Source organism: Ptychodera flava, chromosome 10 (genome assembly GCF_041260155.1).
Source record: "Ptychodera flava strain L36383 chromosome 10, AS_Pfla_20210202, whole genome shotgun sequence".
NCBI lineage: Eukaryota > Metazoa > Hemichordata > Enteropneusta > Ptychoderidae > Ptychodera > Ptychodera flava.
The window spans coordinates 42,454,045-42,511,548 of NC_091937.1; the positions used below are offsets into that span (position 1 = coordinate 42,454,045).

At 38.2% G+C, this 57,504-nt stretch overlaps 3 protein-coding genes and 2 long non-coding RNA genes across 6 annotated transcripts in view; 1 reads left to right on the forward strand and 4 right to left on the reverse strand.

Moving 5' to 3' along the window:
• Positions 1–4,291: 4,291 nt before the first annotated feature.
• Positions 4,292–10,252, reverse strand: LOC139142882 (uncharacterized). The gene is made up of 4 exons (XR_011554487.1): positions 9,981–10,252; positions 5,952–6,097; positions 5,351–5,421; positions 4,292–5,028 (listed from the first exon to the last, which is right to left on the reverse strand). It is a non-coding gene; the product is annotated as an uncharacterized lncRNA (long non-coding RNA).
• A 7,367-nt stretch (positions 10,253–17,619) lies between these two features.
• LOC139142847 (uncharacterized) lies at positions 17,620–23,511 on the forward strand. 2 transcript variants are annotated; one of them, XR_011554485.1, is made up of 5 exons: positions 17,620–17,634; positions 18,145–18,233; positions 21,498–21,606; positions 22,080–22,158; positions 23,090–23,511. It is a non-coding gene; the product is annotated as an uncharacterized lncRNA (long non-coding RNA). The 2 variants fall into 2 exon arrangements; XR_011554484.1 differs by lacking the exon at positions 17,620–17,634 and having other exon boundaries at positions 18,129–18,233.
• Positions 23,512–24,575: 1,064 nt separating this feature from the next.
• On the reverse strand, positions 24,576–25,007 carry LOC139141669 (mid1-interacting protein 1A-like). The gene has a single exon (XM_070711254.1). It carries the CDS (start codon positions 25,005–25,007, stop codon positions 24,576–24,578), a length of 432 nt encoding a protein of 143 aa, XP_070567355.1.
• Positions 25,008–29,599: 4,592 nt separating this feature from the next.
• Positions 29,600–30,244, reverse strand: LOC139141670 (melanopsin-B-like). Its single transcript, XM_070711255.1, has one exon. It carries the CDS (start codon positions 30,242–30,244, stop codon positions 29,600–29,602), a length of 645 nt encoding a protein of 214 aa, XP_070567356.1.
• A 24,480-nt stretch (positions 30,245–54,724) lies between these two features.
• Positions 54,725–57,504, reverse strand: part of LOC139142849 (small ribosomal subunit protein bS6m-like) — a 2,872-nt gene continuing 92 nt past the window's right edge. The window contains exons 1-3 of the mRNA XM_070713018.1: positions 57,443–57,504; positions 56,853–56,992; positions 54,725–56,200 (exon numbers count right to left, since the gene is read on the reverse strand). The exon at positions 57,443–57,504 is cut by the window's right edge and continues 92 nt beyond it. Of these exons, the coding sequence (XP_070569119.1) occupies positions 56,017–56,200; positions 56,853–56,992; positions 57,443–57,487 (369 nt within the window). The 5' untranslated portion in view covers positions 57,488–57,504 and the 3' untranslated portion in view covers positions 54,725–56,016. The remainder of the gene's footprint in view (positions 56,201–56,852; positions 56,993–57,442) is intronic.

Consider the following 57,504-nt stretch of genomic DNA (forward strand, 5'->3'; position numbering starts at 1 on the left):
GAATATTACACAAATTGCTGACCAGCAGCCATATTTGATTACACAGCAAAACAAACAGACTCTGAGGGATTTTCATCAGACCATTTTTTATGATCTCACATGACATGAGAATCAGGTTCAGACATCTATAAAGATTTACTGATTGACGAGTAAGAACCTTCTGGGGCTCTTAGTTTTGTTTTGAACTCAAGACCTAACATACAACGTTAATACAAGATCCAATACAGTAACATAAAATTTTCAAAGTTCAAAAGTTCAACATTTGAAAAACTCAAAAATACTACTGTAATTCAAATACTACTTCAAAAAAAGAACTGTTTAATTCTTCGTAGCATACACTCTTCATAAGTTTTCAGTCTCTTTGGAGTCATTGCAACTTTCAGAAAAACAAGCCTGTCAGCACATTGAGATTGTAAAACCAAAAACCAAAGTGTTGCAAATTGACACTGAAAATATAAAGAGAGTTTTGACGTCCTCTTTTGAAATTCAAAATGAACTTCAGTATGGAGAGAGAGTCTTAGCTGATGCAGATAAGAACAAGAGTGCACTGTAAAGGATTAAACAAAACAATTAGTCTATCTTAAGTATAATCTCATTTATATCTATGTAAATGTAAAAGGAACCACAAAACACAGACATTTGTTAATCTGACCGTAGACAGTAGAGGGGGGACCCCCTCTACTGTCTATGATCCCCCTATTCTGTCTATGATCTGACAGCGACAAGATCCAAAGGTGGGTGTTTTTTGAATGTGACAGCAACCCTAGGTGAGAAGCTTTGCACTCTGAAGATAATGATCCTCATTTGAAAAATGAAGATGATATCATGACTATTTTCATTGTAAATAAATTCTCTAAAAAGTCTTACGGAATGAAGAAAAATTTGTAATCGTTCTCTGGAAGACATTCAGTCAGTGACCACCATACTGTACATACACCAATCATGGCCTGGTGGATGATTGGTTGATCATCAATCATGATTGTTATTGGCCAATTATGATTATGATCATGCGAAGCAAGCCAATGGTACATCCCATTTCTCTCACTCAGACTGGTGACATGATTTCACCAGCATCCTTGTTAGATAAAAGATTGATGCACTACGCATGGTTTGCCTTGCAGGATGATGTAGACTTTGTGTTGATACCACCACCACACAAACAGAATGAAATCGCTTGTCCTTGGTTAAAGTAAATAGCCCTTTAAAGATGCAAACGCTGATTCCAGTTTAAGATTTGAAATAATTATGTTTTCAGCACCACCAAATGATTGCCAATCAAACTACTGCTGTTGTTACCATGGAGATGAAAGTTATACCCTGTGGAATACGGATCATTGACTGAAAAGCAAAGTCACTGATCCAACATGGCAAAGTAACCATCACTCTCACAGTTAGTCTGACCAACTGAAATAAAATCACTCCCCTTCTATAATATCTCTCATACAATCAGTCTTCTCACTGACCTAAGTTTTGCAACAATGTCACATGTACAGTATTTTCTTTGCCAAAAAGCCTGCGCTAAATATTTGTGACTGCCATCAGGTCATACTCATAGTAAAGTAAATTTGAGATTGATAGACTTAGAATAATCATCCTTTAAGTAACAATGTTTGTGATTGGACAAATATAGCTTGATCTACTTCACATAAAATGCTTTTCGATTGGACAAAGTTATGATTGTTCTCAAATGATACCATTTGCAATTGGACAAATTTAACGTGATCTACTGCGAGTAAAATGTTTCTATTTGAACAAAGTCACATTGATTTTTTGTGATTTGACTAATTAAGCATGATCTACTATAACTAAAATGATTGTGATTGGACAAATTAAGCTTGGTCTATTTCAAGTAAAATGGTTCAAGTAAACCAGTTTGTGATTGGACAAATTTAGTATGGTCTCTTTCAAATAAAATTGTGTGATTGGACTAATTTTGCATGATCTGTTTCAAGAAAACTAATTTGTGTGATTGGACTAATTTAGCATGATTGATTTCAAGTAAAATAATTTGTGATTGGACAGATTTAGCATTATCTATTTCAAGTAAACTATTTTGTGATTGGACAGATTTAGCATGATCTATTTCAAGTAAACTAATTTGTGATTGGACAGATTTAGCATTATCTATTTCAAGAGAACTAATTTGTGATTGGACAGATTTAACATGATCTTTTCAAGTAAATGGTTTGTGATTGGACAGATTTAGGATAATCATGTGAAGTTATGTACTTTCACACAAATCAAAAAGAATCATTAAGGTGTAATCAAATAGTGTGGAGATATCATGCATCAGTTTTTATGAGTTTTTGCAATGACTTATGCAAATATCCAAGCAAGAGAAAATATCCCCTCACGAGTTTGATTTTCAAATTTGGATAGTTATTGTACTCTCTGTGTTTTACAGGAAAATTAATCTTGGATGAAAGGATTATGGAGGTAGTCTTATCAGTAATCACATGTACATCATACATTACCTTTACTGTAACACTAACATGATCAACATCATCACAATTAACTTCCAATTTTGCTTTTTATGATTTCGTCTAACTTGAAAATAGAACCTGTTGACAACAACTCACTAAGCTTAACACATTACTCTGTGTATGAAATACTAAAACACATGTCTTGGAGTACTCAATCGCAGGCGCCAAAATCCAGTTTTACTTGAAACTGTCAAAATAGGCAAACCTCGTGTATTTACTTACGTTGAGATTGTTTGGTGTCAGCAATTATAGGAAGACAAACATTAAGGGCTTGACCTTTGAACTACGTGACCTGATTTCCAATATACAGGTCAACGAACTGCACGCAAACATAAATGCCTGACCTTTGACCTATATGAACTGGTTCAATGTACACAAGTAAACGAAAAAAATCAGGTCAATATATTCATGAAAGGATTTACCCTAAATATGCTAATATCAAAATTCTGGAGTTATGTGATCACTAAACATATATCTGATTTTAAATCTGTGACCCAACAACGGGTGTTCATGATGTGAATGAATTTTAATATGTATACTGAGGGAAACTTTGGCAATCTTGTAGCATGTGAAGATGTCCATTTCATTCTCCAGATTTACACTGATTGGTCACACTTTCACGAAGGTAGCCATCTTTGTAATGACCATGGTCAGCAGCAAAACTGTTCACATATCCATGGTAACCGCTGTGGGGGACACCTCTCGACAGCCATGAATGTGGCTGGTATGGCACTGAGGCTAGTGACTGTTGCTGTGGCAACATCTGTTGATAAGGGTGATACTGGTAAGGGAAACTCAAAATGCCGGGTTCAGGTTGAGGTCGTTGACCCAGAAAGTCTGTTGTGGAGTTATAACCTAGTTTGTATGCAGGTATGTATTGCAGGGTTCTGTGATCTTTCCGTGTATTGGAATGGAACAATGCTGGTACACTGTCCTCAGAATATGTTTGAGTCTTTGAGTGGTATATCAGTTTCTGACAAGACGGTACATATCCGTGATTCCATGGCAGTGTTGAGTTGCTTGCATTGGTATTGCTACATTCTGACATGTTACCACCGATGGCAACATCACTTTGAAGGTCCACACCATTGTTTTCATAGCTCTCTAATTCTGAACCTGTGGCCGACTTGTCTGAAAAGTCTCTGCTTGCATCCCTTGGTGTACACATCCAATAGTCGTTGCTGGAAATGTCAACAGTTCTGCAGATCCTTCTCTTCTTTGCAGGCAAATGTTTTTCCAAGTTTGATCTCTCTATTAAATCGCGTCTGGAGTCTCCTTCACTTTGCTCCTTCCAATCTGGTAACTTTCCATGATACACGTTGCCATAATTTGTATTGCATTCTTCCGATGCTTTGTCCAAGCTTTCATCTGGCAGGAGACACTTCCTTGCACGCCTTGAGTCCCACTTTCTGTACTTAGATTTATAAACCACAGCAGTATTTGAACTTTCCTTGCGTGATAGTCCAGAGCCTTCACTTTCCTTGATGATTTTATCTGCCGTCAGTGAAGATGCACATCGTTTGTCATTGCTCATCACACCCTGTTCATTAACCACTGAACTGTCACTGCCGATATTTTCCTTTTCACTTTTTGGATTTGAACTTTGAAAATTGCCTACAGCATCCTCAGCTTCACTGGCGACATTTTTCCCAGTGTTTCCACCGTTTTGCACAGTCTGTTGTATGATATTCTCCACAAGACAGCCAACAGTCTTACCGTTTGGCTTCTGTTTTAAACCATTCACGTACACCACCGTATCAAGTCCTTCAGAATCATGTCCATGATTGTACTGTGTCCATGGTTGCTATATCTTGAATCCTCACTCCTCTGGACAGCCATATTGGCCAACATTTGTATGTTCTCATATGGACTTACATTAGATCTTCTGACGTTCCACATAGCACTACCATCATCATCATCATCCCAGATTACGTTTGTCTGCTTTCTCATGTCTATTTGCAGGTTGTCTGTCTGTCTTGCACAATTTTCGGTTGTTATTTGTGTCGACACCTGGCGTCTTGGTAGTCTGTGGTCCGATAGGGTGCTTTCGAGAGCCTTCTTCAGTGGATGGCTCCTCAGTGTACTGGAAAGTCTTGGACTGCATGGCTGTTGAAGAGCTACAGACCACTGGAGTATTTTGATCACATACTGGCACAAAAGTAGAACGTTCTACTGAGTTGCTATGAGATTGCTCTTGTAAGTTGTGAATCCCACTACATCTGGCCATATCAGTTTGATTCCGGAGATAACCAGTGCTGTAGAAGTGACCCAGTCTGAAACGTCCAGTCTGCCTTTTGCTGCACCACATACTCCACTGGTAGGCTGTAACTCGGTTGAACCCATTTCACTGCAGACATTGGTTCTGCAGACAACTTTACGGCATGGTCATGAGGGCTGATCCCATATCGGACTTGGTTGTATGCAACGGCATGCTGGTGCAACTCCGTGCAAGAAGGTAGACGTTGAGTCTGTTGCCGTGGAATCATGCCGTGAGTGCTCATATTGGTCATGTGACTTCCTGTTTTATCCTGAGAAAGTTGACTCTCTGTAACAACAAGAATTAGTTGCAATTTGTCTGACATGAAAGTTTACTAAGTAATAAAATACAATAGATTATAAGTCTGCTTTAGGTGCATGGAGGTAAGATTGGTGTTCAAAATCATAAAATATATCATGTATATATTACTCCATCAATTCTGAAGCAAATTTTCATGAGTTTTCAGTCTCTGATGGCCAAAAGATTTCTAAAATTATGTCAGGAGATTTAACCAACAGCCAAACATTTAGATATTTGGTCAAAAGTTAACATAATTTTGACAGAGTTACAATGTCATCATGAAGACTGCAACATTTTCCAAAATACCTACCATTGGTATCTGTGCCAGTGGCTGTCTTTCCTTGTCGCATTTCCATGGCTACCATCAGATAAAGCACAGACCTACATGCAAATCACATATGATAATTGCATGAGATGGTAGGCTGGAATATTGCTTTGACTGATGAATACCCACAATGCCTTGCAAAACTCAAATTATTGCGTACCTCAGTAACTTGTGGAGAATTTTAGGTACATGTAATCTATTAAAGTTCCAATGGACAACACTATCTGCAACAGATAAATGAGCGTTTTACTGAGAGATTCGCTGAGCTCAGTGTTGCTCTAACTTTACTGTTGTCAAGGGCAGTACACAGTAAATTCTGCATCTGTTCATGTAACTGCACTTTCCTTTTGACATATCAATATAATTACATCAGGGAACGATGGTATAGGCTTGCCACTTGTATACCTATGTACAGTACTCTAACCTTTGAATAAAGTCTGACTGTACTGACGATTGGACATTTTTTTAAGAAAGCGTAGCTATGGTATGTGAAGTAAAAGAAAAATATCCAGCAATAGATGAATACTGAGATGAAAGTCTTGAAATTCTTGTCAAGAAAGTAAATATCAATAAATATTACTCTCACCTGCTGATCTCAACAAGAAGAAACAAAGAATCTTTTCCTTGACACAAAAGTTTTCCCTACTTGTATCAGACTTCCACTCAGTCAATACAGCCAGGTGAATATATGGATTTGCCTCATTCAATTTGATGAACTTGGCAGGATCATGTCTGAATGAAAAAAACAGTAACGCAAAAGTTATGAAATAGAAAGTTTGCTGAAAAAATTAATATTTTGACTGTACAAGATCCCTATCTGCACCAAATACCAATACAATGTAACACATACCAAAACAATGAAAGTTTTTAAACTCTAGTTCACACATTTACAAAAGGAAATTTTCAACTTCTCCTTCGTGACCCCGAACAACATCCAGGTTATACTGTGGCCATTTTGGATTGGCGAATTCTCTAAAATTTCCCAAATGTCTTTCTCCCACATCTTGTTGGTCTGAGGATAAAACATTTCAAAACAGACATACTGTGTTTGTAATAATTATTACAAAAAAAGGTATTGCTTGCCAAATTACAACATCGTCATCTTTCCATTCTTACAAAAATCTGAACTGTTTGTTGGTCACTTGTTGCACAGTGGCCTCGGCGTCAGTAACTGTGGTATGGCTATTCAGACCAAATACGGGCTTAAACTTGTGTAAGGGGTTGACCATTACATCTAGGGCGGGGGGGGAGGTCAAAAAACAACAATAGAAGCAAAAAATATGTAGAGTGAAAATCGCAAAAAAAATGAAACCCATATTTGAATAAATATAGTATTCACGTGAAGGTCAGCTGAAAAAATATGGGAATTCAGAAAAGTGTACATGACATTCAAATCTAAAACATCAAATTTTTGAATGTAAAAATTGTGCACGTTGGCATTGTGATCAAACCCTTTCTCCTAAGACGCATGGTCTGTCCCTAGATGTTCATGAAAAAACGACAGCTGCAGACAATTGCGTACAGTCAACAGCCTGGCATCTCCAAAACCACATCCGGGGGACACAAGGCTTTGATTGGCGACGTGAACTATGACCCATAAAGCGTATTGGCGTGACCTTGGTCCAGCCACTTCCCTGTCAATAATTGTACCGTTGGGTTTTGCATATGGGTGTGTGTGAAACAACAAGACATAACAGTCCATCACATGCCTCGAACCACATAATGACATTGAGCCAAAAGCACTAGCATAGACTACGCTGTGACAGATCATAGTAGATTTAGTTATACTATGCTATGGATACCAAGGTTGAATCACTTTTTCTCACTGTCGTGATGAGGGGAAACGATGAGAAATAACCAGGCCCTCACGTCTGCCTTCGGTGAAAATCAAGTGCTACGTGTACACGTCATGAGATCAAACCAACCATAGTTTAACACTCGTCCATGCCAAGCACAGACTAAAAGCACAATGTAATCAGCTATGTGTGACAATATAAACTAACAAAAACAGCCATTAGGAAATGTTGATAGTCTACACTCATTCTGATAAAATTCCTTCTTTGTTGTAACGCATCAAAATTTACACAATGTACAGTGAAGAGAAAATCAAAGTACGACTCTGCTTCTTAGTATTCAGAAAAAACCCTGAATATTCCAGTAAAACAAAGCAGTTGAAAGCACGGTCTGGGTGAACCAGGTCTGATTTTCAAATATGTTGACTTCCTGTATTACTCTAAAGAAACCAATATAAATGGTATGGGTTTTGTTCTTCATGTGAGGTACCACGCCATGATGCCATGGCTTTCTGCGTAACAACGCCATGATGCTGTAAGATTTCTGACACTTAATTAGCCACCACCAAGCATTCTCATCATCATTGTAGGATTAAAGATTACTGGAGTGAATTAACATTACACCATTATTCAATGAACTAATATGCTTAAAAAAGTTTTATCCTCCAGCTAAATAGCTTTGCTCAAGAAAATTGACAACTAATCTCCTGAAACTGATATTAACAAACCACCACGTGGGTGGAGGGTGGGGGTGTTAATCATCATATATTTGCATTAGGGACAACCATGGTCCCTCCCCATGGGAAAACATAATCCATAGAAATTACTACTATGGCCAAGCTGACATTATATATTATCAGTCAATCTACAATAAGTAAATAAATTTCTTTCACAATATTGACATGGTAAACACAAATATTCATTTAAGTTTTTCAAAAGATTACATATAAACCAACCTGCTCATGATATCATCTCAAAGTTATTCTTTAGTCTCTTTACATGTAGCATCTGCTTGATTTCTTCAATAAATATATTTTTATGCAAAAATAATATTGTTTTATTTATCAATAAATTATACATTTACATAAAATGCAAATCAACTGACTAATCGCCAAAAGAGAAAATTCTCTGGCCTAAATTGTGCACTATTATGGTATATGATCTAAAACCACTGAAATACTGTCAAAAAATACAGGGTATGTAACACATCCCAAAGAGACTTAGGGATGAAAGGAAAGCAACTGCTCATACTTCTAGTTCTACTGGGGAAGTGGTCACAAAACAAAACCAGAGAACCTGGATTTAGCGTCAGGATGTCTTAAAAGGCAGACAGTTTTGATGCATGGTGCAAATGCACATGTATCAACTTATGCATACCCACCGTCTACGTGATTCTTCGACAGTGCACCATGAATATCAGATGCATGCTGGGTATTAAATGGCACTTATGGCGCCAGATCTCATTGTATCATTGGAGTTCAAAGGGACCGCACTCCGCATGCACTGCACCGACGACGTGTCAATTTTGGGAGCTGATCAATTCATACAAATGAGAATTGTCAGAGTTGCACATGACGGTAATATCAATCCTATTGTTCCATTTGGTTTTGTAAAACTTGTTCCATAAGGTTTTCATCACAGGCGATGGACGCGTATTTACTGGATTACGTTTTCAGTCTCAACATCAAAGAACTTTGGCACAGAAAAGGTTACTTGAAGTGATCTTTTCCGTTCACAATATGCTGTCAATCATTGCAGCTGACCAATGGGAAACACTGCTTCTTAAAATCGTTGATGCATAAACACAACAACCAGGAGGTACAAGAATCTTAAGCATATATGTTTCATCAGTATGAGCAACGCTCTTCCGCGATACTATTCGCAATTAACAATTTGTTGCAAATTCAGTGAGATCCTACAACTGTGCATGTGATTTAAACATCAACGTATTAAACATACTGGTGCAAATGTACACAATACTCAGAGTTCAGTGCTGGAGAGAGTTTATTCCTATCTGGGGATGTGTTAATCCAAAACATCTTTCTTTGCATGTCAAAAGAACAGGGTATTGTACAGACTAACACAGTACGTGCCCGATTTAGTATGAGAACAACAACAAGATGGCGCGAATAGGCTCACTGCAATGAGACAACTTGAGTCAAAGTTTTCAGTTTTGTTTCCTAGGTTGATTTATTTGTCTTCCATCATTCATCATCATGGGAATGATGATACATCGTCAGATAGGACATGATCTTTCTCGCCTTCTGTGATAACTTCAGTGGAACCAAGGAGGAGATTGTCTCTCCTCCTCCCCCCCCCCCCCCCCCCCCCCCCCCGCAAGCTCATTTTAATATGACCGGGCAATAGGTCACTATAGGTTATTCAGTAGCACTGGCCAGCGGCATGCACGGCAGTCCTTCATTTTGATGACAAAATCTTGAAATGGGCGCCCTCGCCATTGGTAGAAAAACCGCGCATTTACCAAAGTTGGGCAAGTACAACTGCAAAGATGAGGTACTAGTAACATAAGAGGGTGTACAACTTGGTATCTTAGAAAAACGTTCTACTCATCGTTTGCGTTGGTACACGCGCCAATGCGACACTAATAGCATGCATGCCAGTGCCGGGTCAGAAGTTCACCCACTCCGGTAGTACGTAACATTACGCAAACCTATATCTCATGTCAACTTTGGTCATTCATTTTGAATCACGCGCACGTTGAATGCATAGATTCAGAAGGCGCAACCTGTCTGCCTTTGTCCCGCTATCAAACGGCACGCTTATATTCTTCACAGTTTCTAAACTATCCCAGGTCTACTCACATGTCCTCATCTTTGTTCGTTGTCTTCAATTCACTTCTACCCAAAATTCGGAAGTGATGTGTTCAGCAACTCCTTGACATCTACGGACGTCTGACCCAAACTCCTTCGTATAGATTCACCGTGTGTGATCGATAGGGGGCGTAAATCACTTGAAGTCGTTGGCGGGCCGGGCAAGGCTGGCTATTCCTTTCCCAGCGCTGAAAAACAGTAACCGACCACACATTCTGGAGGTTGCATCATAGAAAAAAATAGGTGTATTGACATGTTGAAAGAGGTGGCACTGAAATAAGCGTGAATTTGTGGTGCAAAGCTTTCCAAATATGGAAAAGGACTCAAGCCTCGTGTTTTGAAAAAAAATATGGAGGTAGAACAAGAACTTATCTTTATAAGTTCATATTTCCGGTTTATCTTTACTTCATTCTTTTGTTGCCCGGATTAAAATGATTAGATTATGTAATGGACAAAAACCAAAGCAAAAAGTTGCCAACACACCTACAACTCAACCTTTCATTCATGACCGTTGACATAGAATCTTTCGGGAATCTTTCAATATTTATAGTTTTAACTTATTGATAAAATTTTCATAATATTTTAATACTTCCAATTGACACGTACAGCGTACAGTTCTACTTCCAAAGTCACGTTCAAATCCCTAGTGTCCAACCTGTCAACACAGGTGACATATGTGACATGTCCAGTGTTTGCCAACCGAATTTCAAGGCGGACTTTCATTGCACACTGTACAAAATCCTTTGTGTTTGAATAGCCAATTGACCTGCTTCGTGTTTCAATATACAATTTTTCAAAGAAGGACAATTTTCTTTTTTCTTGATTGAAATAAAAAATAGCAATATTATAAAAGATTACTGCTAGCGTCCTGGCTTAATTTTTTTTTTTTTTTTTTAGAGTTTGTCAAAGGAAAGTTGGCAGTCCGAAGTTACAAACTACACATGTAACTCATAAGGTGATTGGTAACGAAGTAAATTAATTGACTTATCATTGGCCAGCTAAGATCGCATTAAAATCATTGGCTAAAGAGATTCAAAATGTCTCACGTGAGACTAAATTACAGAAAAGTGTGTTTCCGGTACATCTAAATGTCGAAAAACACATCTCCATAGCTATAATAAAAGTGGTGGTAAATTTTGCAGCAAACGCAAAGCTTAAAGTTGAGGGACAGATATGATGGACCAACCTGGAATTGACAGTAACAGGGACCCGGGAATGAGTAATATTGAATTAGAGCCTAAAGTTGCTCGATACGATACGGGGAAAGTAAAATTGCATATGCTTTCGTAAATGCGCTTCCCTTTCAAGCCGGGTAGGCGTTCTCTCTCTCTCTCTCTCTCTCTCTCTCTCTCTCTCTCTCTCTCTCTCTCTCTCTGACCATATCTAGAACGGAATTCCTGGATCTCATAACCAATTGTGAGCCATGCAAAGAGACTGTCATTACAGATTTACTGGTATGTGTGTAATTTTACAACCATCACTCTTGTGCTGTCGTCATCGTGGGCAATCTAAAAAGACAAATATCACAGACATAGCACAAAGTAAACCAGCTCTTTTACTTTTCTTTTGTTGTTACAAAGGCAAAGAATACATCCGAATCATCGCATTTCCGTTCGAAGTAAACAAATGGGAAGTCTGAAAATGTGTCTGGAATGTTAATGCGTATTTCAAGGGGTCAATAGTAGGTGGATAGAAAGACTGGACGCCCGAAGGCACGCCTCAGAATTAATCCACGGAGCGATTGGTCGGAAAGCGCCCTCAGGCAAAGAATCTTTCAGTTTAATAGTCGACTGAATGTGGTCTGCATTCGTTATCCTCTGCTGTTGTGCCACTGTTATTGTCGCAACTGTTGTTGCAATGATGATGATGATGAGATGATGATGATGATAATGATGACGACGACCAATGACGATATCGCCACTGTCCAATTTATGTTTCCATGTGTAAATATTACAATATGGAACAATTAAACCCGATAACAGCTTCCGTTGAAGACTAGATGCTGGTATTGCAAAACAGGAACATCTGGCAAGTCAATAAGGATAACTAACATCATCGATGTTCGTTTTGTATGTTTTCCTTTATATAGCTTTTGCATACTTTCCTTAAAATGCTCAACGACCAATGAAATTATTTGTCTTAAGTTGCATGTCAAAAATACATTGCTATTTTCCACGGTCCCTGTATTTCCCCATGTTTTACGATAGCTCTAGGTGGGTTAGCTGCTGTACTGTAGCTCGAGGTTTTGCCAGGGTAGTTAGGTCGGAGGGCAGTTACGGGTGGTGGGTGCCTTTATCAGTGTGGTACAGTTGTGGTACACCCTTCTCTCTGTGTATACCACACAGACCATTCCAGGCACCTGTGGGGTTGGTAAGTTACGTCTCCCAACAGTACACGATGGGCGTCGAACACGCCCCTGGAAAAATCAGATTTGTATCGATAATCTTTCCTGAGCTGCAGCTTGTGTTGATTGTGGTTTCGAAGAATGAAGAGAAAATCGGGTTCGACCTTTTCCTTTTGGTGCACATCGACGATTAAATTGTCCTTATATCAAGTGAATGGACACCATTTTAAGTTTGGCCCTTGGTGCACGGTAACTTCATGCAGTGACCGTGGTGCAAATAAACTGTTCGTTTCCTAATCTAAAAAAACACATTGGTTCCATATGTTTTTCTTTGTTTCCAACACGGATTGTTACTTGTAAAAAGTCCTCAGCGAAAATATGAGCAGAGTTATTGTACATGAATTAATATATTATAGCAGAATCCAAACTAATTTCGGAATTCCGAAGTCCGAAAAATAATACCACTCTTACTTGAATCCATACAATGTCATGAGTCCACGTTGGTAGGAGGTTTACAAATATGACCCTAGATTTAAATGTGTAATCCTAGAATTTGTGCCACACCGTTTCAAAAGTATGTGATCAGCGTAAAATTCAGCTGAATTTTCTGGAGATCACAGTAATCTGTCAAAAATTCAGTTGATTTTTTCAGCTGATTTTCCACGGCTGAAAAATTCTGGTGAATATTTCTTTGGTAACAGAATAATCGGCTGGATTTTTAGATATTATCTGGAAAGTCAGCTGCATATCTTGTTTTTAGACAAAAAATTAGCTGATTTTTTAGAAATTGTTAGAAAATTCCATTCAGCTGAAAATTTCAGAAGATTTTCAAACATTTAGCTGATCTTTTTTATTTAACAATGTGTGCTTCTGAAAATTCAGCTGAATTTTACTGAACAATGTTTTCATCCAAAAAAAATCAGCTGAATTTTTTTACTGAATAACGTGTTCATCCAAAACTTCAGCTGAATTTTTTTAGTGAATATGAATTTTAAAAAGCCATTTTTGGGATGTGAAATATCTTATTTGGAAAGTTATGGTACAATTATATTCAGTATTATAGTAACATTAATATCTGGTAAGAAAATTTGAAATTAAAAGGAAATTCCGAAATGTGATCGGAATTTCCGAAGTTAGTTCGGATTGCGTTTATAATACCAAACATTTGATAGCTTTTTCGAAGGAATTCTTATGTCGTGATTTCAGAGTGCAAAAATCATAGCAAGGTAAGTGATTGGCTCTACTGACAGCTCAAGGTCATTGTTCCAGAGCTTGACCTGGTTTTTTTCAGAAGTTGATGGTAACCACCACGATCTATGAAAAGACAAACAATGAATTCAAATATTCACATCGGAGAACAATTTGTCTCTTCAAAGCTCGGCCTCAATATATCGAACAAATTTTGAAAAAATGTGTTGGTCAATTTTATCAGTTTGTTGCAAGTAACTGATGATTCAGAGATGATACTACTGACTTAAAGTAATTGTTTCCCTCGTGTGAATCATTCAGCTCCACCCGGCTACATATTTGGCAAATGCGTCATCAGCTTGGGGCACGCTACTGCAGTCTTCACACTAACTGTGGCGAATCAAAGACAACAGAATTCCTTAGAACCCGTCAGATTTGTCAGAACTGGAAGGTGGTGCTGTGCAAGCGAGGGAGCAGATACCAGAGTTGTTTTCATATTCCTATTTTTAAGGCAAGTGTCCTGGTAGGACACTGAATACTCTCACTGTATGTACGCAGCATCCGTACTTTGCGATGTAGAGAGGAGGCTTAAACACGCAAGGGCTTGGACAGATGGGGGAGGGGGCCGGTGCGATTCAAAAAGTGAGTGTATGCATGGAAAATGGTGACCCTTCCTCCAACTTTTGCATATTAAAGAAATTCTGAAATTCACCCAAAATCATGGCCAGACATTTTAATGTACATATATGAAAGTGATAATTATTATTTTCTATACATGTTGTTATCAAATTGTACGGTACTGCGAAACAGCAATATGACATTATTGAAGCTTTTCCGCAACACAGACAAAAGGGATAATTGTTTGTGACACAAAGTGGTGCAATGCAACCATGCGACGCTCGTGTTGGGGAGGTCAAGAGAGGATGTCCCCTTCCTGATGTAGACACTTTTGAAAATATAGCTACTTAATAATGTAATTTGGTGGCGTATTTGTGAATTTTAAGACGTACTGGCCACGTATATAAAGTACAACATTAACTTTTCTGCAACAGACAAAAAAGAGGAACAGTTTGCGACAAAAAGTGGTCATGCAACTGTGCAGTGGTCATGTGGGGATTGGAGGCCAAAGGGGGATAACCCTCCTCTGATATAAATGGAAAATGTCTGTGAAAGAGATGTAATCATCAGTGATAACAATAGAAGATACTAAACTAATATTCTATTGTTCTATTTATATCATACTACCGACAAACAACAATACATGTAGTGATGTTGTTTTTTTAAGTGTTTGTATAAATTGCTGAATTGTTGACATACAAAAAATATTTGTTACATCTCAACATCACTTTGTTTTCAAGTGATTCGTATACCGAACGAGAAAGTATGGTATCATCGGAACATTGTGTATACATGAGAAGATGTAATTAAACGGTTTGACTATGAGGATTATGCCCCAACACAGTTGTTTTTTTGGCAATTGAGGTAAATAGACCATTTTAACTGGTCAGAACAAAGATTGGGAGAAAATATTGGTTTTCTTTGTTTGTTTTGTTTTGTTTTGTTTTGTTTTCTATTGATCAGAGGTATGTTTTGGACATTCGTGTGATATTTCATTCTAGAATCGTCATAGGATAAGTAATGGCCCTCCCCAAAATGCTTGCACAAATGGTAAAAGCCTTCCCCAAACACGTGCATGAAAAATAGTGACCCGACCCCAAATTGTACCCCCGGGTGTTAATTCTGTTAAGGCCCTTATCAATGGCAAAACACTCGCGGCAAATATGCAGGGCGAGGCGTCGACCTAATTATAAGCACAAACACTTCATGACGAACCCCCGGAATAGACCCTCTCCTATCTTTATGTACACCTGTTCAATGGAGGATAAGCCTAACGCTTGCTGTGTCACATATTAATTCACGGGTATAGTCACTTTGATCAAGAAATTATCGAACCTTTTTAAATCACCGAGACGTGACAACATCTTTAAATTTTATTTTATTTTATTTTATTTTATTTTATTTGCTCATCAACAGCGCCATCAGGCAGCCACTTACAGACAAGAAAATAAAGAAAAGGATAAAATACACTAACATTTAAACAAACAAAAAAGTACCCTAAACATCAATGACAAAAACAAATTAACATGTCTTTTAAAAGTTGAATAAGATTCTTCAAAAACATTGACATCGCAAACCTTATCAATCAGATCATTAAAAAGTTGTGACGTACATCCAATCAGGCCATTTTTGTAACATAAACTCTACAATAAGGGATGTGTAATAGAGGTCTATGTCTAGCAGAGTATCTAGGTACGCATAGGCCATAAAAACCTGTACAATCTGTAGAGTCATATAAAGATAAAAGGTATTTACGCACAAACACACAATCAAATAATTTCCTACGTAAAAACAAAGGTTGAATTTTAAAAAGATTACAGAGCAAGTTATGGTCAAAATTACACCAAGATGAAAAGTCACTGTGACATCCCTGTTTATGATGTAATATCTAAGAAAACGTTTCTGAATTGACTCAATACGGCTTGCCTGACTGTCCGAGATTGAATTGAAAATGACTGTATTATATTCTAAAATTGGACGCACCATAATAATGAACAGATGTCGAAGGACAGCAACTTGCGTGATCAAATTAAAATTGCGTTTAATGAGACCAATTATGCGATTAGTTTTACCTACAATAGAGTCAATGTGATGAACAAAAGTGAGTTTTGAATCAAAATGACACCCAAATCCTTAATGTAAGAAACATGATCGAGCAACAATTATCCATATGGTAATTAAACTTAATAGGTTTCTTTTTTGAGATGATGGTAAGTACCTTACATTTGCTGGCATTCAAATCTAAGCGCCAAATTTTTGACCCTTGAACAAGTTTATCTACAGGCTTTTGTAGGTGCTTGCTATCATCAAGAGTTTTAACACGACTGAAAAGTTTGGCATCGTCTGCAAACAGTTAATGACGGAACAGATACAGTCATCAAATTGGGCGAACGAAATGAGAATTCAAAGAAGGACAGGTCCTGATGGCAAAGGGTTATCACCGACGCTTCAAATATTTAGACTCGTCGTCTTCTTACTTTACTTAGCCTGGTAATGCTGAGTGGCGTGTGACTGTATGTGATGAATGTTGGAGCTATTTGTGAAGATGCACCTGCTTTGGCTCGTAAAACAGTTTACTTATTGAATCATCCAAATTGGCTCCGCAGTCTCAGATATTGAATAAAACAAGTTTAAAATGTTGTCTAAAAGCCCCGTCCACAAGGAAAACAAGTTTGTTTAGTAACCTTCTCGCCTTCTGCTCATGCAAACAAGGAAAGTGGTTGTGTTATTTTCAACTTTCAAGAGATACCTCATCATCGTGTTTTAATTTTAGGGCACCGAATATATCATGTGTTATATAGTCTGCTCAATATGCTTTGGACTTTATTCCGCAAATGCAAAGAAGTGTTCTCTTCCTTCTGAGGATAATCTATATCGTTATGCTAAAACGCCTTCAGTATGTGTTAGTAGGCTAGTATTCTATAAAATACCTCTTCAGCACGTGACTTCAGATGGCATCGATGACATCAAATCTGTTTTTAGAACAGAACCACTTCCTGTTAGGGCTTACAAATTCGTATAAAACAGATATTCATCGATCTGTTCTCATATATTACGCACTTGGTATCACTTTTTGCTCTACATTTCCATGTATCTTACATATAAGGTGTACTCTCAGACTGTCCTTTCGCGTTTCAATACTTTCAAAGCGTCAACATTGTACATTTTGCTTCAGAAGCTTGAGACTTAATAATATTACAGGCACAGGCACTATTAGAAATTTCGTGATTTTTAATTCGATATCGGTATGATTGCACTGTACTAGATCACCAAACTTTTGTGTTTTATACACGGTACTTTCGCAATGTTAAAGCGGTATTAACTTGTACGCCATTTCCAGAAACCATTGATTGAAAACATTGCGCCCTCGATTTATGCGGATCACAGTCCCCCATAACGGGGACTGTGTATTTATCTACTTCAAGTCACTGTTGCATTGCCATACTCTACGTTTGCGGTTTAGCGAGAGCGGTTTTCTAGAACTTCTCCGTTTAGGTATGAATATAAACTTGAAGGCATGAATTACAATACACAAAATATGGAAAGTTTCTGGACAACAAGTGCGGATTTTAAAATATATGCTCATAAGATAATTACGGTCTGTAATCGTGGCTGAATGTTTATCTTGGTTCCCGCTCTTTCGGAATGTTCATGGTTCGTTCAGTTTGCAAACGTTAAGGTTCTGACCGACAGAGGTTGGTTCCAAAAGAATGAAAATGTGACGAATCCCGAGATGACGACATTACTCCCCTCCCCACCATGAAACAAGGCCAGCACATTTCTGTCAAGCTCAGATTCCGATGTCGCTGGAATTTTGTATAATTTTGCGTAATTTGTCATCGACGACGCCGAGTCCATAATTTTCATGTCAGCTATTTTTGTGTAATGTTTACATCTCTACCTCTCTGCCAGCAACTATCACATATTTGCCAACATTTTCTCCTTTTGGCATATCAACACATTATGAGAATTTCTATTGGATGACTGTTTGTAGTGTTTACACAGATCGGCGAGGCAAACTTTAAAACAGGAGACGATCTGTCGACGAAACCTCAATCTGTACACTGATATCAAGCAGACTGGACTGACTCTCTGTAAGTATGATATTGATTGTATAGAATATATGGCGATGTAATGCAATGCAATGTTATGTAATGTGATTGGAGATTGGTGAACTGTAGATGTACTGTTATCGGAAATACAGCAGTGAAAGCCCGTATTTTTCCCACAGAATAGTCGCCTTTTAGCATGTTCCATTCTTTATCGGGACGTATTTGTATTTTTTTTATATGAGTCTTCGTTTCTTGTTTAATCATCAATGATATAAAAGATGACACTTACAATAATCCCGATCCTTGGTGTGTGCTAATAGTGATATTTATGTTAGACGGAAAGTCTTGCCAAAGAACTCAACAATTTATGGTCCAACAATTTTCGTTAGAAATTAGAGAAACATTGAACATGTTTTAAAGTACGAAGACCGTGTAGGAATAGATGGACCATATGGCCATGTTGACATATGTCCATATGTGTTCCGAAATAAGCTTTCGAGTACCTGCAACCAAGAAATCGTTAAACCCACCCACAAAGTTCAACAATCGCATATGGCAGCATTGTGGGAGCGTAGGTGAAACCTGCGGCCGTTAGAGTAAAGTCGTAGAGTAGAGTCGTGTAGAGTAAGTCGTGGTTGTTTGGAAGGAAAAGCACACCTTGTAGCCTTTCCCGAGGTATGAGTCTACGCTGCTTGGAGCCAGAAATAGAGATGCCGTGGTACCAGTGAAGCGATGCATGTGGTTTTGGAGGCAGCAGCACGTATGTTGTCATGGCATCACATAACCTAAGAGAATCCCATTCATCTGGCGTATAATGACTTTCAAGGGCCATACAGTCACACCTGCGATCATACCGATATTAAAATTACGGGAAAATGCCAAAATTTTGCAATGATTACATTGGTTGAGTTGTCTGTACTTTGCGGCTAAGGGACTGGTCAGTTTCTTCGGCCGGGGGGGGGCGGTGGATTATTTTTTGCCGACGTCAAAAAGTGGCTGACCCCCCTATTCCAAATTTTGAAAACAGGGTGACCCCCCTATTAAATTCGAAAACAAGGTGACATAAATGTAGATATATATATATATATAAAAATATATATATATATACATATATATATATATATATATATATATATATATATATAAATTATAATTTTACATTTTACATATATTTATAATTTAAATAGTCATTCTATGTTTTAATGAAATAGTTGACATGTCAGTTGTAAGATAGGAATTTCAAAGTGTGAATCTTAAACTTTGAATACGGTACATTTTGAATGAGCTGTATTTTGAATAAGCTGTGAATGTATTTCACACTTTCTCTGCTTAACCAGATGTCGTGAACTGTTGTACAGAAATGGATGTCAATCATTAATATCAAAGAGGAAAAAGCAGTGAATCAAAAACTTTGATGGGTGCTAAGACTTGCCAACCATCCAATTAAATCTCCTGTGGAGCCATAGAGAGCTTTTTTAGCCAAATCTGATGTGTAGTGTCTGAGAGGACCTTTTCTTGTAACATTGAAACAATAAAAGCAAAGCTAATAATGACAAAAACTGCCTTTTTAACTGTTATTTTGTTAATAAAAAGCATCTTTCTACAGAAAACCTGTGAAACAAAGGAAAATAATTGCATCAATGAGAAGGAAAGATATCTTGTCATTTTTCTATCTCTAAAATAAGTCACTGTATCAAATATATATTGTGAAATATTTGTGTATGTTGCTTTCTCATACTGAATTCTCACAGAGAGAACAGAAAAGTATCAGGAATTTGTCATCCTTTTCATATGAAATGCAGATTTCATAATGGTACACTTTCACGTAGCAAACATCAAGATATATCTGATTTATTAAAGTATGGCGCCCGAAGGGCGTGCCGAAAAATATGAAACATCCTGATATCTCTGATATATATGCCTTGTATATTTAAGTCATGCACCCGAAGGGCATGCTGAAAAATGTCTGATATATTAAAGTAATGAGCTTGAAGAGCACGCTGAAAAATATTGAACATACAGATATCTCTGATGTATGTATGCTTGATATGTTAAAGTTGGGCGTGCTGAAAAATATGACTGATTATTAAAGTTACGCGCCCGAAGGGCGCGCCGAAAAATACAACTGAATGATGAAATTTGTGGCTGACACTAGCATTTAGGCAATGATGAGCCTGTGTCAAAATTCAAAAACACACTGACCCCCCCTATTGGGCATTTCAAAAACATGGTGACCCCCCTATCACCAAAGTCAAAAACAGGGTGACCCCCCCCCATGAATCCACCGCCCCCCCCAGGCTGAAGAAACTGACCAGTCCCTAAATCGCGAGCTGCGTCAAATGCCTGGGTCGGATTTATTTTGCGTCCCTACACGCGTAGGTTTTATGAGGTTTTTCTCCAAAAAGAAAACGGAGTACTAGAATAGGACTTTACCGCTTAACTTTCCTGCCTACAAATGTTCGTTTACTTAAAATGCCTGCATACATGCAGCCTGTCATACTATAGTGGAAATTATGGAAGCGAAAAAGAAGTTTCTTCTTTGATTCTTGAACGACTACTCACATGGAAACAATCAAGTGCAGTAATATAAAACTTGCGTGTTTCAAATTTTCCCAGCGTGATTTTTAATTTTGGTGGACGCAAAACAAAGCATTTAATTACTCTGGCTCTATGGGAATCTGTAGCACACTAAAGACCTTACACAATACTAACACGATTGGAATTAATTAGTAATGTCTGTCTGATCTGCAAATGTAAGCTCATCTGCTTTTCTTTTTAAGTTGTGCACTTAACTTGTTTTTATGAGTAATTAGTAATATTGCAACAATCAGCCAAAGAGCACCTAACACTTTTGAGAAATTTTAAAAATATGAAAATCCAAATTTCTCAAATTAGTTCCAATCGTGTTTACTAAATATATGTTGTTTAACGGACTTTTATTTCTGATCATGTACCAGGCGACGCATTCGTATGCCAATAACACGATGGGGAGGGGAAGGGTGGGGGTGAAAGAGGGTTGAGAGACTTCCGGTGCAAAGATAATTCGACATTTAAGTAAAGGGGATCGCATCATCAGTCTCTGAAGTTAGGTCACCTGCGTCCGCATAACTTTCGATTGACAAGTGTGAACTCAAATGCCATGAGATTCTTGTTTGCCGTTAAATCAGAGCTGTACATGTTATTAGAAAGCGGTTCAAATACGGTACGCGATGTTATTCTCTGTTGCAGTTGCAATACCCTCGGCTGCTTGCGCCCTTGGTCGGCTAATATCAAAACCGAAGAAATGTTTTTCTTTCTCTATTTCAGGAAACTTGAGAAAATATAAACTACCGAGATGGTATCACAGAAACTCTTGCTCATTGGATTGGTTCTCTGTATACTCAGTCAGAGTCTGACATCTGAAGCACGTCCACAGGTTTGTCTTTTTTGTTCTCTGTTGTTGTTTGAGAGTTTTTGCACTGTGCTGTTACCTAGTACACGTCATATACAGACTCATAATTATTTCATCGCAAGATAAAAGCGCCCTCTATAAGTGATCCCCTCCGAGTCAGAAAATATTACATTAAAGCTTTTCCTTTGAAAGTGTTTGATGACAAGTTCGTGCTAATGGCGTCTTTTCAAATTTGATTTAAAACCAATGGGAAATCTAATTTCATAGAATTTCAACATGCATTCTTCATCTATAGTGTACGAAAACTGGCTCGCACGGGTGTGATGTTTTTTATTACCTGAAGAAGTTACACTATGAATGTTACTAATATAAAATAATAGACTGAAAGTAAACACATTTTAAGCAGGCGATAGAAAGCCATTGCGCAAACCAAACAAGTGGCAATGAACGGGAATAGGGCATGAGTTAATTTATTTATATTTTACTCAAACCAACAGAGCCGTCTGGCGCGCAGTTTGATGGGAGAGCACCAGCGCCCTCTACACTACATGAGGGATACACGCAGTGGAGAAGAAGGTTGGTGACTCATAACACAGTCCTTGCACCCACTTTAGTCATGACTACCCTTGAGAAGGGAAAATAGCTGAAAACTTGAAACGAGCCCCTCTTTTTCAGCGTAGTGCAGTGTCCTCTTAACCAAATGCTATCAAGGTACTTTCAGCACCCAGCGGGAAATACAGTCACTGTGCAGTTTACACAGCCTTAGTGTTACTAGTCGGATTCTGCTGGTCGGATTGGTGAAGACAAAAGTTATCTTAAAGAACACTCATATACCACAAAGCACTCAAGATCATATTTTTAAAAGTTTGTAAAATTGGTAAAAATGTACGTCTGTGCTGTCGACAAATCTTCCCATCCTATATTGAAGATCTTATTACTTTTCTAACACAACCCTCTACCAGAAAGTACATAGTGCACCATTAAGCTTGAGTGAACAAAGCAAAGTGAAATAACTTAATTTTTCACAAAACAGTATCTTCTCTTTCCTGCTATTCTCTCTTAATCCCTGCTTGAAAACAGCCTACAGAATAATTGTGCCACGGATTCTACAGACATACTCATTCACTGTAACTAAAAAGCAGACGTAGCAGAGGTACATATAATCACTTCGCGATTTTTTTTCCATACCAACCCAACCATCATCACTCGCTCGATACACACAAGGGACTCTTTCACTTCATAGTTACGTCAATGTTTCTTAATATACTGAACATACCAGAGAAAAACACAAAAAGCACATGCAACAAAATAAAATAAAAACCAAAATGATTTCACTGTCAGTTCATCACACATACTTCTTGAATTGACACTCCGGAACCGATCAAAAAGGCAAAGGAAAATCAAAGCATCATTTATTTTGTGTTTTGCCTGACATATACAACACATAGAGTGCCGGCCCTTTGAAAGTGACATAATTGCTCAGAATCTTTCTTTTTTCACTTCACAGCCACGGAAGAACCTGAAGCTGATGAAGAAGAGAGTGAAAGTAATGGAGACTAGCGGTCAAGTCATCCTCACATCTGATGCTGAGCCGGGCAAAGTTAAATAACGCTTGCAGCGTGCGAGTCAATATTACAAATCGTGTAATTTAGATAATGTTGTATGATTTTCAGTTGATCTGCCATTATAGTCGACGCAAATATTCGGTTTTTTATGTGGTAAGAATGGTTTTAATAGATTGAAGATTGTATATACTTTAGAAGTATTTAATTTCTTGTAATTATGGTTCAACAAAACTCATATTCAGAACGATAGTGTTACTCGCATGATGTACATTTTTTTGTTTTTGGAAATAACCACTCGAACTATAAAAAGTACGATGCTGTATTCCTAATTCTTTTTGTGGCAATAAAAACGAGGTACCAGAAAGTTCATTGGTCTGTCTGTCCTTGCCGGAAGCAACGAGCTATCGTATGACTCACTGTTGTATGTCCTTGTGTTTGAATCTCAAAATCAAATCAAAATATCGGAAGACCGAGACAGCATGGATAGTAGGAGAAAGCTGCATCTACAGTTCAATATGGTTGCTACCAGGATACGCAATGTATATTGGCTCCGGTTTTTGTAAACTCTAGCAACTGAGGATCCTTCGTGATAGTAGAGATGTTACTCTCCAAGGAAAAGGGGATTCAACGTTTCTCTATCTCATAAAGCGTTCATTGCTGAGGGACTCTTTGATTTTGAGAGGGGTCGAATTGAGGATACGTTTATACGTTGCCGCCCAGTTCTGAGATTTGACACTTTTGTGGAATCAACAGAGGTTGTATCCCCAGACTTTCACAACTTTCCTGTTTTTGAGAATTGTTTTTGTGATAGCGGAAGCCGCAACGTCTTGCTTGACATTTTGTCCCACAGAAAGAGTTGACATCCTTTCAAGATATAATGATCGGAATTCAATCATGTGGTGTTACCTGAAGATTTAAAGATCTGCCATATCCGATTCGGTATCGACTAAGTCAACTCAAAGATGTAAGCTTTGCGCGTCTACACAACTGCATACTTTCATAGCTACAAGAAATGAATGTTCTTAAACGACTAGTATTGTTATCTTGTTTTACTCGAGATAACAAAACAACACTGAAAAACTACTATAGAATACAACATGGATACAGCTCGACTTGTTCATTGTCCCTTAAGCTTGCGATATTGTAACCTTGTTTTACACAACACAAAGCAAAACTCAAAGACTATCAGAGAGTACAACATGGGTGCAGTTTGACTAATTCATGTTCCCGATGGTCGGACATCGACGGCAACGATCGTACAGTTTTGTATCTGATGAGCCTCAATCATTTATAGACAACTACAAAACCATAATGGCGAGAGTTAAAATATTTTTAGCAAACATTTTTTCGGTCACTGTCACCTACAATTCATATTGTTCGAGTTTCCGACTCTCTGTTTGCAATCTCTGCTTCGGAGTATCAGTTCACTCACACTGCAAACAACTTTGGTGCTATGTCCGAGTCAAAATCACCGAACTCTTTCTTGTACCTGTGAGTGATGAAGATGGCTGCCTCCGTGAGCTGTTGAATGGAATCCATGAAACCTTGTTGATGTCGCTTGTAAGAATCAAATAAACCGATATCATCTTCACCGGGACGGCTAACCTCTTCGTTGTTTCCTAGCAACAGTTGGCCCCGGAGCTCCTTCAACATGGAGTAACAGTGATGGATATCCTTGCTGCCAAGCGGTGCATCGGTGCCGGTGTCACGATTGTCATTTTCGTCGGTGTCCATATCGCAGAGACGATTTGGCATCATGATGACTTTGTCCATGTGGTCAATAGCGCGGAGAAATTCGGCCAGCTTATTGACAAAGGACGTTCTCAGCGCGGGGAAACCGTTCAGTCGCGTCTCGTTCATGGTTGCTGACTTTCACAGTGTTCCACAACCCGGTTGAAACAGTAACTAGACTTTTCGTTGATATTCGGCAATCCCCTGGAAACCTCAAGCGCTTAAGACCAAGGTGTTCGGCGAAGTGCGTCGATGAACAGAGCCGACAAGAATTTAAAGGCAAAATGCTAGATGTACAGGTACCAGTTTCCATTAGTGGTATTGAAATTTATGAAATCTCATATTTAGAGTCGGTGAAAAGAAACAGTTGTTCTAAACAAAGGTGACCGGATATCTTTCCGATGATTATGCATTGTTAGCAGAATTTGTTTAATTTCAGCTGGTAGAAGGAGAGGGCAGAGACCTTGTGCAAAACCTATCCGGCCACGGGATTGCATGTCACGTTGCTACGTGATGTTTTCATGGACTGTGTATGAATAGTTGATGGTCTGCTGAGAAGCATTTTCCGGATAGCATGGCCATTGTTTTGGCGTTAGTTCGTTCAGAAGTCGGTATTCGTTTGGTCAATGGAGATGGCCTTTTTCATAAAATGGAGATATGGTTTACCATGACGAACATTGTCAAAAAGCCAACGAGAAGTTTACTAATGAAAACACTGTCAATATATAGCAGCGTGGATATGTGCAGTGTGGTTACAAGAGTTTAAGGTAATATGCGCCTCCAAAAAGTAAATTAAAACTTTAGCTCACATCTTCCTCAAGGATACTTCAAACCATTCTCTTTCATAATAAAAAATACAAATCAGGGATCACCGTGCAAAAAATGGCATTAGGAGACAAATTTTGTAACTTTTCCCTATATTTGGAATTCAGGATGGCCAGTTGCCGTGCACGTGAAAACACTAAATTTTGATTTTCACTAAGGCAAGGAGATAAGTGTATCATTTTCTACACAGACGTCAAAACGAGTGTACACAAGCTGCACACTATAGAAGCTATGGCAAACAGTGGCTTGGCGAAATTTGGAATTTGCTAGAACAAAGCCATGGCGAAAGACAAATTGTGAAACACCGTTCGATGTGGTTAGGGCACAAGGTATTGCAAACAATATTCACCCAGAAGTTATGATAAATAAATTTCATGTAAACATTTTTTGATTATACAAGCGGTACATCTCAGCTAACGATTTATTTGGCCAGGGCACGGTGCAGGGACTGTGATCAGGTCGATGAGCCCTGGCGTTGGTGATCGGTAGAACAAATTAATGGAGAGGATTAGGGAGGGTAACAGATATGGACTGTTTCCTTTGAAATAGTAGGTACACACATGACACAGGTAAGGCTTGAGAATAAAAAGTTTAATACATGAAATTTATTTACGGGATAACTTCAGATGAATATTATTTGCAATACCCTGTGGTTAGAGGATGCGCTTTCCGGTATCACGTGACTGCCTGTATTTACAAGTAATGAATGTACTGTGTTAAGTAGGTGGCTGATGCTTTCTGTCGGAAACCCCTGTGCTGTAGGAAGTCAAACATATCGCCCTAGCTACATACATGTGACCTCCCATAGCCTTGCAGTTATTTTCTCCTACTCGTCTCCCGCACCTCATGCATGGCATGTTTTCTCATTATTATTCCGATATGAGTTAAGTCCCCTCTAGCTCGTTGGGATTTAAGATTCATATACATATACATATGACCCGATCATATTGGAAATATACCTGGGGAGAAGGATCTGATGGAACGACCGAAATCATTTCAACAGGTGTTTTGCTTGTTTGATGACAGCAGACAGCGACACCAACGGCCGACTGGAATTATATGAGCACTCAGTCGCGCACAGGCGAACTAGAAATTAATAGTCTAAAAATATGATATTATTGTCGTAATTATTCAAAATAATAAATCGTAATTATGAAACATTGATATCACTAACACCGAGATAGTATTTCATCCGGGTTGAGCTACCTTTTCTGCAGAACAACACTCGATAAAACGCTGTATGTGTACGTGTATGGGCTGTATATGACAGGCGGCCGGCCAGGTGTCCAATATACTAGGGAACTGCCCTGGTCGTCCGTTGGGCCGGCCGCCTATGTCATACACAACTCATACACATACAGCGCTTTTATCGAGTGCTGCTCCTCAGAAAGGAAGCTCAACCCGGATGAAATACTAACTCGGTTTTAGTGATATCAATGTTTCATAACTATGATTTATTATTTTCAATAATTACGAAAATAATATCATATTTTTAGACTATTAATGTCTTGTTCGCCTGTGGTCGTAGTGTGTAAGCAGCAACTCTTGATGATGGGCCCAGTCCAAGTTGACTCATAACTCACAGGACAGCACCCTTGTGTTTCCATGTGACTTGAAAGTCTTTTCTACCTCTGATGTTTTGAAAAAATACATCACAAATAAAATGACAATATCTCAGTTTTAGTCAGCGTTCTTTGAGGCGATGTCTATGTTTAGAATTGATAAATAAAAGTCACCGCACTCACCATAAAACATTACAAAGAGATAATAATAAGACTGAAACACAAGAGATCAATTAACTTTTCACTTCCTGTACTCTTGTCATTGAGAGTGCCTAATTCCACGTGACGCTACGATTATGTCATTCATATGCAAACATAAACTTATCTGATTGAAAAAAAGTGATGTTAAGAAAGTATCATACTGGAATCACGAACGTGGTTAAAAGTATCACAAGTCAAGGGCTGCGATGATGGCCTCACTGAACATGGGCGCAAAACAAAAGTGTTTGTCGGCAGCAGCAAAAGCCTTGGACAATAGACATGCTCAGTGCTACATGTACTTAGTAGCGACCAGCGCTGTACAATAGCGTTAAGGTAGTACGCATCTCGAAAGTGAAAGACTTAAAACATTTTCTCAAGCTTTCCGTAGTGAACTTTCAACAATTCTCTTACCTACTCACAAATGAAAGTCAGGGGTCATCGCTCAAATTTTGCTACTGAAGAAACAAATTACCCGACATTTACCAATATTTCTTATTAAAAATGGCTGCCATCCATGTGTTCATTCTATGGAAAAAATAAATTGTCGATTTTCACAAAACTAAGACAGTGACTCCTTTTCTTACTTCAAGAGATAAAGTTGCAAAATGTGCCCCAACAAGTGGCAGACCAGAAATGTACTGTAAAAGTCTGAGAGTAGAGATATCTGTCTCCAAAGCGCATACAACCTTCAAACACTCCCATCACGCAACCAGTCAAAAAATAACCAACTGGTAACTTTCACGCCAAATTGACAGCTTTAAAGTAATTTTATTGGCTGATAAATGTGACCAATCAAATGATAACTTTCACACCATACTGACTGTTTTAAAACCATTTTATTGGACAATATATAAGACCATTACAACTTTATTACAAAACGAAAGAGGGGTATTTCCAGTAGACAGGGTCAGTAGACAGATCATGTAATAAAAACGTAAAACATTGATCAAGTTTAAAATCGATATTGTCAAGATGAATTTTAAACACTTCCATGTACCAGTTTTGTACGATAAGAAAAATATTAAAAACATTGTGTCCTTTTATGGAAAAATATATTTTTCATTAAAAATTTGCAAAATAAAGAACGAAGACACTCAATAAATCACGTGACAAGATATTGTAACGTTATCAGAAACATTTCACATATACAGGTAGCCTGGTCCCCTGCCCCATTTCTACCGCTGGCTGCGCTGCTCAAGCGCAGCCAGCGGTAGGACCAGACCAATATCCACGTTGTACCTAACAAATGTGGTGTTTCACATTATAATACAGACACGAATAACTGATCGATATGACTCTTATTATCCCATAAATCATAAAATAATTTTAGGTTTCAGACAGAGCTGATTTACCCAATGACCTTGGCCGATGAATGTCATTTGACGGCTGAAAATATCAATAGGCCAATCAGTAGTTTTCTCTCTCCCGGAGGACTGGAACAGCCCTGGGACAGACGATGGGAATCGTTCGTACTCTATACTGTGTTCTTTCAACGTGTTCGTATGAACAGAGCAAAAATGATTACAGGACAATTATGAGACAGAAATTTCTCGCTCCCCGTTAGATGATCACAGTAATGTAATGTTGGCAGATGCCTCACTGATACCAGTTTCTCTCATCGTTATCTCTCCAAATCAACTCAACTTGAAACTTGAGATATTGGATCGATGTGATACAAACTGCATACCGTACATTGAAGTTACTAAATGAGGAAATTCACAGCACAGAATTCGAATTACATGTAATGACGGACTGAACACCTAACAAATTCACAGTTGTATCTTGGCAAAAAAGAGTAAACAAGGTGATGCAGAGGGTTTTTGAACTTTTGTTTTTGCAAAAATATAAAGATAGCTACTCTTTGCTAACCATTTCGGGAAATTTCAGTTTCGTTTCCGAGAACCTTCTCTACCGTTTTATCAGCAAATTGGATCTTAGCTCGAGTCTCTTTAGTTTTCACTTTGCAATACTGACTATTACAGTATCGTCCATACATAAAATATACTTTTGTGTTTTAACCAAATGCATCGATGTTATCGACGTTTCAGTCTGACATTCCACGAAAAATGGCATACGATGAAATGAAACCAATCATATTGATCATATTGCCGCTGATGTCCTGCAACGCTACATCTATAACAATTGTTGGCATTTAATTGTCGGGTATCTTTTAACCCGCAAACGCCCTGCCAACACATTCCGCAGTTTGGAACCACGCAAGGCATATATGATTGGGTTCACACACCCGCTTCCGTACAGTATCCATGTTGTTACGGCGGCTCCTCTGTGAGACGGTTCTTTGACCCAGCCAAAAAACATTGCGAACGGGACCCACGTGACTATGTGAGCGACGAGGATGAGCGCCGCCGTGAAGAAGACACCAGAGCCCTTTTGATTTTTAACGCTAACGTTCCGTTGGATCTCGAAGGCGCGTTTCTTCTGTGAGACGCGCAGGACAAGACACGTGTAACAGCATATGATGAGCGTTATAGCGACAAACAGAGTGATGTTGCACAATAACCACAGCATGTTATTCTCAATTAAATCTGGATAGCAGGAAAGTCTAATAGAATCAAAATGTGTTGACACTCCAAGCTGATGTACCCACCCAAGAGAAGAAACGAACAATGACAAAACCCATGATATTGCAATCATTGTAACGGCTCTTTTTCTGGTAATACCCTTGCCTCCGAGAGTGAGGAAGGGTTTCACCGCTGCTAGGAAACGATCAACGGCAATGAGACCGAGAGATATAAGATATTCGATGAACAGCGCCATGTTTAGGGTTGAACTAAGTTTGCAGAACAGCGCTCCAAAGACCCACCGCTCATGAATGGATGTTATTAGAGACAGTGGTAAACAAAGAACGGCAGTCAACAAATCAACCAGGGACAGATTGGCAATGAAAAAAAACGGCGGACTTCTTCGCAATTCGGGAAATTTCAAAATACACACAAAAACAATACCGTTTCCGATAGTTGAAAAGGCGATAAATAAAACTAAAAGTATTGGCTGAGCGATGGTGAGTACTTGAGCATCATATAATGAGGAAAACTCCGGAGATGACGTTGAGTTAAAATAAGCTTGACCTTCGACTATGGAAGTAAAATTCATCGCAGCATCGGCTGCGTTTCCGCTCGAGTTATAAAAGCTGATCTTCATGTTCGTATTCTTAGACGGCGACAAGGTGTAGATGTAGACAATTCTATGATGCAAGTTTTCCCAAAGTTTCACTGCAATGTTTTCGAAACTACATCGATGGCATCGTCACTTGGATACCGGCATTTTGGTCACGTGGATACAAGCAGACCAAAGAGGTTACCAATTGCAGACACCTGTCGCGGTTGGGTTCATACTCTCCACCGTTCAGCGACGGCCAATTAAGTGCAACCACTACAGGAAATCACAGTTGTTGTCTAGAATAGAAAAAAAGATGAAATATTTTAAGTTTATGTAGTATGGAATCCTTGTTTGATATTTTCAAATCATGTCAACGCAAATGATACCTTGGCTTGTTCGCGCCTCGAAATTGAAAGAGTGAAAATTTTTGCTCAAACTTCCTCAGCAAACTATCAACCAGTCTCTTTCAAAATCAAGGATAAAATTGGGAGGTGACTGCAAATTTTGGTACCAGAGGAACAATAATATCAGACATCTCAATAATATCTGACATAAAATCTCTCATTTGACCTTTGAACTTTCAGCAAATACCTTTTAACCTTTACAAACAATCACTTTTATGCACGGTTTCAAGAAATTTGATGGAAAAAGATCACATTTCGCAATAAATAATTCTATCAATTATTTGCAGTACAATTGGCTATTCAAAATCAAAAGGGACAAAAGCTGTAATGTTTACCTTCATATAGTTTGACTTTTAATTGTTCAAAGCACTATTATTGTTTGTCAAACAACTTATTGCAGTCTATATATGTCCTTACTGGGCAATATTTACCAATAAATGCACTGATATAGCATTTTTTTCTTAGGGAAATGTTTAATATTTTACCTCTATACTACTATGAGGTGTGAATTGATACTTTTAGGTGAAATTCCAATATCACATTTGTTGTTCACATCTGCTCTTTCAAACACCCTTTTTTAAGCGAGTACTTTTATGTCAACTATCAAACGTCTATAAATGCATAGATACTGCTGGTTTTGTATTGAAAAAACAAACAAACTATATATTCACAGTTTTTCTCATAGGTTCCCATGTATAGTGGTTCCCCAGTTTCGGTGAAATTCCATTATACACGTTGGCCCTATAGTGAATCAACATTTTCGATGAAATCCAAATCAAATTTCTTGTACACATTTGCACTTTTTACCTCCCCTTTCAGGTAAAATACATTTACATAAATTATTAAACACATATAAAAGTACATGATATAGCTTGCTTTGTTGTTAATATTTTGCCCAATAGACTCCCATGTATTTTGATTTGATATTTTTGGACGAAGCACTATATGGGCAACACCTTGGTTTTTAATAGTTGCGCAAAAAAATGGTGACCCACCCCCAAAGGCATGCGTTAAATTTCATGACCTTTCGAAACTGTGTGCGAGAAAAATTGCGACCCTGCCCAAAAACACCGGCTTTCCCCCTGTAATTTCTGTCCTGTCCCTCATTGGCTCGTTCTATCTAGTTATTGCTGTTCACTGCTGGTACTTAATTTACAACCTCCCTATAGGGCGGGAAAAATTCATATCACGTCGGTACTTCAGCGACGAACACCTTTCACCACATCCAAAATGATACTTTTTAAAGCTCATCCAGTTAGCCCTAAGAGAGCTTTTGCGTTCCGTCGGCGCAGAAATTTGAAAAGCCCTTCAATATAACAAAGACTAGATAAAATCAAGGGTGTTCTTCCGCGTATAGGAGATGTTTCTGCTTCTTTCTGTGAAGAAATTGGCAATTCTACGGCCGAAGTGGATAGAGTTCTGTTTCTACCTGTAGCAAGCTGTAAAAACATACTGACCGGACCATAGGGAATTCAGGCTCCGATGATGATGATCAGTGGTGACGATGATGATGATTAAACATTAAAAATGAAGGAAAATAAAAATATAATCGGAGTCAGTAAAGTTGTTGTTGTTGTTATTGTTGTTGTTGATAGTATTTGATGAAAAGAACAAAGTATGGGTTGCAAATTCAATACAGCCAAACTATACACATGCACTGCAAAATTCAATACAGCCTTTATAGTATACTATACACATGCACTGCAAAATTCAATACAGCCTAACTATACATGTGCGTTGCAGCCTAACTATACTATGCGTTGCAAATTCAATACAGCCTAACTATACATGTGCGTTGTAGCCTAACTATACATGTGCGTTGCAAATTCAATACAGCCTAACAATGTTAGGCTGTATTGAATTTGCAACGCACATGTATAGTTAGGCTACAACGCACATGTATAGTTAGGCTGTATTGAATTTGCAACGCACATGTATAGTTAGGCTGCAACGCACATGTATAGTTAGGCTGTATTGAATTTGCAACGCATAGTATAGTTAGGCTACAACGCACATGTATAGTTAGGCTGTATTGAATTTTGCAGCGCATAGTATAGTAAGGCTGTATTGAATTTCGCAGCGCATACTTTGTTCTTTTCTGCAAATACTATCAACAACAACAACAACAATAATAAAAACAACAACAACAAATTTACAGAGTCCAATATATTTTTATTTTTCTCCATTTTTAAATATTTAATCATCATCATCATCATCAATATCGCTGTATTGAATTTTGCAGCGCATGTGTATAGCATGGAGGTAGCTTACCTCCATGTGTACAGTGAGGCTGTATTGAATTTTGCAGCGCATAATTTGTCCTTTTCTGCAAATACTATCAACTACAACAACAACAATAACAACAACAACAACTTTACTGAGTCCAAATATATTTTTATTTTTCTTCATTTTTAAATGTTTAATCATCATCATCATCGGAGCTCCAGGACCCTATGACCGGACCACTTCTTCTGCCCTTTACTACCGTCAAATCCCTAACACAGAAATAAACCATTCGGCCTGTGCCCCCGGGAAATAACGATGTTTTGTGTCAATCCCTAGGGTAATACTAAAACGTGCTATACTCCTAACGACAGGCCTTACACGTGTTCAATAGCTGTTCTCCTCCCCATATGAAATGTGTTGAAATCAGGACTGTATTGTATATATCAGTTGAAAAAGCCCCACTCGCACCCTGTGTGTCGTTATATGCGTCGTGAGTACAAGAGATTCAGGCAAATTCACTTTTCAAATAAAGGTACCCGTTAGAAAGGCATGCTTCGAAAGAACGATTGACAACATACGTATTCTTTTTGAAAGTTATGTAATTCAAAATTTTGAGATCATAAAAAACAAACAGAAGAAAACGGAATTATTGCAACCACGCTACATAAGTAAAACAGCACATACAATTACATATACGGGAGATTTAAAATATGAAATTATTGGTTTGGGGTACTGCTTACTCAGTAAAGTAGTAGGCAACGTGAAATTCTTTCCTGTTCTTTTTTATGGATATAGTTGTGTCAAAATTATAAAACAAATCCAAGATTATCTTACGTCAACGGTCGACTGCTAGTAAACGTACAGACGTGTCTTGATTTTTTTCATTCTACCAGGGCGACTACTATGAAACGGAGCTTCGTGACGAAATATTGGCGCAACACATCAATGGCTGTAGGAAAAGATCTCTCTCGAAGTTTTCCATGGATAGCTATCTTGGAATCTGTTGTAATTTACTACACTGTTGTCGCCATAGAGATAGGCAAAATGCAATGCGTGAATACAGTAACTTTACACTGTTTCTAATGACTGAACAATGACAGTTATGGTCGATCATATCGCCTGGCACATTTTTACATCTTCATATTTCAAAAGTGAGTGATTCGATAAAAATTGAAATGTGTGTTGGCATTCGCACTCCTGCGTTGCGCTTTGTCATCGTACAAACAACATTACAGTGTTGACAAAATCCTTTAAAAGAACAAAACTCCAATACTCACATTTGAAGGTGAAGAACATCGTTATGACACGATGGAGGAGAGAGAGAAAAAAACATCTGAGCCCGACCTCGAAGCCCAGTGATTTCAAAAGAACTCACACTGCCCTTTAAATAGCATGTTTTATGCAAAACCAAAAAGTTCGTAAGGGACTGGGCAAAAATTATACAGGAGGAGGGCTGGTGTTTTGCAAAATAACGGTGTGCGGAAAAGTGACTCCATTAAATGCACACGCAGGAAACATAACGACTTTTCTCAAATTTCATGCGCAAAAAAACTGTGATAATCCGTATCAATAACATCTGAATTGACGTATAAATTCTGATTTGACCTTTGACCCTTTTTAACCTTTACAAATAATCACTAATATGCAAACTTTCAATTAATTCTATGAAAAAGAGATCACATTTCACAATAAATAATTTTAACTACTTGAAATACAATTGGCAATTCAAAATTTAAAGGGATCACAGCTGTAATGTTAGCCTTCATTTATAAGTTAGTTGACATGTAGTTGTACAGAGAGCGCCATCATTGATTTTCAAGAAACTTACTACAGTCTAAAAGTCAATGTTGAACACCATATACGAAGAGAGAGAAATACACGGATATAGTAAGTTTTGAAGGGGAAAATTTAACCCTTTAAAAATGCTTGCTCGAAAAATTGGTAACCCATTCCCAAAACCACCACCCCCACCCCGGAATTTCTGTGCAGTCCCCAATTACAATGGAAGTGCCAGAAAGAAAAAGGCACAAGGCTACAAGCGTGATTTGAACAAAAGCTCTTAATGAGAAGAGCACTGTTGCACGTGTTTCCAAGTATTTTCAAATGGCGTGTCCCCAAAGGGGGTCGAGTCATGCACACACACACGGTGAAACATTGCACATGGCTTTACACGTGACGTTTTCTCGAACATGCTCCAATCTTGTGCACAGGAAACTATGTGAGCAAGTTCTAAACTTAATTATAAAGATGGTCGAGCTGAGAGATTATGACATGTGTTTCGGAAAGGGTAAATAGATCCTGGACCTGCCCATATATTCTAAATGCATTATTGGCCTATACGATCTGTGGCAAAATGCTGAAAAATTCAATAAATAATGCGGTGGTTGAAATGTGCGGTTCATAAGAAGAAAACCCCATTGTTTGCAGGCGAATTCACGAAAATGTTAGCTGTGGCATGTAGACCATGCAGCTACTGGCTATAGAATGTTATATGACAAGTTTTGCAAATGTGTTTTGCAAGTTTCGAATATGATCGATTAGGCCTATTACAAATTTAATCCAAACGTGGAATTTTCAGAGGTTTCAAAAAGACACTCTAAGCTTATGCCCTTGCTCACGGTTACGTGTGGTTCGATACCTACACAGGAAAAAATCAATCCCCTGGGGTGGGGAGGGAGATTTTTTGTGCAACGGTTTACCTTATTTGATTTTATTAAGTTTGACTGTAATATATCAAATAAGAGTTCAACTCCAAACCGTCTGACTGCTTTCTTTATTACTACAAGTCCGTATCAGCGGATTAATTGATTAAGTCAACACCACAGCCGTCACACACGTTACAGTATTTTACTGCGTGTGTGACGGCTGTGGTGTTGATTCAATCAATTAATCCGCTGATACGGACAGCGGATTAGCAAGTTTGCAATGTTTTCGGAGCAATTATAGTGGTGTTACACAAGTCGGAGAAGAGATAAGGACTTGTCGGTAATATAAAGCAGTCAGACGGTGTGGAGTTGAACTCTTTATTTGAAATATCACAGTCAAAATAATAAATCAAATAAGGTAAACCGTTGCACAGAAAATCCCTCCCTCCCCACCCAGTGGACTGATTTTTCCCCCTGTGATATACGTAGCGGCCTCCGCGTGGTATGCATAGCCTATTTTTCCATACATACCACGCGGAGGCAGCTATGTATCGAACCACACGTAACCGTGCCCTTGATCATAGACATTGACGGCCGTAAAAGCTAACCAAATCAGTGGATGTTTTGGAACAAATGAACATTTCCGCACTTTTGTATTTATATTTTAGTAAAACTGTTCAAAAAATCCTAGCATTGACAAACACCAACTGCCGACTATTCCCAACGTTTCGGTTTTACGTCAAGTCACTGTACAGCAAGTTTGGTCACATCAGTGACTCTTGGAAGCATGCGAAGCCGGACAAAAGCATGTGAAGATACAGTGATGAACTCCGTTTCCAAACCCTATCTTTTTTCATGAAATAGTGTCGCATACTCTTACTTGATACCAATAAAAGAGAATGAACATTGAACGTGCTCCGAGAAACTGCAATAATCTATCGCCCACGGGTCATGCGCCGACTTTTTCTGTTGTGTTGGCTGTATGGCGCCAGTCTCCTACGCTCCGAGAGATACCACCTTTCTGATGTGGTCTCTCTGCCCTCTACAATGTCAATATCAGGGAGTATGTCATGTCCTTCAATCACAATTGGCATGCGCGACGATCGATAACCCCGAGAAATGTACGCAACGAGCAGAAAGCATGCCATGTCCTTCGGTCATAATTTGCATGGCGCGGCGATCGATAACCCCGAGAAACACTGAACGAGGAGAAAGCTGTTGTGAGTCGCCACAATAGGAGAAGTACCCATGGGCGAGCACCTGTAGAAGTAAATGTTATCTCAGCGGTGCCACAATCAACTTTGTATTTGTTTTCAACGATACCATGGACACGACACAGTGTGACCTATACATTCTTGTCAGGTCAAAAGCCTGAAATGTTGATTATTTTTGCGATCAGATCTTACTTTTTCAGCTTCTTACAGTTGTAAGGCCCTTGGATTTACAGAAATATATCGGTACCAAGCTGGAAATTTGAATTTCTTTATAAAGTAGACATGGATGATACCATATTTTTAGGTTAATTATAAAGTTCATTACTAATTCATCTATAAGTGCTCACAACTAATCAAAATATGGAATCATTTACGTCTCGTGATGTCTTTCATTAAAAACAACTAGTATAGGAATTGCCAACTACCCAGTGACAGGCACAAAGCGCTGACTTCCTGCCCGTTGTAAACAGTCTTTAAAAGTATATATAGCATTTTTTATTGTCAGCAGTGACATTTAAGTCGATTTAATGTTTCCATTGAACAATCACCAATGCTATATAAAACGTGAATAGGCAAAAGGGAGAGTAATTGGATACTCTGAGGAAGAGAAACTGCACTTAGAATAGAAGAAAATACACTAGATGTACAGACCGAGTATTCAGTGAGTGATAGTCCATAGCTTTACATTGTGACGTCTTGCGAAGTATTGTATACTAAACTACCAACTTTACATTTTGACAAAATGTCCGCCGTGAATTTAGGTCCAGACTCAATGCAGTTGTCGGGGGGGGGGGCACACACACACATACACACACACACACAAACACATATAAATAACACGATTGGAACTAATACTGGATAATTGAATCTTATATGTTTCAAATTTCTCAAAGGTGTTAGCTGTCCTATAGCTGAATATTGCGACAATACAAATCATGCATAAAAACAAGTGTGTAACTTGAAAAGAAAAGCATTCGAGAGAATAACCAGTGTAAATCTGAGGTCTCATTCGGGAAGAAAAAAAGGCCAACAGGACGCGCCACGTCAAACCAACTGAACTGATCCGTTAGCTCAGTTGGTTGAGCATCCGAACTGAATTCGGGGGACGTGGGTTCAAGTCCTACAGGGGTCATTTTTTCAAGTCCCAAAAATTTGCTGTGCAGAGACACTCAGATGTAGTCGTGTGTTTATCAATTTAGTTTCTACTATATATATATATATATATATATATATATATATATATATATATATATATATATATATATATATATATATATATATACATATATATATATATATATATACATATGAATGTTTTCATAACTGATCGGTACAAGAAGCTGTATTAAAAATGTATTTAAAAAAGATGTAGCATTCAATTGTTAAATTTCAAGACAAAAATATTTGTCTTTTCACAAATTAAGGCATGGACAAAATGCTGATCTAGCAGTCTCTCCCAGTGCCTTTCATAAATATATCATAATGGAGCTCCATTGCTTTTTAAGCAACCCATGGCATCTGTTTCTTCGTACGTGTGAAAATGCTTTGTAAAGGAATATTTTGGACATCTGAACTTGAAGGAAGTAGCAATATTTCTCTCTTAATTAGATCAATAATTTCGCGCTATCCTCACCGTTAATGATCGTAGCGTCGCCCTTGATTCCTTGCACGCCGTAACTGTTACTGTTGACAACTGCTGACTTTTGGTCCAGAATTATAGAATTTATCTATCAACGATGACATTGCCCAGTGGACATAATATATTGTGTTGGTAAAGTCATAGCGATGTATTTCATCTTAACTTTACTGAGGAGACTGATATATCGAACGTACAAGTTTTCGAGACCAGAAATTATAAAATTTCATAAATAGTAAGCCGTCATCAACTATCACAGCCATTGTCCCTTCAACAGAAAACAAAACATAGCCTACATACCCAAACATCGATGTGTTCCAGGGGACAGATAGTCAACTCTCAGCGAACGTACGTCTTGTATTGAGGGACCGTGATTCAACGAACCTGGCTGACAGGTAAAAGGAACTGCCGCAAATAGGTCATCCAAACCAAACTCTCGTCAGTTTGACCAATGCTGTACAGGATTCCATAGCACTACTTACTGTAAAAGTGTCGTCGAAAGTGGACGCTTTGTCGTTACTGAATGGATTCTTCTCAGAGAAGACTCAAAGTGCGCAGAGTCATCGGAACTTAATGAGCTCTACAGGGTATTCTTGCGTTGTGCTATTCAGTCGCAGTCAAGACGCTCATATCTTTGAGGCAACGACACTCAATTCCCTTTGATGAGCCACTGATACTTTCGAACTATAAAAAGCCCTGTGAAACTGCGGAAGTATTATTCAATTTATGAGTTATGTACGCATTCCAAACACGTGGCGATACGCGTGGTATTGGCCCATTCCACAGTGTACATATTTACGTTGTAATGATCAATATCGATTTCGTAGAAAATATCACTTTTCATCAGAAAACTGTTTTCTTTGGGCTGAATCATCCATTAGTAGCCTTTTGAAAATAGGCGTACGTTCATATCTGCATATGTAACAATTAGTTTCAAGTGTATAGATTACTCTGCTACTATCCATTCTCGCGAGCCAGAGCAATAAGGGACTGGTCAGTTTCTTCGGCCTGGGGGGGGGGCGGTGGATTATTTTTGCCGACTTCAAAAAGTGGCTGACCCCCCCCTATTCCAAATTTTGAAAACAGGGTGACCCCCCCTATTCCAAATTTTGAAAACAGGGTGACCCCCCCCGCACGCGACAACTGTAATATGTAATAATACAATACTGTAATATATATATATATATATATATATATATATATATATATATATATATATATAATGTAAATATATATATGTAAATATACATGTTATATTTTACATACATTTATATTTTAAGTCATTCTGTGTTTTAATGAAATTGTTGGCATGTCAGTTGTAAGATAGGAATTTCAAAGTGTCAATCTTAAAGTGAGAATACAGTACATTTTGAATGAGCTGTGAATGTATTTCACACATTCTATGCTTAACCAGATGTCCTGAACTGTTGTACAGAAATGGATGTCAATCATTAATATCAAACAGGAAAAAGCAGTAAATCAAAAACTTTGATGGGTGTTAAGACTTGCCAGCCATCCAATTAAATCTCCTGAGGAACAATAGAGAGGCATTTTAGCCAAATCTGATGTGTGCAGAGTCTGAGATGACCTTTTCTTGTAACATTGATATTTGTGCATGTTGCTTACTCATACTGAATTCTCATAGAGAGAACAGAAAGGTATCAGGAATTTGTCATGCTTTTCATATGAAATGCAGATTTCATAATAGTACACTTTCACTTAGCTAACATCAAGATATCTCTGGCATATATCTTTGATTTATTAAAGTATGGCACCCGAAGGGCGCGGAGAAAAATATGAAACATCCTGATATCTCTGATATATATGTCTTGTATATTAAAGTAATGCACAGGAAGGATGTGCTGAAAAATGTCTGATATATAAAGTAATGCGCTTGAAGAGCATGCTGAAAAATATTGAACATACATATATCTCTGATATATGTATGCCTGATATGTTAAGTTGGGCGTGCTGAAAAATATGTCTGATTATTAAAGTTACGCGCCCGAAGGGCGCGCCGAAAAATGCAACTGGATGAAATTTGTGGCTGACACGATGCATTTTAGGCAATGATGAGCCTGTGTCGAAATTCAAAAACACACTGACCCCCCTATTGGGCATTTCAAAAACATGGTGACCCCCCCTATCACCAAAGTCAAAAACAGGGTGACCCCCCCATGAATCCACCGGCCCCCCAGGCCGAAGAAACTGACCAGTCCCTAATTTCCGCTCCGCTGACCTACGCAAAACCAAAGGTAGCGCTGAGCTGTTGCCGTAAGAGGTGCGTCGTTTACGACGATGCTACTATCTCTTCCAACAGAGTTGCCTCGTCAAGAGTTGCTGAAGCGACGAAACCATTGCATTGTTAGATCTAAACTGCACGAGGTGGTACGAAAGTGTGACACTCTGGAAATTAGGACGCTCCCTCTCCTTCGAAGTCAAAATGAAACCAAATCTCTACTTGATCTTCCTCTCCTAATAAAAAACAGTGTATCCCTTTACAGGTCTGTAAGCCACCGAGAACCGATTGTATTATACCCTTTGTTAATTTAATAGATAGATGCACAAAATTAAAGACTGTTGAAGTTTCTACAAAAAACTATCAAAAACCGGACCGACTTGACCTAGTCTAGGTTCCAAATTTGCGCGATTATACGCTGACTCGACCAAAAACAGCGAATTGATAAATAACGTATTGTGACGGAAAAAAATGAAACAAAACTCGATATACACATTTTAATGCAATCTATCACCAAACAGACAAAAGTCCAATAGCAGGATCAGGTAATCCCATTACCTTATGGAGCTATGAGAAGTAAGTGTCTTGATCAAGGGCTCAACACCATGCCTTTATCTCGAGGTCATCCTCCGATATCTGGACATTGACTCTGGAATCTTAACCATTGCCCTATGATGTCAGTGTGCAAGTAAGTAGAATTCAAACTATTTCTATCAGTTGTCCTCCCTTAACAACAATCTTGACAAAATCACGTGACATGGAAACAAAAACTTGCGCAGCAATTGGTTTATACAAAATTAGTAGGTTCTACTTAATTACTTGAATCGACAGCCTAGTTTGCTTGCAACTCATGGAGTTGAAATGTGGGTCGAGTTGTATCTTCAGCCAAACTGGTATAGCGCCAAATTCGTTTCAATCAAGAGAGTTTTTACAAGAATTGATGTCCAGCAAAAACGGTTTTCGCAGAGTATAACTTGTGCTGAGTTGACTGTAACCCTTTTTCAAATATTGAAAGCTGGTGCTGAATTCTGAAGATGAAAGAAGAAATGTAGGTCAGCATGAGGTGTAAATCACCTGAGAAGTAATAGACACTCGGCAAAGCAAGCTAAAGTATGGGACTTGTTTACAAATGAGAAAAGGGTCCTGAGGTTTCAGGGAGTTAGCTCGAATATTTCTGATCATGTTGAGAGAGAACTTGAAAATGAGGATATACAGAGAAGACGTGAAAATATAGAGACAAAAATTATTTTCGAAAGTGGCCTTTTCCTCTTAGCAGGACTTCCAGATATTGAACGTTTTAGATATTTGCGACACGCCAAGGAAATGTCAAATATATTTATGAAATGAATAATTTTTTCGTATGAGTGCCTTATTGAATTCCTTTGTTTGCAGTTCGGTAGCTCACTCTCATGTATTTTTGGTGGATAAGTTGTTCCGCCTTCAAGAGCGGCCAAAAATAGTTTTACCAACCATCGGTAAACTTTTTAGGAAATTTGTTTCCCGAGTAGTAAAGTTCATTGCTCAAGGGCACAACACCGCATGCTCTATGTGTATACATACGTACATCCATCCATCCATCCATCCACACATACACACACATACACATTACATACATACATACATACATACATACATACATACATACATACATACATACATACATACATACATAAAGACAGACATACATACATAAAAACAGACAGACAGACAGACAGACATGCAGACATGTACATCAAGTTTGTTGCAAATTGTAGTCTTCATGTAATCTGCAGGTCCTCTCTAGTCGTCGGACACAACACGGAATCGCGATACTTGTGTATCGATTACGGAGACGCCGACGGAAATGAGCTATCCGCTTTATATAATAGTCGAAAAATAATGAACTTCTCCGAACCGTAGCTTCAGCCTCTCTCATCGGTTGTGTTTTTCAGGGAGAATTTAATTTCTTTAATTACATTTCTCGATTACTCACCCCAACTTACGTATTCCAAATTACCTACATAGGAGGTAAGCATCGTATTTAATGACACATAATCGAATGATAAAAGCTGAGTCTACGGTTCTGATGATAGAAACAACTATGAAATACCGCTCGAGGACGTTGACACCAGAGCCATGTTGCGCAACTCTCGTACAACCTTTATTGAACGAGAAACGTGTCGTACGCTGAACGGAGTGAAAGGAATGGGCCAGCCAAGTCAAGAAGATACGTAAACCATACTATCTCAATCAAAGTATTTTCATCCAAACCAGATGTAAACTGTAAATGCTGGCCTATTTCAGTATGTTGCAATTGTCAATGCACATTGTAAATCATTTGTGAAACGTATCGCACGCCAGGCTTTGAAAAGTCTCATCCCTGAAAAATATTAGAAAGCAACAATGTCGTTCTCGAAAAAAATAATGTTAAAATGGCCATTAGAAGTAGAAAACTTCAAGAGTTATAAATTTTGTTATTAGATAGTGATAAGCTGTTCCTCTGGAACTGCTGCAACAAGCGTGTTGTGTACAAAAGAATGGTCATTTCGTCTATGGTGGTGTTTCAAATGTCGTTCTGACTCCCTCCCCCAATCCGGCAAACCGAACAGTTAACAGCATAATCATCGTGCGATATACATAGCAACTACCTGCAAAACAATGTGGCTGAAGGCTGCTGAAAATACGTGATTTTCCGTTCTATGATCGCAGATAATTTTGACTGCCAGTAATAAACTGAGAACGGGAAAAAAACAACTGTTTATACTGCTCGTGCCATAGCGGGAAAGTGACCAGTAGAGTTCAAGTTCTTGCAGAGAAACACTATTATCAACTGTGTTTCTATCCATGAAAATCGACTGAAATGTAGTTTAACATTTGTCATATATTACACCCAAAATGATAATTTATACAAGTTACGGTTACTCAAACTACATGTTGTTCTAAGGGTTTAATATGAAATAGAAAACTCCATATTTTTCAAGTCTTCCGCCCGAATACCAAATAAAATTCGCGGTCCCAGGCCGTCGACATGGTTTCAATTGTAATGTTCGCTAAGGGAGCATTCGTTATTTACGGGGAGGGGGGGGTTGGTGGAATTTGAGCGACAAATGAAACGTAAAAAGCGACCCCCCCTCCAAATCAAATTTCTAAAATTTGACCCCCCTCAATTCATCAATTGTAAAATGTGACCCCCCCCCCCCATGAAAAAAAAATTTCATCAGATTTGATTCATTAACCCTTTGCACCCTGTGGCCCGGGCTGAAAAGTTTCCTCACATACTAGAGAATCAACATTTTTGGTGAAATGCCAAAATCAAATTTTTTGCACACACATGAACTTGTAATCGCTCTAGTCTAATCAAGTACACTAATATCAATAATCAAGAGTTGATAAATATACAGATTTGCCTAGTTTTATATTGGAAAAAAATTATTCATAGTTTCCATATAGACAAGATAGTGAATCAACATTTCGGTGACATTCCAAAATCAAATTTCTTGCACAAACATCCACTTGTTACCACCCTAGTCTAATCAAGTAAATTAATATCAATAATCAAGCGTAGATAAATAGACAGATTTAACTAGTTTTTATATTGGAAAAAAATATTCATAGTTTCCTCTGACAAGATAGTGAATTAACAATTCGGTGAAATTCCAAAATCAAATTTCTTGCCCACACATGCACTGGTAACTACCCTAGTCTTATCAAGTAAATTAATATCAATAATCAAGAGTCTATAAATACACAGATTTAGCTAATTTTGTATTTAAAAGAAATTATTCATAGCTTCTCATAGATTATGTATGGAGGACCTGTGTATTTTCTATTTTGCCCGGGAGTTCTTGTGTGTTATCACTGTATACCTAGGGAGTCCAAGACGGGAACTTTTCAGAGAGTGTTTTACGTTGCATGCTGCACTGGCACTGGAATGTTTGAGTGTCAGCTTGTGCTTTTTTAGTCAGATATTTCTCTATTTTGAGTCTTACTCAAGTCAGCAGATATGTAAAAAACCGTGAGTGGCAGAGATCGAATTTTATGCGGATCGGACTGTTTATTTAAACCCTACGCCATCCTCTACTTTAGTCGATGGAACGAACATTGCTCACACAAGTGAAAGCCGTGCCGTATATTTGCAATATACGCACTGCACGCTAAGATGATAATATCACCACAAGTTGAAAGCTGATCTTTCTGCAGCAAATTGTGTGTTAACCGTGAACTTTATTCCGTTTATGAGTTCAGTCAGATGTCTGAGATTGTCATGATAACATTATTTATGATCGTTCCACTGAACTTTTGTCGATGCGCGGAGTTAGCAGAGGAAGACTTCAGATTAGTTCGGCATGTCCCGACCGGAAGTGTAAACAAAGATCTAACTTCTAAGATGGCTGCTCCCGTGGTAGCTGAACTGGACGCTGCTTAGCAGTGAATTGCGTGTGTTGTCGCCGACTTTCATGTGCAGACATTACACGGGACTTACAATTGTGCTCATCATCGAACATAGTTAAAGTCGCGTGTGAACTATTTGTGTTTCCCAGCCGCGTGGTCAAGTCTGAGGTACCTCTGCGGTAACGTTAAGTTTTCCATAGAAATTTAATTGTTAAGCATTTAGAAAGGGTTTGAACAGAGTTTTTGTTCTGAAAGTGTGACTCCTGCCGTCGGGAGGTCGATCAGTACGGTTACTGTTACCATGGAGTAATATTTATAGTTTTGAAGTACGGTTTTACTATTTTATATGTAGACCCTGATATTTGACACAATATAGTAATATACAGAAGTTGTTTGTTACATTATGACTGTGTGTTGGTTCCTCATTTCATGCCCCATGCTGTGTAGCCCTGCGTACAGGTGTGTGCACGTGTGTTCCCAGCATTATATGGCCTCTACCAAAGCCCTGCAATGGTCTTTGAACAGACTTGAGGTCTCTGCGGCCTGGATCTGGACCGCAATGAAGACTAAAGGGTCTTTTTGGCCGAAATTCTGCTCTATTGGGGCAAAATCCTTTCCCTGCCTACCTTTACCTCCTAAACAATCCCAGAAAAGATGCGATTGACTTCTCCTAACGTCCAAAACCACTCATTTTCTGAAACATAACATACTCTACAAGTTGTTTACCCATGGAGATCCCCATTTGAATCTCGCTGCAGAGACCCCAGTTATCTCCACAGACCGTTGCAGGGCTGTGGTGGAGGCCGTATACGCCAGGAACACACAGACCTGTACTCAGGACTACATGCTTTGTTGCTGCTCTAGAGAGGTTAACGCCAGTCTCGGACTTGTTGGCCCTGCTAGAGAAATAAATTTGGCTGAGCTTCGGTCGGTTATTATTCTGCCGTCTCGAAACATCGGTTACACAAGCAACATTTCGGTGAAATTCCAAAGTCAATTTTGTTCTCCATAATCAATACAAACCTTTGTAAAATTTGACCCCCCCTTCAATCATTGATTGTAAAATTTGACCCCCCCTAAAAAGCGGTTTTGTAAAAGTCAACCCCCCCCTGATTTCCACCAACCCCCCCCTCCCCGTAATAACGAATGCTCCCTAAACGTAATTAATGTAAATTACCTGGAGTGGTCGATATGGTCAGAGTTAACTCTGAGAAGAGGTCAATAACCGAAGGCATAAAAAATGTTGTGTCTCCGATAACATGCCAGCAGGAAAAAGGGTAGGTCGGGTGGCATTTTTTAAATTTTTATTTATGTGGCTTAAACCTGTTTACGAAAAATCAGCTATCAATGAGGGAGTTTATTAAAATATTGTCATTTCCTTTCGGAACAGATTAAGGTAGAACGCACCTCGGGGACAGATATTCAGATTCTCATTGTTGAACAACACCACAGTCATTTGTGATCGGTCTATTTCGCTCGGCGTCTATGCCCCAATTGACGTGTGTACATATGCCTGAGAATATGCCTGGGATTTCTCAGGCATATGTACACACGTCTATAGGGGCATAAACCCCGGGCGGAATATAGACCGATCACAAGTGACTGTGACAACACTGATGTGCCACAGCGAGTATTTGTGTACGAGTGCTTCCTAAACTCCACAGCGGATGGAGGAGTCGCGGTCGGAAAGATTTTAACAACAGCTAGATTTTTGAACCTCTCTTTCTTTTTAAGGGAGGAGACTTAGCCGAGCGGTTTTAAATGCAATGTCGTCCGCTAGGACCATACGTTGTGAGTTCAAATCTGATCAATAATTTACTGAATTTGATGGTAAGTTGCTCACTATGAAGCCTGATCAAATTCAGTTCATTCAGTTTTGATATTTGGCCAAATTACAGAAAGTCACTGAATATGCAAATAAGATTATAATGAGCATGTCAAACTAAGGCGCTTTAAATAAAATTATTTGTTTGCCGTCCGCGTGCTGGTAGGTTTTGAGAGAAAATTCAGAAAACAAACACAATGTAAACACTATTACAAATAAATATATTATTTTCTAAAAGAAACCAAATAAAAATTGAGCTAATGTTGATACACATGTGTTTTTGTCTGTGTTTGTTTGTTTTTTTCCCTGGCTGGCTGGTAGGTTTATCAAAATCCAAGGACGACAAACAAAGAGTTTTCTTTAAATGGTCTAACCAAACTTTCAACACATTTCAAACTAAGTGTAATTAATGTACCCTAGAAGTCTGATGAATTCCAGCGTATTCAGCTTTGATGTATGGCCTATTAGTACATATATTCAGAGATCTAATGAAATTTGGCGCATTGAACTTTGTATGGCCTAATATACAATAATTTGTAAAATATGTCAATGAGCTTTTAATGTGTAAACCGCTTCAACGAACCTTTCAGTACAATAGAAAGACCATCAAATAGTTTGGGTGTTGCAGTTTACTTAAAATTTGGTTCATTCATTTTTTGAGATGTAGCCTATTTAAGAAATTCTATAATTATACAAATAAGAAAAATATAGACAGACAGACAGACAGACAGACAATGTCGACATTAGACACTGTTTAGCCATCTGGCTCACGGTATAGAAAAACGAAGTCCAACTAATATATATGCATATTTCATGTAAACCACATCAAAGCATCAACAACGAACATTTTAGAGGTGACCATATCCATGGACTCCGAGAGGTTGTGTTCTTTTCTGGGTTACCAAGACAACGAATCCCAGCAAGGACTTTTATTGAGAAAGCTGCCTCGGTGGGTTGCAGACTGCCACAGGAGTTATTCACGTTTTATTTGGTAATACGCACTTGATACTTTTATATAAATGCACTTGAATTCCTTACCCCTGAAAAATTCCAGCTTGATATTACCATTGCCGAGGAAGGCTTGAAATCAGTTTGCATGACATGACCCGCAAACTCACTTGCAGATGGTTCAAATGCTTTACATCAAGACTTAACCTTGTAGCTGAATCTTTATGAACCAAATGGATGAAGTGCTGTTTGTCTGTCGTACACTCACCAGTTTCTATCTCTTCCAACTTCTTCAAGATGCCATATGTCACCTCTTGAAAAGAAAGTATAGGCATAGTACAGGTCGTTCACTTCTCTCAGAACTCGCTTGTGAGTGGTCATTCAGTATCTTCCAATTTTCAGTGGCTGAGGCAACACTTCCTTTTGCCAATTTTTGTATTCTCCTGAAAAATTTTTCATCACACTAGCTCTCTTTTGCATGGAATTTTTGTGTTTAGACAATAACTCATTTACTTGTTTTGCCTTTACTCCCCGTCATCACTTAATCCAATAGCTTCAGCCAGGTCATTCAATACCAACATGAACAGGTTTTCTCCATCTGAGTAGCTGTATCCCGAGGATAGGGATACTGCAGGGTAGCTGCAACAGTCCCATGGAGTCTGTAGTGGTTAGGAAGTTGATATCTTTCTGCGCATTCTTTGCTGTCCCGTCACTATGAAGAGGAAAAATTATGACGAATCAATCGCAGCACAAGCAGCAACTTTCGCAAGTAAAGTGGCCTTTATTACCATACATTTCACCCGAGTTGGCTTTGGTAACCAACCTAAACTTATTCCAGGCTGAGTTTGGACAACTGTACGCATAACATTGCTTATACTGAGGGCACAATGTCCCAGGAAAGCAACTCATAACCTTATCAATAGTACCTCGTCAGTATATTTTCAATCCCCGAATGTTTTCACATCTCTGTAATCAACAATTTCTTCAAACTTAGCACTCACATATTTTTTTCCTTTCTTTTTCTTTCTTAAATATACTGATCACATGTTTAAGATTTTGGTCATCTGTATCTTTTAATGCTGTTGCTAAACGGAAATACCGATTTAGTTAACTCAGCTGTGTTTTGTCCCTTTTCAGTTTCTGGACAGTGTCTGATAACCTGTTCAACTTCGTGTGCACCTTATCTTCTATGCACTCCAACTTTAAGCTTACTGTTGTTTCAGGTCTTCTTTAATCACTATCTCTTTTTCCGTTCCTTTTCCTGTTAAGTCGAGCTTTCCTTTGCCTTGACTGCATTGATTTTTTAATCAGAAAAGAACTTATTATTCAAAGCAGGATATTCTTCGGCAGCTTCCTTCATCAAACTTTCTTCATGGTTCAATATTAAATGCCCTGTTTCTATCTCTCAAGTAACACATGTCATTTCTTGGTGGTGTATTTCCAAGTGTAGAAGTAATGTTGTGTCATCTTAATTCTCACATGCATTGCGTAATTTTATTTTTTATTCTTATAGTTTAGAAATTATTTTCTGTAGCCTGTCTTCTTCCCTTATACTATCACGTGACCTACAAGGACTGTACTGTGCATACCTTTCAGGGCCCGAAATTAACTTTTAGTGATGGTAGTCAGGCTGACTACCATTTTCAAAAGTTGGTAGTCAACAGAAGAGTCTTGGTAGTCAGAATATTTTACGCAGAAAAAAGTTGAAAAACCTTGTAATTTAGCCCTAATGAAATTGTCTGTTCAACATATTTTATTTTCAACAGGTGAGTATATCTTTAAAAATTGACTGACTGTAACAGTTACTTGTTCCGTATAACATACATAGTGAGGTACATACAAATACATGCATGTTATCGGTATTAATATGTTTGTTAACTTGAAACTCTATATGTTATGTTCAATAAAACAAATGTGTGATTAAAAGTTTAAAAAGTTAAAAGTGTAAGTTTTAGAACACATGGTGAAATATCATCTATCAATCGCATGAAGGTGTAAACGTCATCGTGAAACAATACTCGTTCGTACTGATATTAGCGTATGACCGTGCGCTTTTGAAAAGTGATTTTGTGGACAGATTTTGCAAAACATCGAGTGTTTCCAATCATCATATTTCAACCACTACTCTCTGCCCAGCAGTCATGACCTCTGAAATTTTCGTGTCACCTTGGACTTTTTCGGAGTGTTTCCAATTGCTCCGTCAACATCATTGTGGTCATTATCATCCGTTGATATTTTCAGCATTTTTCCAGCTGCGTCTTCAGTCTTTTCTAGTGACCGTGACGTAGCTATTCTAGCGGCATTTTCACCACTGACTGCGCCACTCTCTTCAGATTTGTGAAGAACGGACTTTGGAATTCTACGGAAATGGTTTAAAATGCTCATTTTACAGCCTCTAAAGTAAAGTTATTTGACGAGACTGCATGTGACTTGTGATGTTCATGCCTTGTGAAAACGTAACTTTTTTTGCATAAATGTCGCAAAAAACAGCAAAACTAACGAAATTTTTATAACACTGACAAAAGGAACAAATGAGACATTTTGGTAAAGTTTAGCATGTCTACACGTCTATTTAGCTTTGGTCAATGAACTGGGTGGCTTATGTATCGCGTGTAATCTGCCCGAATTTTCACTGGTAGTCAACCTGACTACCACTTTTCAAAGTTGGTAGTCAGAACGGAAAAGTTGGTAGTCAATTGCCGCCAGACTACCGCTAATTTCGAGCCCTGCCTTTCCGTAATATTCCCGGTACTTCTTTCACCATAAACCTTACCTCACAATATGTGAATTTGGAACATTCTATTTCGCCTATGAATTGGACCCATGCCATGGAACCGCCTTCCTTCCTCTCTATGTATGCATATAGTTCGATAATGTCCTCATTGATTATTTCTGTTTTATTCCCTGGTGCAAAAGGGGGTGGACTTTCAAGTTATTCTCAGTTGTAACAATATCTCGGTTTGCTACTAGGGCACCAATACCTTATTGAGGTTATGGTATGGTTACGACATATTCTGTCAAGCCACGCTGGCATTTTTATTTACTATTTTATACAATTAAGACCAATCGTATGGCTCTTCTTATTACAGAACATTCAACAGCAATTTTAGCCGCTGGTATTAAGCATACCCGCCATCCTCTAATTCTCGATAGGTCACCAGCGGTGAGGAAGAATGATATCCAGTCATCTGAAAACAAAGTGATCATAGTTGACAATTCTTGCTTTCTTTATCTTTTTCTTTGTCCGGGTACCTATTTTACGATTCCAGTTGATTATGTAAATATTTACACAGTTTGAAAACAAACAAATAAATAAATAAATACACATACACACATTTTTATGTTTTCAGAACTTGCTTTTTTAAAGTAAACTGACAAAATTATTCACACATACAGGTTCATATACACATCCATCCATCCATTCATCCATCCATCCATCCATCCATCCATCCATATATACATACATACATATACATACATACACAGTAAAGGGAGGGGTTGACGCGTCACTGGAGCTGCTCCTATGCTATTTTTTCCTTTACATTACAAACACTGGATTTCATGCACGATATCTAGACGTATAGGGCCTAACGTCGATTATGACAAACATGTTTTGCCTTTCACCAGTCGCCAACATAACTTGGATGTAGTGTTTACATTGGTCGTAGGGGTCCATTTGACCTTTGAGTGCAGTTCGGTCGAGCCCACATACATACATGGGAAAATATAACAAAACTTACGAGGGACTTTTATAGGACCAGTTTTTTATGTCATTCCAAGATAGTAACGGGCGGTGTGCAGAAGCAGAACTTGCCATATTATTGATAAAAAATGGTTTGTCTTCATTAAAAGGCAGTGTCAATCTAAAACCTGTGATCAAGTTTTCATTATTCAATACTATTAAACATGATTTAAATACTCATTTATTGCATGCTTGCACAGTTATAAACTGTCGTACTACCAAGTTTGGCAAACTATTGTGTTTGAAGGTAGAATGAACCTCAGGGACAAATATTTGGGCTATAATTATTGGACGATTATTTTCTGATCCACTCCTTGTGAGAGTTCATTTTAAAGTTCCCTGAGTAGGACAACTTTTCATTGTCTTAGTTTTAAAAAATCCAAAATTTTATTGGTTCCCATATAGTTAGCAAAGGGATGGCAGCCATTTTGAATTATAAATATCATTCAGTGAATGTATACGGAGATATCTCACACCTCGAGAATTTTCGTTGTTTTATTCAGTATGAATGTTGGTAATATATTTATGTATGCCATCAGTATATTTTACGTAAGCCGACTGTATGAATTTGGACAGTTATATGTTAATTGGAAACACTGACAAACAACACAAAGTTGATGGTGAACTATCACCAAAGAGTCAGCTAATCTAGACACACGCCGCGCTTAATTGTTGGAACATCCACAAAATCATCGAGCTAATATCAGCATAAACAAGCTTGAAGTTTAAGGGTAGACAATTTTAATGTAAATCAATGTTCCTCTCTGAGCTTTTATATCCCAGATAGACATGGTGGAGAATCCGAGCATTCTCTTTTTTACAACCGCGGAAGATGCCTGGTCCCAAGCAATCGCTGTTTCCAAAGGCGATGTCCTTTATTTCTATTATCTCTGCCGTGACATACTGCTGCCATTGAACTGTGTCTCCAGTTCCTCTACGCGTTCGGTCCATCGTACTGTACATTCTACCACCCGTGTTGCCTTTTCCAACTAAGAGCTAGCTCTGTATGTTCGGATTCTCCCACCACGTTTTGCAGTTCACTTCCATCGGGATATTACCATGCGAGAGGTCGTCCGGATACATGAACAGAGTATAGACTCTCAGTCCTACAAATTAACATCCGTTTATTCTTTTGTGTTGAAATTACATCTCGACACCGACGCTTACAAAAAGTCCGCTGATGATAAGAGGCTGCTATACCACAACTAATATCCAATTTTACACTCTCTTAACTAAATTATAATTGCATGCATTCAAGGTGCATGACTTCAAAACCTGGAAATGTCTCTCTCCATAGGTGCATGCATTCAAGGTAAAACTTAATCATACCAACAAATCTAACAATTAATGGGTAATAATTTACATATCTTAATAAGTGATAGAATTCGTAAAATTACGCTTCTGATAAAACTCTCGTAAATTAATCATAATCTAAAACAACAAATATTTTCGAAATATCTACCCTTAAACTTCCAGCTTGTTTACTGACATCAGCTTATGCTGATATCACCTCAATGACATAGTGGATGCTCTGACAATTTCGCGTGTGAATATTTCTCGTTGTTTTGTGTCACCAACAAGCTGGACTATAAAATACCCGGATGATTAAGATCATTTCCATAAGATTCTAATTAAGGGGTATCTTTACGTTCTTATGGTATAGTTCATTGAGTTCATAATAATTTCAATTTTACCATTTGACCAGCATTTCCCGACTTCTACATTTCTGTCTAATAGGAATGAAGTAGTTTCGACCCAAACAAATAGGCTGTCTGGTTGGCTGTTCGTAGACGAGTAACGATAACATATTTCCGTGTTGTCTACTTTCTTGAAAGACGTGTGAATACTCAGTCAACTGCCATTGCAGTAGTTGTCAGAGTTTGAAAGTCAACATCTTCGATTACAAGGGTTAATCTGGCGGAGTCACAGATTACTGTTTTTAATTTACAATGACAAAAAATATTGAAATCTTCATATTGTTCCCCAGGGACACCATGATTCAACGATACTTAGGGTCATCCAAGGACGCTACTTTGAAAGACTCGATTGACACTTGACTAAATTTACAAGTGTTTATCATATACTTTGTCAGCTTTGTACATGAATTGCAATGTCAAGTTGTCGTTGGGTAAGTATACATGCTAATTCTCTCCATCTGAACCAGCTCTTTATCACTCAATGCCAGCAGGCCCACAAGTTAGGTGTTATTCATAATTTGCATTCGAAAGTCATCCATAATATCAACTCTATATACCTGCAAACAAAGTTCCCTGTTTTTGGTTGACATGATTTAAATGTTAAGTAGTACTTCTTAGAAATGAGAAGTCCTCCTCAAAAATGGAAGGATTGTCGCTGTTTTTCGGATCAAGTAGAGCCATAAACTTCATGCCGTCAAGGAGACTGCGGGTGGTTGGAACTGCTTGTCATGGTTTCCCCTCTGCTTTTGCTTTTTAGTCATTGGAACCTGTCGAAGTCTGCCATCTTTCAAAATAGTGATCTGGTATGGTCTCCTGTTACTTTACAAGCAGCTGTGATGAAACTTTTTTTCAAATGCGTTTTAATGCCTACCTTCTTAGCTTTGGCAAGAAGTATTTCAGTTTAATGGTCATAACAGCAGGCATAGGCATTCATTCAAAAAATCACCGGTCACAGATTAGAAAAGTTACCTGAACCAGGCAGTTTCCTTTACTACCGAACATCAATAGCATTGCTCAGAAATTAGGAAATCCATTGAGATTGTATGAATGACATGCAAAACACTGAACAATAGCAGTAACAAAATAAGTTAAACATTTTTCAAAGACTGACGATAATGGGAACCCAATTTATTCATGATTTGTACCTATCTAGTTAAGAAATCGGGATTGCAAAGAGATAAAATATCCAAGTGACATTAATTGACAAGCATTCTTTTATTCTTGAACACAAACTTGCTGTGACAATACAACAGGAAAACGTATTTACCCAAACTGCTGTATTTAAACATTCAGAGGTTTGGAAACTGGGGGTTTTCTATATCTCTTTGACAAAGGCAAAGCAATCAAATTATGAAAATACCAGAGTCATAATTTATAGAGTATGGGGCAAGTTGCCATTCTGTGAACAGAAATGATCATATCTGTCAAATATTTAGTAGTCAACTGACCACTAACACCACCAGTCTAGTGATCCTACAGTCTACTTTGTTAGTCCTGCTACATATTTCTTATCATTAGATACTACTAGCATTCACTGTGTCATCTACCTCGCTTGATGACAAAGTCTCTGGTTCTAGGACTGCTGTAATTGCTCACCATTAATATTCTATTCTGACACTTTAAATATGCTGGCTTATCAATCTTCAATAATTTTCATGGCCTATTTGCATCAATGACATTCACATACTTTGATGGAAATGGTGTGCATTTCCAGAATATCTTTTATTGAACATTGTGTGACACCAATGAGCAGGTCAGGAGACTTTTTATGACTGATGACTTCATATGTTTCAGTATGCAGAACAACTTTTTGCAGTGTTTTTGGCAGTTTTTTTGTTTGAGAAGTCAGTTACTTACATAGGTCAGAATCTCAAAACATGCTGAAAGACTCACTGACAAGTATTTGAACAAAAATATGATGCAATTTTGGTCATCCAAAAGAAATACATGCCAATTAGAGTCAGACATGACAGTTTTCATTTAAAAACACATGGGTCAGTATAAAGGTGCTTGGAAAACTTGTATTCCATTTTCCATGGTCCTTTTTGCTGACCCCTGTGTTCAAAGTGTGATAGTTGCTGTACTTTGGGTAGCAAAAGTTTTCTTCAAATCTTGCGTCACACATAATTTACTGGTGTTGATCATAGAAAGTATTGTATGAACTTGAAAAACAAAAAACACTTTTTACCCCCTTATTATAATAGTCATATATATAACTAAAAACCAAAATAATGCCAAAAAAGTTCCTGTATAGTATGGATTTGACACTGATGAAGAACAACAATCCTTCTGTGCTTTGATTTCATTGATAATTCTAAACTTTGGTCATCATTTGTAAATGACTGTACAGAAGATCATGAAATTGTTCAAATTCGTATGTTCTAAGAGAACATTCATACTGGACACAATTTATAAACTTAATTTACATATTTTTCTTTAAATCTCCAAAAATAGCACTTTTATAGTACAATTGTCCTTTGATGCTATGATGCATCTGAGAGTGATCTTTGGACAGTTGACTGTTCAGGTCCATCACATTCAGGCCGTGTCTTCTTGTATGGATCAAGTTTCAGTACACCTGGTCTGATGACATCAACATCTCGCCGTAAATATTCACGCATTGATTTGACAATGGTTGGCTTGCCTTCGAACTCCATTATGATGTATCTGAAGAAAAATTAAAGTCATTAAAATACATATTGTATTTTAAGAAGACCAGTACAATTTTGGTAAGCTTTAATATTTTCATTATTACCAGTATTGATCTATACGAGCGGTATGCTTTATTATTCTTCTCCTTAAGTTTATAAAAATACAAAGTATTCACCTTGCTGGAAAAACACATTGTGTCTGATGTATACTGATATTGTTGACGCATGGATAATGCTGGCCCTAATAGAAGACAGTTATCAACTGTAACTTACCACTGTGTACCTGAAGAAGTACTTTGAAAGTAGCTCTGCATGGCAGGGCTGTGTGTTACCGGCGTTATACGGCTGTGGTGGGAGGCCGTATAACGCCAGTAACACAGCCCTGCCGAGTAGAGCTACTTTGAAAGTAGCTAGAGCCGGCTGTTCACAAGTGATCAAGTCCAGCAGTAGGGAAGCTTGGCTGATTGGATTTGCTTATTACTGAAATATTTGTAAAGAAGACTGAACTGAAAGGTCTAGGTACATCTTATATCAGTAGAATTGTGACTGGTATAGAAAAAGCCATCATTGTAAGAATGACAGTGTTGGTATGACTTCAAAACCTGGAAATGTCTCTCTCCATAGTAGCTGGACCAAAGAGTTATTTTACCACTATTAACTGTTCTTACCTTCCACTTCTGTAACCTTGTGAGTGTGATATCATTTTGAAAGGCAAATTTTTCTCTCCCAGGTTTTCAATTGCTCTTATCAAACCGCCTCTTTCAATAATGGCTTCACCAACTCTTCTCATGGCTGCAATGGTTTCTGACTGAAAGGCGATAGAAAAACGGGAAATCAAATCACCTTCTTGTGTTCACTATGCGATGTATTACCCGAGCACAAAACCCTAACCTTTACTACCAGGGGACAACTTTTCGAAAGAACATGTACATTATGTGGAGAATAGGGTTGCTTTCCTTGGCTAAATGAGGCCATCACTGATTTTCTCCAATATGTGATGCAAAATAGATAACTTTAAACACAAATCTTAACTTTAGATGTTAAAACGTGGAAATCTCATGCGTATGGCACAGTGACTGTCTGAATAAAGAGCATCGTCCTAATTCAATACATCCTGAAGACTGAAGTGGCCGGTTGAGCTGCATGTGATCTCCAAAGGTAGTTCAACTATAGCGGTAGTGTAGTTCTCACTTACTGGTGTTACAATATGTATACATTCACATAACAACAACTTTCATTTATTCGTTCAAGTGCTTACCCTATCAAGGACTCTTAATATAAGCGAAAGCTCGTATCGTGGCATTCTGCAACGGAGAAGAA

Coding starts and splice junctions, on each gene's coding strand:
- LOC139141670 (XM_070711255.1), bottom strand. CDS start 30,244: ATGGCGCTGTTCATCGAATATCTTATATCTCTCGGTCTCATTGCCGTT.
- LOC139141669 (XM_070711254.1), bottom strand. CDS start 25,007: ATGAACGAGACGCGACTGAACGGTTTCCCCGCGCTGAGAACGTCCTTT.